We start from the raw sequence: 72089 nt of genomic DNA, 5'->3' as shown, positions 1-72089 counted from the left end.
TTTTTAATTAGGACATCCAAAAAAGGTATCTTGCCATCTATTTCGACTTCCATGGTAAATCTGATGGCTGGGTGTATGGAATTGATGTGGTCGAAGAATTTGTCTAGAGCAGGCCGGCCATGTGGCCAGATGACAAAAGTGTCATCCACGTACCTCTTCCATAAGGTTGGGCGCAGAGTGGCAGTCTGGATGGCGTCAGTCTCAAATTTCTCCATGAAAATGTTAGCTATAACTGGAGAAAGGGGGGAGCCCATTGGGGTGCCCTCAGTTTGTTTGTAGAAAGTTCCATTCCAAGTGAAGTATGTATTGGTTAAACAGTGTCTCACCAGGGGGGGTACCTCAGTGTTTAGTCCTTGATGAACCAAGTCTTCAATGATTGCAATGGTGTCAGGTACAGGAACCTTGGTGAATAAGGAAACTACATCAAAACTGACAAGCAGGTCGTCTGGGGACAGGGAAATACCCTTGATTGTTGATACCAGGTGAGTAGAATTTTGTACCGCAGAGGTGGTCTTTCCAGTGAAAGGACGCAGGATTTCAGACAAAAAACGAGCTAGTTTGTAGGTGGGGGAGCTGATAGTAGAGACTATGGGACGAAGAGGTGTATCAACTTTATGTATTTTTGGTAAGCCGTATAATCTTGGTGGCCTGGCAGCAGAAGGTTTCAACGAAAACTGTTTAGATTGATCAATTAATGTGGTTGAATCAGAAATTATTTTGTTGGTTTGTGTGACGAGGCTGTTGGTGGGATCTCTTTTTATTTTTGTATAACTACCATCGTCGAGTAATTCTTTAATTTTGTTGTTGTATTCTATTTTATCCATGATAACAGTAGCATTGCCTTTGTCAGCTGAGAGAACTACAATATCATTCCTCTTTTTTAATTTATATAATTCAAAACGCTCATCTTTGCTGAGGTTGCTAGCTGGCATCTTAGCGTTTTTGAGGGTTGCAGCGATTTCAGATCTTGCTACGTCTGCAGCGATGTGACCCAGGCCCCTGAGAGCAACGTCTACTTGGGCAATTATATCATTAACTGGTATGTGTTTAGGTGTGACTGCAAAGTTTAGACCTTTAGCTAAAACGGATTTCAGACCATCGGAAATAGAACTGTTACTGCGATTAATTACGACTTTATTAACGTCTAACTTTTTGGTGTGTGGGTCCGGTCTTTTGTTTAAGAGGAGGTTAAATTTGGAAATCAGGTTTTCCTTACATTTGGTCGACATCGTAGCAGCTGAAGAGGCAGTCATATTGTCTACATGTTCCCAATCCGATGTGGACATTATTGCCGTCAATGATAAGTGTGATTTGTAGAGTGTCTTGTCTAACTGATCTAGTTCTGTGCGTATAAGTCTGATTTTTTCTGAGATAAGAGCTAAGCTAGTTTTGAAAAGAATTCGTTTCGCATTAGAAGAAGTTACAGTAACAGAGGTGAGTGTAAATGCGATTGGTATTACCCCAGAGTCGCGGCATCTCTTCAGGAAGGTGAGAGACTCGATCAGCTGAGCTTTCTTATCCCGGAGTTTGTTGAAAGATCTTAAAGTTATGTGAAAACCCTCCCCGTAGAGGCGATTAAATTTTGATTTAAAGCTTTCGTGACTGCAGTAATTCATATTCTTAGTTTTTTCGGTAAAGTCACGTTGAAGAGAAACAACAAAATAACAAAATATATATAAAACAATAAAAAATTCTCACGACGTTTCGACCATAACTCAAACGGTCATCATCAGGTGTGTCGGTTTGCATAAATTTATTTTGAAAACGGCATATTTATTTATATATATAAAAATAACGTTTGCGTCACGCGCAACGATGGCAGTTTGCCAGGACTAGTCCATCTATTTTTTGAAAAGAGGAGGGGGGAGACGAAATTTGTTTTTATGTAAGCTGTCTGAAAGGCACTGTAAGCGTGAACAATCAATCAAGAACTGAAATGATTTATCAAATCTTTCCAATGATTGCTAAGATAGAATCCATCTTCTCGGTTGAAATTGTCTCTGTGTTTGTATATGTGGATAGCCTCATGAACGAATCTCTCATGGAAGCCAGATGGCTTACAAAGAACCTCCGTCTTGGAAAAGTCAATGGCATGTGAGCCTACTGAATTAGAACAATGATCTGCTACGGCCGAGGTGTTGGTCCTACCGTGTTTAAGGTCTGCTTTATGTTCACGAATGCGGTCCGAGATATGGCGTTTGGTTTCTCCAATGTAACTACTACCACAGAGGCAACTTAGTTTGTAGACACCAGGGTATTGTATGTCCGGAATCACATCTTTTACAGACGGAACCAGATCACGGATTTTATGTAATGTGTTGAAACGGACCTGGATCTTGTGTTTATTCAAGATTTTGGAGATCTTTTTTGTGATCCCAGCAATGTAGGGTAAAGTGATGGTTTTGAAAGGCTCCTCAAGAGGGTTCTTCTTCATGGTTTGAGTGATAGCTTTGCGGATTGTATAGTCGGAGTAACCATTAGCCCTAAGAGCTTGGTGTACGTGCTTGAGTTCACTGCTTATGTGTTCCTGGTCGGATATGCATTGGGCTCTATGATACAGAGTCTTGATGAGAGAATTCTTCTGTGATGGATGGTGGTGGGAATCCGGTTTCAGATAAGCATCCGTATGGGTAGCTTTCCTGTAGACAGAGTGGCTCATTGAACCATCAGGTCTCTTTTTAATTAGGACATCCAAAAAAGGTATCTTGCCATCTATTTCGACTTCCATGGTAAATCTGATGGCTGGGTGTATGGAATTGATGTGGTCGAAGAATTTGTCTAGAGCAGGCCGGCCATGTGGCCAGATGACAAAAGTGTCATCCACGTACCTCTTCCATAAGGTTGGGCGCAGAGTGGCAGTCTGGATGGCGTCAGTCTCAAATTTCTCCATGAAAATGTTAGCTATAACTGGAGAAAGGGGGGAGCCCATTGGGGTGCCCTCAGTTTGTTTGTAGAAAGTTCCATTCCAAGTGAAGTATGTATTGGTTAAACAGTGTCTCACCAGGGGGGGTACCTCAGTGTTTAGTCCTTGATGAACCAAGTCTTCAATGATTGCAATGGTGTCAGGTACAGGAACCTTGGTGAATAAGGAAACTACATCAAAACTGACAAGCAGGTCGTCTGGGGACAGGGAAATACCCTTGATTGTTGATACCAGGTGAGTAGAATTTTGTACCGCAGAGGTGGTCTTTCCAGTGAAAGGACGCAGGATTTCAGACAAAAAACGAGCTAGTTTGTAGGTGGGGGAGCTGATAGTAGAGACTATGGGACGAAGAGGTGTATCAACTTTATGTATTTTTGGTAAGCCGTATAATCTTGGTGGCCTGGCAGCAGAAGGTTTCAACGAAAACTGTTTAGATTGATCAATTAATGTGGTTGAATCAGAAATTATTTTGTTGGTTTGTGTGACGAGGCTGTTGGTGGGATCTCTTTTTATTTTTGTATAACTACCATCGTCGAGTAATTCTTTAATTTTGTTGTTGTATTCTATTTTATCCATGATAACAGTAGCATTGCCTTTGTCAGCTGAGAGAACTACAATATCATTCCTCTTTTTTAATTTATATAATTCAAAACGCTCATCTTTGCTGAGGTTGCTAGCTGGCATCTTAGCGTTTTTGAGGGTTGCAGCGATTTCAGATCTTGCTACGTCTGCAGCGATGTGACCCAGGCCCCTGAGAGCAACGTCTACTTGGGCAATTATATCATTAACTGGTATGTGTTTAGGTGTGACTGCAAAGTTTAGACCTTTAGCTAAAACGGATTTCAGACCATCGGAAATAGAACTGTTACTGCGATTAATTACGACTTTATTAACGTCTAACTTTTTGGTGTGTGGGTCCGGTCTTTTGTTTAAGAGGAGGTTAAATTTGGAAATCAGGTTTTCCTTACATTTGGTCGACATCGTAGCAGCTGAAGAGGCAGTCATATTGTCTACATGTTCCCAATCCGATGTGGACATTATTGCCGTCAATGATAAGTGTGATTTGTAGAGTGTCTTGTCTAACTGATCTAGTTCTGTGCGTATAAGTCTGATTTTTTCTGAGATAAGAGCTAAGCTAGTTTTGAAAAGAATTCGTTTCGCATTAGAAGAAGTTACAGTAACAGAGGTGAGTGTAAATGCGATTGGTATTACCCCAGAGTCGCGGCATCTCTTCAGGAAGGTGAGAGACTCGATCAGCTGAGCTTTCTTATCCCGGAGTTTGTTGAAAGATCTTAAAGTTATGTGAAAACCCTCCCCGTAGAGGCGATTAAATTTTGATTTAAAGCTTTCGTGACTGCAGTAATTCATATTCTTAGTTTTTTCGGTAAAGTCACGTTGAAGAGAAACAACAAAATAACAAAATATATATAAAACAATAAAAAATTCTCACGACGTTTCGACCATAACTCAAACGGTCATCATCAGGTGTGTCGGTTTGCATAAATTTATTTTGAAAACGGCATATTTATTTATATATATAAAAATAACGTTTGCGTCACGCGCAACGATGGCAGTTTGCCAGGACTAGTCCATCTATTTTTTGAAAAGAGGAGGGGGGAGACGAAATTTGTTTTTATGTAAGCTGTCTGAAAGGCACTGTAAGCGTGAACAATCAATCAAGAACTGAAATGATTTATCAAATCTTTCCAATGATTGCTAAGATAGAATCCATCTTCTCGGTTGAAATTGTCTCTGTGTTTGTATATGTGGATAGCCTCATGAACGAATCTCTCATGGAAGCCAGATGGCTTACAAAGAACCTCCGTCTTGGAAAAGTCAATGGCATGTGAGCCTACTGAATTAGAACAATGATCTGCTACGGCCGAGGTGTTGGTCCTACCGTGTTTAAGGTCTGCTTTATGTTCACGAATGCGGTCCGAGATATGGCGTTTGGTTTCTCCAATGTAACTACTACCACAGAGGCAACTTAGTTTGTAGACACCAGGGTATTGTATGTCCGGAATCACATCTTTTACAGACGGAACCAGATCACGGATTTTATGTAATGTGTTGAAACGGACCTGGATCTTGTGTTTATTCAAGATTTTGGAGATCTTTTTTGTGATCCCAGCAATGTAGGGTAAAGTGATGGTTTTGAAAGGCTCCTCAAGAGGGTTCTTCTTCATGGTTTGAGTGATAGCTTTGCGGATTGTATAGTCGGAGTAACCATTAGCCCTAAGAGCTTGGTGTACGTGCTTGAGTTCACTGCTTATGTGTTCCTGGTCGGATATGCATTGGGCTCTATGATACAGAGTCTTGATGAGAGAATTCTTCTGTGATGGATGGTGGTGGGAATCCGGTTTCAGATAAGCATCCGTATGGGTAGCTTTCCTGTAGACAGAGTGGCTCATTGAACCATCAGGTCTCTTTTTAATTAGGACATCCAAAAAAGGTATCTTGCCATCTATTTCGACTTCCATGGTAAATCTGATGGCTGGGTGTATGGAATTGATGTGGTCGAAGAATTTGTCTAGAGCAGGCCGGCCATGTGGCCAGATGACAAAAGTGTCATCCACGTACCTCTTCCATAAGGTTGGGCGCAGAGTGGCAGTCTGGATGGCGTCAGTCTCAAATTTCTCCATGAAAATGTTAGCTATAACTGGAGAAAGGGGGGAGCCCATTGGGGTGCCCTCAGTTTGTTTGTAGAAAGTTCCATTCCAAGTGAAGTATGTATTGGTTAAACAGTGTCTCACCAGGGGGGGTACCTCAGTGTTTAGTCCTTGATGAACCAAGTCTTCAATGATTGCAATGGTGTCAGGTACAGGAACCTTGGTGAATAAGGAAACTACATCAAAACTGACAAGCAGGTCGTCTGGGGACAGGGAAATACCCTTGATTGTTGATACCAGGTGAGTAGAATTTTGTACCGCAGAGGTGGTCTTTCCAGTGAAAGGACGCAGGATTTCAGACAAAAAACGAGCTAGTTTGTAGGTGGGGGAGCTGATAGTAGAGACTATGGGACGAAGAGGTGTATCAACTTTATGTATTTTTGGTAAGCCGTATAATCTTGGTGGCCTGGCAGCAGAAGGTTTCAACGAAAACTGTTTAGATTGATCAATTAATGTGGTTGAATCAGAAATTATTTTGTTGGTTTGTGTGACGAGGCTGTTGGTGGGATCTCTTTTTATTTTTGTATAACTACCATCGTCGAGTAATTCTTTAATTTTGTTGTTGTATTCTATTTTATCCATGATAACAGTAGCATTGCCTTTGTCAGCTGAGAGAACTACAATATCATTCCTCTTTTTTAATTTATATAATTCAAAACGCTCATCTTTGCTGAGGTTGCTAGCTGGCATCTTAGCGTTTTTGAGGGTTGCAGCGATTTCAGATCTTGCTACGTCTGCAGCGATGTGACCCAGGCCCCTGAGAGCAACGTCTACTTGGGCAATTATATCATTAACTGGTATGTGTTTAGGTGTGACTGCAAAGTTTAGACCTTTAGCTAAAACGGATTTCAGACCATCGGAAATAGAACTGTTACTGCGATTAATTACGACTTTATTAACGTCTAACTTTTTGGTGTGTGGGTCCGGTCTTTTGTTTAAGAGGAGGTTAAATTTGGAAATCAGGTATTTCCTTACATTTGGTCGACATCGTAGCAGCTGAAGAGGCAGTCATATTGTCTACATGTTCCCAATCCGATGTGGACATTATTGCCGTCAATGATAAGTGTGATTTGTAGAGTGTCTTGTCTAACTGATCTAGTTCTGTGCGTATAAGTCTGATTTTTTCTGAGATAAGAGCTAAGCTAGTTTTGAAAAGAATTCGTTTCGCATTAGAAGAAGTTACAAATCAAAATCAGACTTATACGCACAGAACTAGATCAGTTAGACAAGACACTCTACAAATCACACTTATCATTGACGGCAATAATGTCCACATCGGATTGGGAACATGTAGACAATATGACTGCCTCTTCAGCTGCTACGATGTCGACCAAATGTAAGGAAAACCTGATTTCCAAATTTAACCTCCTCTTAAACAAAAGACCGGACCCACACACCAAAAAGTTAGACGTTAATAAAGTCGTAATTAATCGCAGTAACAGTTCTATTTCCGATGGTCTGAAATCCGTTTTAGCTAAAGGTCTAAACTTTGCAGTCACACCTAAACACATACCAGTTAATGATATAATTGCCCAAGTAGACGTTGCTCTCAGGGGCCTGGGTCACATCGCTGCAGACGTAGCAAGATCTGAAATCGCTGCAACCCTCAAAAACGCTAAGATGCCAGCTAGCAACCTCAGCAAAGATGAGCGTTTTGAATTATATAAATTAAAAAAGAGGAATGATATTGTAGTTCTCTCAGCTGACAAAGGCAATGCTACTGTTATCATGGATAAAATAGAATACAACAACAAAATTAAAGAATTACTCGACGATGGTAGTTATACAAAAATAAAAAGAGATCCCACCAACAGCCTCGTCACACAAACCAACAAAATAATTTCTGATTCAACCACATTAATTGATCAATCTAAACAGTTTTCGTTGAAACCTTCTGCTGCCAGGCCACCAAGATTATACGGCTTACCAAAAATACATAAAGTTGATACACCTCTTCGTCCCATAGTCTCTACTATCAGCTCCCCCACCTACAAACTAGCTCGTTTTTTGTCTGAAATCCTGCGTCCTTTCACTGGAAAGACCACCTCTGCGGTACAAAATTCTACTCACCTGGTATCAACAATCAAGGGTATTTCCCTGTCCCCAGACGACCTGCTTGTTCAGTTTTGATGTAGTTTCCTTATTCACCAAGGTTCCTGTACCTGACACCATTGCAATCATTGAAGACTTGGTTCATCAAGGACTAAACACTGAGGTACCCCCCCTGGTGAGACACTGTTTAACCAATACATACTTCACTTGGAATGGAACTTTCTACAAACAAACTGAGGGCACCCCAATGGGCTCCCCCCTTTCTCCAGTTATAGCTAACATTTTCATGGAGAAATTTGAGACTGACGCCATCCAGACTGCCACTCTGCGCCCAACCTTATGGAAGAGGTACGTGGATGACACTTTTGTCATCTGGCCACATGGCCGGCCTGCTCTAGACAAATTCTTCGACCACATCAATTCCATACACCCAGCCATCAGATTTACCATGGAAGTCGAAATAGATGGCAAGATACCTTTTTTGGATGTCCTAATTAAAAAGAGACCTGATGGTTCAATGAGCCACTCTGTCTACAGGAAAGCTACCCATACGGATGCTTATCTGAAACCGGATTCCCACCACCATCCATCACAGAAGAATTCTCTCATCAAGACTCTGTATCATAGAGCCCAATGCATATCCGACCAGGAACACATAAGCAGTGAACTCAAGCACGTACACCAAGCTCTTAGGGCTAATGGTTACTCCGACTATACAATCCGCAAAGCTATCACTCAAACCATGAAGAAGAACCCTCTTGAGGAGCCTTTCAAAACCATCACTTTACCCTACATTGCTGGGATCACAAAAAAGATCTCCAAAATCTTGAATAAACACAAGATCCAGGTCCGTTTCAACACATTACATAAAATCCGTGATCTGGTTCCGTCTGTAAAAGATGTGATTCCGGACATACAATACCCTGGTGTCTACAAACTAAGTTGCCTCTGTGGTAGTAGTTACATTGGAGAAACCAAACGCCATATCTCGGACCGCATTCGTGAACATAAAGCAGACCTTAAACACGGTAGGACCAACACCTCGGCCGTAGCAGATCATTGTTCTAATTCAGTAGGCTCACATGCCATTGACTTTTCCAAGACGGAGGTTCTTTGTAAGCCATCTGGCTTCCATGAGAGATTCGTTCATGAGGCTATCCACATATACAAACACAGAGACAATTTCAACCGAGAAGATGGATTCTATCTTAGCAATCATTGGAAAGATTTGATAAATCATTTCAGTTCTTGATTGATTGTTCACGCTTACAGTGCCTTTCAGACAGCTTACATAAAAACAAATTTCGTCTCCCCCCTCCTCTTTTCAAAAAATAGATGGACTAGTCCTGGCAAACTGCCATCGTTGCGCGTGACGCAAACGTTATTTTTATATATATAAATAAATATGCCGTTTTCAAAATAAATTTATGCAAACCGACACACCTGATGATGACCGTTTGAGTTATGGTCGAAACGTCGTGAGAATTTTTTATTGTTTTATATATATTTTGTTATTTTGTTGTTTCTCTTCAACGTGACTTTACCGAAAAAACTAAGAATATGAATTACTGCAGTCACGAAAGCTTTAAATCAAAATTTAATCGCCTCTACGGGGAGGGTTTTCACATAACTTTAAGATCTTTCAACAAACTCCGGGATAAGAAAGCTCAGCTGATCGAGTCTCTCACCTTCCTGAAGAGATGCCGCGACTCTGGGGTAATACCAATCGCATTTACACTCACCTCTGTTACTGTAACTTCTTCTAATGCGAAACGAATTCTTTTCAAAACTAGCTTAGCTCTTATCTCAGAAAAAATCAGACTTATACGCACAGAACTAGATCAGTTAGACAAGACACTCTACAAATCACACTTATCATTGACGGCAATAATGTCCACATCGGATTGGGAACATGTAGACAATATGACTGCCTCTTCAGCTGCTACGATGTCGACCAAATGTAAGGAAAACCTGATTTCCAAATTTAACCTCCTCTTAAACAAAAGACCGGACCCACACACCAAAAAGTTAGACGTTAATAAAGTCGTAATTAATCGCAGTAACAGTTCTATTTCCGATGGTCTGAAATCCGTTTTAGCTAAAGGTCTAAACTTTGCAGTCACACCTAAACACATACCAGTTAATGATATAATTGCCCAAGTAGACGTTGCTCTCAGGGGCCTGGGTCACATCGCTGCAGACGTAGCAAGATCTGAAATCGCTGCAACCCTCAAAAACGCTAAGATGCCAGCTAGCAACCTCAGCAAAGATGAGCGTTTTGAATTATATAAATTAAAAAAGAGGAATGATATTGTAGTTCTCTCAGCTGACAAAGGCAATGCTACTGTTATCATGGATAAAATAGAATACAACAACAAAATTAAAGAATTACTCGACGATGGTAGTTATACAAAAATAAAAAGAGATCCCACCAACAGCCTCGTCACACAAACCAACAAAATAATTTCTGATTCAACCACATTAATTGATCAATCTAAACAGTTTTCGTTGAAACCTTCTGCTGCCAGGCCACCAAGATTATACGGCTTACCAAAAATACATAAAGTTGATACACCTCTTCGTCCCATAGTCTCTACTATCAGCTCCCCCACCTACAAACTAGCTCGTTTTTTGTCTGAAATCCTGCGTCCTTTCACTGGAAAGACCACCTCTGCGGTACAAAATTCTACTCACCTGGTATCAACAATCAAGGGTATTTCCCTGTCCCCAGACGACCTGCTTGTCAGTTTTGATGTAGTTTCCTTATTCACCAAGGTTCCTGTACCTGACACCATTGCAATCATTGAAGACTTGGTTCATCAAGGACTAAACACTGAGGTACCCCCCCTGGTGAGACACTGTTTAACCAATACATACTTCACTTGGAATGGAACTTTCTACAAACAAACTGAGGGCACCCCAATGGGCTCCCCCCTTTCTCCAGTTATAGCTAACATTTTCATGGAGAAATTTGAGACTGACGCCATCCAGACTGCCACTCTGCGCCCAACCTTATGGAAGAGGTACGTGGATGACACTTTTGTCATCTGGCCACATGGCCGGCCTGCTCTAGACAAATTCTTCGACCACATCAATTCCATACACCCAGCCATCAGATTTACCATGGAAGTCGAAATAGATGGCAAGATACCTTTTTTGGATGTCCTAATTAAAAAGAGACCTGATGGTTCAATGAGCCACTCTGTCTACAGGAAAGCTACCCATACGGATGCTTATCTGAAACCGGATTCCCACCACCATCCATCACAGAAGAATTCTCTCATCAAGACTCTGTATCATAGAGCCCAATGCATATCCGACCAGGAACACATAAGCAGTGAACTCAAGCACGTACACCAAGCTCTTAGGGCTAATGGTTACTCCGACTATACAATCCGCAAAGCTATCACTCAAACCATGAAGAAGAACCCTCTTGAGGAGCCTTTCAAAACCATCACTTTACCCTACATTGCTGGGATCACAAAAAAGATCTCCAAAATCTTGAATAAACACAAGATCCAGGTCCGTTTCAACACATTACATAAAATCCGTGATCTGGTTCCGTCTGTAAAAGATGTGATTCCGGACATACAATACCCTGGTGTCTACAAACTAAGTTGCCTCTGTGGTAGTAGTTACATTGGAGAAACCAAACGCCATATCTCGGACCGCATTCGTGAACATAAAGCAGACCTTAAACACGGTAGGACCAACACCTCGGCCGTAGCAGATCATTGTTCTAATTCAGTAGGCTCACATGCCATTGACTTTTCCAAGACGGAGGTTCTTTGTAAGCCATCTGGCTTCCATGAGAGATTCGTTCATGAGGCTATCCACATATACAAACACAGAGACAATTTCAACCGAGAAGATGGATTCTATCTTAGCAATCATTGGAAAGATTTGATAAATCATTTCAGTTCTTGATTGATTGTTCACGCTTACAGTGCCTTTCAGACAGCTTACATAAAAACAAATTTCGTCTCCCCCCTCCTCTTTTCAAAAAATAGATGGACTAGTCCTGGCAAACTGCCATCGTTGCGCGTGACGCAAACGTTATTTTTATATATATAAATAAATATGCCGTTTTCAAAATAAATTTATGCAAACCGACACACCTGATGATGACCGTTTGAGTTATGGTCGAAACGTCGTGAGAATTTTTTATTGTTTTATATATATTTTGTTATTTTGTTGTTTCTCTTCAACGTGACTTTACCGAAAAAACTAAGAATATGAATTACTGCAGTCACGAAAGCTTTAAATCAAAATTTAATCGCCTCTACGGGGAGGGTTTTCACATAACTTTAAGATCTTTCAACAAACTCCGGGATAAGAAAGCTCAGCTGATCGAGTCTCTCACCTTCCTGAAGAGATGCCGCGACTCTGGGGTAATACCAATCGCATTTACACTCACCTCTGTTACTGTAACTTCTTCTAATGCGAAACGAATTCTTTTCAAAACTAGCTTAGCTCTTATCTCAGAAAAAATCAGACTTATACGCACAGAACTAGATCAGTTAGACAAGACACTCTACAAATCACACTTATCATTGACGGCAATAATGTCCACATCGGATTGGGAACATGTAGACAATATGACTGCCTCTTCAGCTGCTACGATGTCGACCAAATGTAAGGAAAACCTGATTTCCAAATTTAACCTCCTCTTAAACAAAAGACCGGACCCACACACCAAAAAGTTAGACGTTAATAAAGTCGTAATTAATCGCAGTAACAGTTCTATTTCCGATGGTCTGAAATCCGTTTTAGCTAAAGGTCTAAACTTTGCAGTCACACCTAAACACATACCAGTTAATGATATAATTGCCCAAGTAGACGTTGCTCTCAGGGGCCTGGGTCACATCGCTGCAGACGTAGCAAGATCTGAAATCGCTGCAACCCTCAAAAACGCTAAGATGCCAGCTAGCAACCTCAGCAAAGATGAGCGTTTTGAATTATATAAATTAAAAAAGAGGAATGATATTGTAGTTCTCTCAGCTGACAAAGGCAATGCTACTGTTATCATGGATAAAATAGAATACAACAACAAAATTAAAGAATTACTCGACGATGGTAGTTATACAAAAATAAAAAGAGATCCCACCAACAGCCTCGTCACACAAACCAACAAAATAATTTCTGATTCAACCACATTAATTGATCAATCTAAACAGTTTTCGTTGAAACCTTCTGCTGCCAGGCCACCAAGATTATACGGCTTACCAAAAATACATAAAGTTGATACACCTCTTCGTCCCATAGTCTCTACTATCAGCTCCCCCACCTACAAACTAGCTCGTTTTTTGTCTGAAATCCTGCGTCCTTTCACTGGAAAGACCACCTCTGCGGTACAAAATTCTACTCACCTGGTATCAACAATCAAGGGTATTTCCCTGTCCCCAGACGACCTGCTTGTCAGTTTTGATGTAGTTTCCTTATTCACCAAGGTTCCTGTACCTGACACCATTGCAATCATTGAAGACTTGGTTCATCAAGGACTAAACACTGAGGTACCCCCCCTGGTGAGACACTGTTTAACCAATACATACTTCACTTGGAATGGAACTTTCTACAAACAAACTGAGGGCACCCCAATGGGCTCCCCCCTTTCTCCAGTTATAGCTAACATTTTCATGGAGAAATTTGAGACTGACGCCATCCAGACTGCCACTCTGCGCCCAACCTTATGGAAGAGGTACGTGGATGACACTTTTGTCATCTGGCCACATGGCCGGCCTGCTCTAGACAAATTCTTCGACCACATCAATTCCATACACCCAGCCATCAGATTTACCATGGAAGTCGAAATAGATGGCAAGATACCTTTTTTGGATGTCCTAATTAAAAAGAGACCTGATGGTTCAATGAGCCACTCTGTCTACAGGAAAGCTACCCATACGGATGCTTATCTGAAACCGGATTCCCACCACCATCCATCACAGAAGAATTCTCTCATCAAGACTCTGTATCATAGAGCCCAATGCATATCCGACCAGGAACACATAAGCAGTGAACTCAAGCACGTACACCAAGCTCTTAGGGCTAATGGTTACTCCGACTATACAATCCGCAAAGCTATCACTCAAACCATGAAGAAGAACCCTCTTGAGGAGCCTTTCAAAACCATCACTTTACCCTACATTGCTGGGATCACAAAAAAGATCTCCAAAATCTTGAATAAACACAAGATCCAGGTCCGTTTCAACACATTACATAAAATCCGTGATCTGGTTCCGTCTGTAAAAGATGTGATTCCGGACATACAATACCCTGGTGTCTACAAACTAAGTTGCCTCTGTGGTAGTAGTTACATTGGAGAAACCAAACGCCATATCTCGGACCGCATTCGTGAACATAAAGCAGACCTTAAACACGGTAGGACCAACACCTCGGCCGTAGCAGATCATTGTTCTAATTCAGTAGGCTCACATGCCATTGACTTTTCCAAGACGGAGGTTCTTTGTAAGCCATCTGGCTTCCATGAGAGATTCGTTCATGAGGCTATCCACATATACAAACACAGAGACAATTTCAACCGAGAAGATGGATTCTATCTTAGCAATCATTGGAAAGATTTGATAAATCATTTCAGTTCTTGATTGATTGTTCACGCTTACAGTGCCTTTCAGACAGCTTACATAAAAACAAATTTCGTCTCCCCCCTCCTCTTTTCAAAAAATAGATGGACTAGTCCTGGCAAACTGCCATCGTTGCGCGTGACGCAAACGTTATTTTTATATATATAAATAAATATGCCGTTTTCAAAATAAATTTATGCAAACCGACACACCTGATGATGACCGTTTGAGTTATGGTCGAAACGTCGTGAGAATTTTTTATTGTTTTATATATATTTTGTTATTTTGTTGTTTCTCTTCTTCCCTCTTCACCATCACTTCTTCCCTCTTCACCATCACCTCTTCATATTTCACCTCGATACCTTTAAAAGTGTCCAAGCTGCGATTTTCGTCCGGTTCTTGTTTCATGAGGGATGGGCTTATTGTGGCACTTTGACTTTCACAAGCTGATTTCAGATTCCACTCCTTGCAGATCTTCTGATGCTTCCGTGTTTTCTGGTGTACTTGAAGATTTTATGAATGTGCAAACGCCTTCCCGCAGAGTGCACCTGAAGGGTTTCTCTCCTGTGTGTGTTCTCTGGTGTACTTTAAGATGTGATGACTGTGCAAACATCATCCCACACAGAGTGTACCTCAAGGGTTTCTCTCCTGTCTGTGTTCACTGGTGTACTAGAAGATTTGCTGAATGTGCAAATGCCTTTCCGCACACACTGCACTTGAAGGGTTTCTCTCCCGTGTGTACTCTGGTGTTTTTTAAGAGCAGATGACTGTGAAAATGCCTTCCCACACACACTGCACTTGAAGGGTTTCTCTCCCGTGTGTGTTCTCTGGTGTGATTTAAGACCAGATGACTGTGAAAATGCCTTCCCACACACACTGCACTTGAAGGGTTTCTCTCCCGTGTGTGTTCTCTGGTGTGTTTTAAGAGCAGATGACTGTGAAAATGCCTTCACACACACAGTGCACTTGAAGGGTTTCTCTCCCGTGTGTGTTCTCTGGTGTTTTTTAAGAGCAGATGAATCAGAAAATGTCTTCCCACACACACTGCACAAGGGTTTCTCTCCCGTGTGTGTTCTCTGGTGTGTTTTAAGAGCAGATGACCGTGAAAATGCCTTCACACACACACTGCACTTGAAGGGTTTCTCTCCCGTGTGTGTTCTCTGGTGTGTTTTAACAGCAAATGAACCTGAAAATGTCTTCCGACACACACTGCACCTGAAGGGTTTCCCTCCCGTGTGTTTTCTCTGGTGTGTTTTAAGAGTAGATGAATCTGAAAAAGTCTTCCCACACACACTGCACTTGAAGGGTTTCTCTCCCGTGTGTGTTCTCTGGTGTCTTTGAAGATGAGATGAATCTGAAAATGCCTTCCCACACACACTGCACTTGAAGGGTTTCTCTCCCGTGTGTGTTCTCTGGTGTGTTTTAAGAGCAAATGAATCTGAAAATGCCTTCCCCCACACACTGTACTCGAAGGGTTTCTCTCCCGTGTGTGTTCTCTGGTGTTTTTTAAGAGTAGATGAATCTGAAAATGCCTTGTCACACACAGTGCACTTGAAGGGTTTCTCTCCTGTGCGAGTTCTCTGGTGCTGTGTCAAATTTCCAGTCCGATCCGTGCTGTATGCACGCTGGTCGCATTGTTGACTTGTCGTACCGAGCTGGTGTGCTGAGGGCCTTTGCTCCATCAGACCAGCGTCAGCTGCAGACAGAAAATAAGAATATCCACACCATCTACACGTCAGTATCGAGCCATGGAGGAATGAATATAAACAGTCACACGTGAGTTACACGTCTATATTCATTCATGTATTCACGACTAGCTGTACTACCTGGCTTCGCCCGGGACTTGGATCCCCACGTCCGGTTGCCTTTGTCTCCCCAGTGGCGATGTTTACACCACAACAGTTACTCGTTTAAGGCTGAGTCGACCTAGGGGAGGCCCAGAAGCGGTTCAAATAATCGTCACCGGTGGTGGCCGTGAGCGGGAATCGAACTCGGGTCGCCGGGTTCGTAGCGTGGTTTAGCGCTAACCGCTACACTACAATGAGTTACTCTTCCACACACACACACAGACACACACACAGACACACACACACAGACAGACACACACAGACACACACACAGACAACGCTAACCACTACACCACAATGCGTGACGCTTCCACATGCGAGGGTCACGTGACAGATTTGACGTCACAGCTCACTTGCCGTCCAAAAAATCTATACATTATTGAGCTCCCCTCCCCCCCCCAACAAAAACACAAAAGTGTATTTGTATAATGTTTGCACGGTGTACAGTCTGGAAAGTACCCACATGGCAAATTTCCAGTTTGTTGCATGTCGGGAAGTACGCTAACCATTTTGAACGGACATACACAATCACAACTTTGCCTTTTATATGTATTTGGAGATGCAGTGAAAAACTTTCCCAAATTCATCACGCGGTTTCAGTTTTTTGATTTTCAGTTTGATTTATTTTGGTTATAGTCCCGTGAGCCATTCGGCTCTTGAATCGGGTGCAACCACAACAAGCAACAAAACAAAAACACGACCAAGAAAAACATCTTACAGTGACTATGTGTGACTGTGCAAACAGCACTGTCATGGCACGCAATGAGAGGGCAAATGTCATAAATATTCCTGTAAGCCCTCGCATCTTCAACATTAATGTTGCCATAGAAACGTTGTGGGGTTTTTTGCTTCATTTAAACAAGATAAATTATTATCTGTTATTTTGTTATTTAATTTTCTATCTACGTGACTTTACCGAAAGAACCAAGAATATTAATTCCTGCAGTCACCAAAGTTTTAAGTCAAAACATTCACACACGTTGACAAAGCCTCACCTTGTGTTGTTGTGGGCAGGTTGCTTATGATAACAAGAGCGGTATAGCAGCTCAAGCGGGCTTGGCCTGGTGAAAAAAAATAAAAACTGCGTGAATATTGACAATAAAACAAAGTTACAAAGTGGCGAGCCGGGTGAAGACAAATTAAACTTAAGCGAGATAATTAAAGTAAACGCAATCAGGCGAGGGCAGGAGGCAAGGCCCCGCGTGGCTAGGCCCCGCGTTGTAAAGTTCCAACCTGGACATCGATTCCCATGCTCGCTGCTACTCAACTGACATCCCTACGACAACAACAACCACCACAATCACCACCACCACAACAACCACAATCGCAATGAGACTTTTCTCACCTCGGATTTCAGTGCATATCGCTTCCTGTTACCTCGTGACGTCTCGCGGCAGCAGGTGACGTCACGTCACGTCCGGGGTACGAGACACGCTCCTCCCACAATGAGTGGCTCCGTAACTAAATAAACTAGAGTGAATAAATTATGTTAATGTAGCTGACCGTTATGTCGTGAGTGCTGAACCCGTCGCAATAAACTCGCGACGGCTTTAACGAATACATTATGTTAATGAGCAGCCAGTCACTGGGCGTAGCTTTGCCCAAATAAGGATTGGCCCTGGAACGCTATTGGCAGTGACCCAAGCGGAGGTGACGTCACGCTCAAGAGCGCAGCGGAATACCTTGGTGACATGCCGTCACTAGCGAGGTACACCTCCCCCTGGCGTTTCACGCCGATGAAGTAATGCTGAATGGTGGCCTCACAGAGCGGGATTGGAGTTTAAGTTGATGTAGATTCATTTTCATTGCTCCCTCCCTTGGGAGCGTGGGCTCAGCTACAACAACAACGTGGACATTATTGTGTGTACACTGTGTGTGTGTGTACACTGTGTGTATATACTGTGTGTGTGTGTGTACACTGTGTGTGTGTACACTGTGTGTGTGTACACAGTGTGTGTACACTGTGTGTGTGTGCACACTCTGTGTGTGTGTACACTGTGTGTACACTATGTGTGTGTACACTGTGTGTGTACACTGTGTGTACACTGTATGTGTACACGTACACACTGTGTGTGTGTACACTGTGTGTGTGTGTACACTGTGTGTGTGTACACAATGTGTGTGTGTACACTGTGTGTACACTGTGTGTGTGTACACTATGTGTGTATACACTGTGTGTGTACGCAATGTGTCTGTGTGTACACTGTGTGTGTACGCAATGTGTCTGTGTGTACACTGTGTGTGTGTACACTGTGTGTGTGTGTACACTGTGTGTATAATCTGTGTGTGTGTACACTGTGTGTGTACACTGTGTGTGTATGTACACTGTGTGTGTACACTGTGTGTGTACACAATGTGTGTGTGTACATAATGTGTGTGTGTACACAATGTGTGTGTACACCGTGTGTGTGTGTACACAATGCGTGTGTGTGTACACTGTGTGTGTACACTCTGTGTGTGTACACTGTGTGTGTTTACACTGTGTGTTTACACTGTGTGTGTTTACTCTGTGTGTGTTTACACTGTGTGTGTACACTCTGTGTGTTTACACTGTGTGTGTGTGTACACTCTGTGTGTGTTTATACTGTGTGTTTACAGTGTGTGTACACTGTGTGTGTGTACACTGTCTGTGTACAGTGTGAGTGTGTGTACACTGTGTGTGTACACTGTGTGTGTACAATCTGTGTGTGTGTACAATGTGTGTGTGTGTACACTGTGTGTGTTTACACTGTGTCTGTGTGTGTACACACAGACACAGTGTAAACACACACAACCTCTACCGTCAGCAGTGGATGGGTGTAGCGAGGTGCAATGCCCCCCCACCCATCTCTGTGATTAAAACACACAAACACCACTAGCCTATAATAATAAAGTGACCAAAAAGGACAAAGAGTACGTTTGACCTGTCAACTGATATAAATTCCACATTTATATGGCGTAGCCCAGTCTGTCCATTGGATGACTCCTGTTAACCTCACACAGAGTAGTACTCAATTTATTGAGCTCTGATGCCCAAACTGTATTTTGAAATTGCAACCTTTAAAACTGCGAGACAAACGTTTTAACCACATCACTTTCCAGCCAGATATCTCTGCCCAAGTTGGAGCACTCTACCAATGAATCCAGTCATCTGAAATTAATGTTATTGTAACATGCATTCGGAATTCCTTTGGTCGCCCAAATGAGCCTCCGCACCTTGGCATGGAAAGCGAGTCCTGCACTCACGTCAGAAGCAATAACGTCCAGCTATTTTATTTCAGCATGGCAGATTTTAAGCCACGTTGACTTGGAATAAACCTCCCCAGGTACTTGGTCCGATTGAAACTGCAAAAATAAAATTGTACCCTTAGGGGTTAGCCTGAATTGAACCCATGAGATCGGATCCAAGCGTAATGCATCAAAGCAGCACTCCCATCTCACTGGATTTGTACAAAATATCTGTGCTATACACCATACTACTTTACAGTAATATACTACTATACTTTAGCTGGAATGTAGCATGTTTATGGTAGAGTGGATTATTTGTAAATTTTGATTGAAAATCCGAAGTGTCTTCAGTTATAAGACTCCGTCATTCTTCAAGCTGCATACCAATGTTGCACAAAAATTTACATTGCTAAAGGACATTTGCAGATGATACATTATTAATGTTTGAGACAGAGGGACATGCCAATGCACGTGCATGTTTTTCAATAAAACATATCAAAACTATACAGTTGCAATGATATTAAAATTAAATCCAAGCAACATTACCATTTTCCGCGCTCCTTAAGTTTGTGCTCAATACTTTAACGTGTACAGGGCCATGGCGGTGTGGGGGCCGACGTCCACCCCACCGCCCTCGCTGGGCAGGTGGGGCGCGACATCGGCCCCTTCCGCCGCCTCCTCCACCGCGTCGGTCGGCTCCCGACGGGCCCCCGCCGACCGAGCAATCGGGCCCCCCGCGCTAGCGCCCTCTCCGAGGGACAGACTCGTGCTGCTGGCTCACGGCCGCACGGCGTAAACCCACGCACCCCCGCGCGCACCGCGGCTATCGCTAATGCAGCGGACAGCGGCACGCTAGCGCCTACACCGGGGAGCGATTACCTCCACGAGCATCCGCGCGCACCGCAGCCGTCGTTAACACGGGGCCCGAACGGTCTCGCACCTGCGGGCGATGATCTCAACGCGCGAGCTCCGGCTGTGGCTCCGCCCTCGCTCTCGCCGCGCATCCGCCCACGGAGCCGCTCCGCGCGGGAATCACACGCGCACCACACCAATGCTCTCTGCTGACTTTTATTCGTGGCGCAAACCCCGCACCGCCCGGAGGGAATATTCTACGAGCGGAGCCTAGGCCTACCGCTATCCATGTCCGCAAATGCTCGCAGGCCCCATCACGTACCTCGCGGCCGTGCTCACGGCGTCGCGCGGACGCCGTGAGAGTCGGAGGGACGAAGACGAAAGGGAACTTTGCCTATCGCCGCCTCGTAGCGGCGCTCGCCGGCGTCACACAGATGCCGCGAGCGGCTCGAGAAGGCGGGGAGCGTCGCGCGCGACTCGTCGCCGCCGACCCGGCAAACCTTCGCGCGCCCAAACAATTTGAAGCCAACTCAGGGGCGCCGCAATGTGACTCGCTCTGCGAGGGTCGGCCATTCTCCTGGCACCGGGAAACCGCGGGACTTTCATCCCAGAGACCCTTCGGATGAAAACCCGTCGTGACGGGCAATCCCCCGCCAGGACGCTATGTGCGGGCGCTGCAGGTGCGTGCTCGGTGTGGGGGGCCACGGGGGAGTCGAGGCGCCGGCAGAGTTGCTCCGAGACCGTGGCACCACAACGGATCGGGAATTGCGTTGAAATCCGGCTCGCGCAAAAGCACAAAAGGGGCGACCCAACGGAGCCCGAAATCATGTCGATTCGCCGAGTCGACAAATGTGCATATTGCCCCCTGGGATGGCAACTGACAGTCGAATACGGAAAATCGTGATGTGAACAGATTCTGTTTATGTGCGACACAACTTCACGCCACATGGTCCCACGGGGAAAGAGGGTGACATAAATTAATCTTTGGTTTTTTCGATAAAGTCACATATAAATAAGAAATAACAAAACATAATTATGTTGTTTTGTTATTTCTTATTTATACGTGACTTTACCTAAAAAACAAAGATTAATTCCTGCAGTCACGAAAGCTTCGAACCAAGTTTAGGGTGGCATAAGTAAATACAAAAACGAACCAGTAAACCATTGGTGATTGATCAAAGCTATGAAGGTGATGATCCAGTAAAATGATATTATGATGCTGTGGTAAAAGGTAATAAGTTACTCGAAAGTGCCTGGCCGTGGGAACGTTGGTAATGATCAGGATAATACCCTAACAAAACAGGGAAGTCTGAAATATGTTGGCGTGTAAATCAGCATATCAAATTAAATCCACAGAGGAGGGAAAGAAGGATCCCAAGCATGCGACACTCAGAACCAGAAGTGGCAGAGACTCGGCCGAGAGAGTGGAGAGAGAGAGAGGAAGAGACTTTTCAGGACTTTATTTCCACTAAAAAAATAACAAAAAAACATTACAGGAAAAAAACACCTAAATTGAAAATCAATAAAACATCAAACTCTTAACAGCGGTATGTGCATGAAATACAAATGGCACTGGGATAGAAGCTGTGGAAACGAGGCGGTGCACGGACATCTCCGTGTGCAGCAAAGTTGTTCAAGGGTTTTTCAATTTTATAAAGAATCAAATGTTTTGACATCAGAATGCGATGTGCACAATATATATATTTTTCTCCTGTATAAAACGAAATGTCAAACACCTGAATTCGTTTTTTCTTCAAGGATTCTGTTGTCGTAGCTACGTATGCAGTCTGCAAGTTTTTTTTTATGTGGGCACTTGCAAATATTGTCTGGGTACATGAAAATATTTCTTTGAAAATGTGTCCTAGACACTATATTTGTAAGTTAATAAAAGTAGAATTGAAACATTAGCACAATGTAGATTTGTATATTGTAGGGTAGAAATATATTTATCATAGCGATGATCAAATATTGGTTAATACAATTTATATTTTTACCTAGAATACTTTAGCCATGCAATAGACTAAATATAATGCTCGTGTTTTTAAAGAAAATAATATATTTACCAGGATTAAAGTTGAGCGAAATATGTTATAAAATCTGAGGCTTGGAGAATTGCATGCTGGGAATGAAATTGAGACAGAAAGGGGTTAATGCATGCCTTGCAGAGCAGGCGCACGTTACAGAGATTATTGACAAAACAGAATGCGATGTGAACAAAATATATTTTTCTCCGCTACATTTTCAAAACGAAATGGCGTTGACATGTCAAACGCATGAATTAGTTTTTTCTTCAAGGATCCTGGAAGAGGCGGCTGGGAGGCGGTGTCGCGGCAGGGGCTGGGCACATTCTCAGAGGATTCGCCTTGGTGAGGATGTTGTAGGCGTGCTGACACGCCACCTCCCGTGCTCCCTCCTCGCTGGAGCTCAGAAATGCGGGGAAGATGCCGGTGCCTTTTCCCATCCCGGGAATCGACACCTTATAGAGGAGGCCCACGGGTATCCCGGGCTCCGAGTGAGCGTGCAGCTCGAAGATTGGGTAGCTGACGCCTGCGGTCCGGCACAGCATCCGCAGCCGCACCTCCCACGACAGCATGGCCGTCTCCGGCAGCGCCTCGAGAGCAATGGGCATAGGCCGCAGGTGGAGAGGTACCCACCACAGCCACGTACGTGCCCCCCTCAAACAGGCTGTGTGCGGCTTTGCCGGTGGCCGTGCACTCCGGCTCCGGCAGGTCTGGCACCGCCGCCTCCTCCTCCGCGTCTTCCGTTGCCGCGGCCGCAGCCACCGTTTCCCACTCCGGGATGGCCCAGTCCACCTTGATGGTCCGGCCCCATGGCCGGAAGTTGATTCAAAGGAGCTTCTTCCTGGCCATGGCGGCCGCGCGATGGCTCCCGTACTCGATGAACACGTAGCCTCGGTTGAGGGTTTTGTCCCAGCGACAGACGCTCATCTTGACATCCGCCACGCCCTCTGTGGCACCGCTCATCGCCATCATCACCTCCGCTCGCTTCTTGTCCTCTGGCAGCCCCCCAATGAAGAGGCGGCGATTGTCCACGCTGAAGCAGACTGCAATGCGGCGTCCGGGACGGATCTCGAATTTGTCGAGTTTCTTAACGGCATCCGTGGCTTGGGCGAGCGTCGTGTAGGTAGCGAACGCATAGCCGCGGGTCTCTCCGCTATGCTCCATCATGAGGCGGAGCTGGTAGAGCTTCCCCACCGTCTCCAGCACGGGCACCAGCTCATCCTCGTAGAGGTCGCGCGGGATCCTCACCAGAAACACCTCGCAGCCACGGGCGGGAGGGGGCCCCTGCCAGTCGGGTGGCGGTCCGAACTTCCTCTGTCCGTTCTCCTGGACAATGTTGTACCCCGTGCTCAACATGAGGTCCAGCAAGACCTTCATAGAGGCCATGCCGAGCACCGGTGGTTTGGCTGCTACGGTGGTGCTGGGGCAGCGGCTTGGGGCCCGGTGGAGCCCTTGACACTCCGCGCGGTCGCCTCGTGCCGACAAAGCCACGGGGGGAATCAACTCCTGAAGAGCCAAAACCCCGGCAGGAACTCGCTCGGCCCAAACCTACAGGCCAGCAGTGAAGAGAGGAAGAGAGAGAGTGGAGACGGATGGAGAGAGAGACACGTTTAAGCAGAGCTACCTATATAAACTCGCAAAATCACAATAAACTTAAAGATAAACCCAAGAAACTGTGTCCTGACTTTAGTACCGCCCTGTATAATAATCATTACCCCTCACCCTCTGTACACTCCCCCACCCCGCAGTGCCCCTCCTCACTCATCCACTCACTGATCCACCCACGCACTCACTCACCGAGTCGCTCACACACTCACCCACCCACTCACTTACCCACTCACCCATTCACTCACCCACATGCCCACTCACTCAGCCACTCACTCTCTCTCACCCACCCACTCACTCACCCAATCACTCACCCAGTCGCTCACACACTCACCCACCCACACACTCACCCAGAAACTCACACACTCACCCACCCACTCACCCAACCACTCACCCACACACTCACCCACCCACACACTCACCCAGTCGCTCACTCACTTACACACTCACCCAGTCGCTCACACACTCACCTCAACAACAACAACCGCCATTCACCACTAAGTGGCGGTGACGTCACCACGACGCTTGTGCCAGGCTATGTGCACCCTGAGGCCACGTGAAGTGTCGAACGCCCGCTGACAGGTCACGGGGCAGACCCAGGTGCCATGGGTCGACTGACTGAGATGACTGGCTGATGCACCACCTGTGCCCCCTACTGTGCCAACCTGCTGTGCTTTAGCCACCCGGCGCTCCGCTCGTTGTGGTGAGCGTCATTCCTCCACCCTCCGTTGTTGTTGGAGGGCGACTACCTCCAACTGCCCACTAGCGTCCTTCACGAGCCTCCTCCACAGAGGCCGATCTTGACACCGCTGGTACCAGTCATCGGCAAGTCCACTCAGCTCCACGTCCTCCCGTACCACATCACTCCATCTCTTCTCTAGCCCGGGCCGCGCCCGTTTAGCCCCCTCGATCCGGCCGAACAAAAGCTGTTTCGGCATGCAGTGGCTGGGCATGCGGGCTACATGACCCAGCCATTGCAGCCTTGCCCGCCGGTGGTCCCCCTTCTTAAAAAGGGGGACCACCAGGGCATCCTTCCAATCCTGCGGAACCCGTCCAGTGGTCCAGACTGTTGTTATGATGTCATATAGGGCAGTCAGTGCACAAACGCCACCCTCCCTCAGCATTTCGCTTTGGAGATCATCTCTGCCCGCTGCCTTTCCTGGTCTCAGACTCCGGATCGCCCTCAGTACTTCCTCAACAGATGACACCTCAGCCAGCCACTCACAGGGGGTGACTTCTGCTGAGGCTGCACCGCAGCCTCAGCAGGGTCATCCTCACTTTGTGCCACGATGTTTTCCTGGCTGAGGGATTTTCCCTCCCCCAGGACCTCACAGAAATGCTCAGCAAATCTGCAAACCTGTTCATGGGGGTCGGAGATTGGATCACCGTTTTTTCTCCTGATGGTAATAGGTGTGGTGCTGCAGGTTACTTTTTTGATGGAGTTAAATAGAAATTTGTGATCACGGGCCACTGAGGCAGGCTCCATCTCCTCAGCAACCCGCGACCACTACCCATCCTTGCAGCGCCTCACGGCTCTCCGAACCTCCGAGCGAAGGCTGCGGTAGGCCTCCTCATTCTCTGACGTGGGATTCTGTAGCCGATGACAGTGGGCCTGTCGCTTTTTCTCAACCATCCTGAACACCTCCTCTGTCAGCCAGGGTCTCTGGGGAGGTCTGGACCGCGTGCCCAAAGCAGCCATTGCAGCTGCATGAGTCACAGTCCTAAACCTCGCCCATTTACCCTCGACATCAGGAGGAGTCGGGGACGATGCCAATCCCAGCCACAAGCAATGATTAAATTCTCGCTTGCAACTTTCATCAGATAACTGAGATCAGGCCACTTTAGGTTGGAATGGGGTCCTGGGTGTACACCCACCACCGGAGTAGAAGAATGGCAGGCGCATCTTACAGATGACTAGTCGATGGTCAGAGGGCAGATCAGCTCCACGGTAGGTCCTGGTGTCAAGGACATGGGCTCGCATCCGCTGGTCCGTCACTATGTAGTCCAGCAGATGTTCTTGCTTGGACCCGGCATGCATCCATGATGTTGTGTGAATGCGCTGATGCCGGAACAGCGTGTTGGTAATTACAAGCCCATGGGCTGCACAAAAATCTAGCAGCCTCCTACCGTTGTTATTGAGCTGATCTGGTCTATGCCCTCCAATCACTCCAGACCAGGTGCCAGCATCATGACCAACTCGGGCATTGAAGTCACCCAACATGATGACTCTATCCCGAGGGGCCACTTTAGCCAGCACCTGTGACAGGAGGTCATAGAAGGCATCTGACTCATCGGCTTTGCCTGCATCCCTCCACGGATGTTCATCTTCGGTGGGGGCATAAGTAACCACGACCACCATTCCTCGCCTCCGGTTGATGGGAAGGCGAGCCCAAAGTAGCCTGGGGCTTACAGCTTCCCACACCTCACCGCCATGCTCCCACGCCCCCTTCATTCTTTTGTTCAAAAGAGCCACACCCTGTTGTTTGGCAGTCTGCTGCCCCGAGTAGAGGACTGTCCACCCCTCATGGTGGCAGGAGCCAGAACTGGTCCACCGGACCTCCTGAATGTCACATAGATCCAGGCGGTACCGGTCCAGCTCCCGACAGAGGAGTGGCAGCCTCTCCTCCGCAGTGAGCGTTCGAACATTCCACGTGGCCACCCGTAGTGGTTTTTCGTTGTTTATGGAGGAGCCCCGAGGGTAGGTATTCAATCTCCTGGCTCCGCCAATTGGGGTTTGGCCAGGAGACGTCATAGACGCCTGGCCCCCGGGGCCTCCGGCACAAGCTTATTAGTTACATATTTCAGTTTAACTCGTGGTTTAGTGGTAATTAATTGAAGGTGGAGGGGTTACCAGCCCCTCGCACCCGTCCAGAGCCCCCGTTTAGCCCCTGTGGTGGACACAGATGCCATGAGGGGAGGAGCCAATCGAAATTGGACCTCCCCCCACAGCACTGTCCACGACAGAGTTACCCGTCCGGCACTCACACTCACTACCCACTCACCCAGTCGCTCACTCACTCACACGCTCACCTACCCACTCACAGACACACACTCACTTACCCAGTCGCTCACACACTCACCTCACACACTTACTCACACACCCACCCACTCACCCAGTCGCTCACTCACACACACTCACTCACCCAATCGCTCACATACTCACCCAGTTGCTCACACACTCGCTCACACACTCACCCACACACTCACTACCCACTCACCCAGTCGCTCACTCACTCACACGCTCACCCACCCACTCACACACACACATTCACTTACCCAGTTGCTCACACACTCACCCACCCACACTCTCACCCACTCACCCACCCACTCGCTCACTTACTCGCCCACTCACTCAGCCACTCACCCACCCACACACTCACCCAGAAACTCACACACTAACCCACCCACCCACTCACCCAACCACTCATACACTCACTCACCCAATCCCTCGCCCAGTCTCTCACATACTCACCTACACACTCACCCACCCACACACTCACCCACCCATATACTCACCCAGTCGCTCACTCACTCACACACTCACCCAGTCGCTCACACACTCACCTCACACACTCACACACCCACCCACTCACCCAGTAGCTCACTCACACACACACTCACTCACCCAGTCGCCCACATACTCACCCAGTTGCTCACACACTCACCCACACACTCACTACCCACTCACCCAGTCGCTCACTCACTCACATGCTCACCCACCCACTCACCCACCCACACACTCACCCAGAAACACACTCACCCACTCACCCAACCACTCATACACTCACTCACCCAATCACTCGCCCAGTCGCTCACATACTCACCTACACACTCACCCACCCACACACTCACCCACTCACCCAGTCGTGTTCCGTGTGTGTGTTCCGTGTGTGTGTTCCGTGTGTGTGTTCCGTGTGTGTGTGTGTTCCGTGTGTGTGTTCCGTGTGTGTGTTCCGTGTGTGTGTGTTACGTACGTGTGTGTGTTCCGTGTGTGTGTGTTATGTGTGTGTGTGTTCGGTGTGTGTGTTCCGTGTGTGTGTTCCGTGTGTGTGTGTTCGGTGTGTGTGTTCCGTGTGTGTGTGTTACGTGTGTGTGTGTTCCGTGTGTGTGTGTTCCGTGTGTGTGTTCCGTGTGTGTGTTCCGTGTGTGTGTGTTCCGTGTGTGTGTGTGTTCCGTGTGTGTGTTTCGTGTGTGTGTTACGTGTGTGTGTTCGGTGTGTGTGTTCCGTGTGTGTGTGTTACGTGTGTGTGTTCGGTGTGTGTGTGTTACGTGTGTGTGTCCCCTGTGTGTGTTCCGTGTGTGTGTTCCGTGTGTGTGTTACGTGTGTGTGTGTTCGGTGTGTGTGTTCCGTGTGTGTGTTCCGTGTGTGTGTGTTCCGTGTGTGTGTTCCGTGTGTGTGTGTTACGTGTGTGTGTCCCGTGTGTGTGTTCCGTGTGTGTGTTCTGTGTGTGTGTCCCGTGTGTGTGTTCCGTGTGTGTGTTCCGTGTGTGTGTGTTACGTGTGTGTCCCGTGTGTGTGTCCCGTGTGTGTGTTCCGTGTGTGTGTTCCGTGTGTGTCCCGTGTGTGTGTTCCGTGTGTGTGTGTTTTATGTGTGTGTGTTTGTTCCCCAGTGTGTGTGTGTGTGTATTCCGTGTGTGTGTCCTCACTCGCGTGTATGTTGAGACACGTGTCACACACGAGATGTTAACTACGTCGCCTGGTCTACAGGAGGTAGTGGGTTCGATCCCGACCCTGACGCCTGCTGCTGCTGCTGTATATTTAGAGTTTGCGTCTCTCCCCATGGTCGCGTGGATTTCTCTCCGGGCCCTCCGGTTTTTTCGCCCCACATTTAAAGTCAACATCACCACGGCGCATTCACGGTGTTTGGCTGCCGACGTTGTCCACGCCGCTTGCTTGGAGGGGCGATCATTTGTGGACAGGTCGCTCCTAAAAGAAGAGAAGCTAACAGCTCAGTGGACCCCTTGCTTGTAGGTAAGTTTCAAGGGCTTGCGCCGAAGGTTTTTTAAGGTTAAATTGTCGATTTAAAGCTTTCGTGACTGCAAGGATTCATCTTCTTTGGTTCTTTTGGTAAAGTCACCACGTAGAATGAGAATAAAATAATAAATTGATCAAATAAAATAACGCAATAAAATTATCACAACGTTTCGGCCAGACAGTCTCGTCCCTTCACCTGATGAAGGCCGCTGATGAAGGCCGCTTGTGTTGTGGCCGAAACGTCGTGAGAATATTATTGTGTTATTTTATTTTATCAATTTATTATTTTATTCTCATTCTACGTGACTTTACCGAAAGAACCAAAGAAGATGAATCATTGCAGTCACGAAAGCTTTAAATCGAAATTTAACCGCCTCTACGGGGAGGGATTCCACACATCCTTAAGATCATTCAACAGACTTCGGGATAAGAAGGCTCAACTAATCGAGTCTCTCACCTTTCTGAAGAGATGCCGCGACTCTAAGGTAATACCAACCGCATTTACACTAACCTCTGCTGTTGCAACTTCTCTCAATGCAAAACGAATTCTAGCTAGAACTAGCTTCGCTCTTATCTCGGAAAAAATCAGACTTACACGCACCGAACTCGATCAGTTAGACAAGACACTCTACAAATCACACTTAAAATTGACAGCAACAATGTCTACATCGGATTGGGAACATGTAGACAATATGACTACCTCTTCGGCTGCCACTATGTCGAACAAATGTAGGGACAATTTGATTTCCAAATTCAATCACCTCTCCAGCAAAAAATCGGATCCACACACCGAAAAGATAGACGTCAACAAAGTCGTAATTAATCGCAGTAACAGTTCCATTTCTGATGGTCTGAAATCCGTTTTAGCTAAAGGTCTAAACTTTGCTGTCACACCGAGACACTTACCGGTTAATGATATCATTGCCCATGTCGACGTTGCACTCAAGGGCTTGAGTCACATCTCTGCAGACGTAGCAAGATCTGAAATCGCTGCAACCCTCAAAAACGCTAAGTTGCCACCTAGCAACATCAGCAAAGACGAACGTTTTGAATGATCTCAATTAAAAAATAGGGATGATATTGTCGTTCTCTCAGCCGACAAAGGCAATGCCACTGTCATCATGGACAAAACAGAATATAACAACAAAATTCAAGAACTACTCAACGATGGCAGCTATACAAAAATAAAAAGAGATCCCACCAACAGCCTGGTCACCAAAACGAACAAAATTATCTGTGATTCAACAGCATTAATTGATGAGAACAAACAGTTCTTGTTGAAACCCTCTGCTGCCAGACCACCAAGATTATATGGCCTTCCAAAGATACACAAAGAAGATACACCCCTTCGTCCCATCGTCTCTACTATCAGCTCCCCCACCTACAAACTGGCACGTTTTCTGGCTGATATACTGCGACCTTTCACTGGAAAAACCACCTCTGCGGTACTAAATTCTACTCACCTGGTATCGACAATCAAAGACATTTCCCTGTCCCCAAACGACCTGCTTGTCAGTTTTGATGTGGTGTCCTTGTTCACCAAAGTCCCGGTACCTGACACCATCGCTATCATTGAAGACCTGGTTCATCAAGGACTGCATACTGATGTACCCCCCCTGGTGAGACATTGCTTAACCAACACATACTTCACCTGGAATGGAACTTTCTACAAACAAACTGAGGGCACCCCAATGGGCTCCCCCCTATCTCCGGTTGTAGCCAACGTATTCATGGAAAAATTTGAAAGTGACGCCATCCAGACTGCCACTCTACGCCCGACCTTAGGGAAGAGGTACGTTGATGACACCTTTGTCATCTGGCCACATGGCCAGCCTGCTCTAGACCAATTCCGTGACCACATCAATTCCATACACCCAGCCATCAGATTTACCATGGAGGTCGAAAAAGATGGCAAACTACCCTTTCTGGATGTCTTAATTAAAAGGAGACATGATGGTTCAATGAGCCACTCTGTCTACAGGAAAGCTACCCATACAGATGCTTACTTGAAACCGGATTCCCACCACCATCCATCCCAGAAGAACTGCCTCATCAAGACTCTATACCATAGCGCCCAATGCATTTCCGACCAGGAACACATTACCAGTGAACTCAAGCACGTACACCAGGCTCTCAGGGCTAATGGCTACTCCGACTACACAATCCGCAAAGCCATCACTCCAGTCATGAAGAAGGATCCTCTTGTGGAGCCACTCAAAACCATCACCTTACCCTACATTGCAGGGGTCACTAAAAAGATCTCCAAAATCCTGAATAAACACAAGATCCAGGTCCGATTCAACACAGTACACAAAATCCGTGATTTAGTTCCATCTGTAAAAGATGCTCTTCCAGACATACAGTACCCGGGCGTTTACAAACTAAAGTGCCTCTGTGGTAGTAGCTACATTGGAGAAACCAAAAGACATATCTCGGATCGCATCCGCGAACATAAAGCAGACTTGAAACACGGTAAGACGAACTCCTCTGCCGTGGCAGATCACTGTTACAATTCAGTGGGCTCACATGACATTGACTTCTCCAAGACGGAGGTTCTTTGCAAACCAACTGGCTACCATGAGAGATTCGTTCATGAGGCCATTCACATATACAAGCACAGAGACAATTTCAACCGAGAAGATGGATTCAGGCTCAGTAACCACTGGAAAGATGTGTTAAATCATTTCTGTTCTTAATTAATTGTAATTTTACGATGACCTTCAGACCGCAGCTCTTTCGCCAGCATTGCCTCTTAATACCTCTCACACCACGGTTAATGGTATGGTTTACAACATGGAGTATACTAGGGCTTCGCAGCTGTCTCTCTCCCCCTCCTCTGTTCCGACCATGGACGAACTCGTCCGTCTGAACGGGGCCCGTAGCTATCCGTGGTACGGAAATTTGAGGGTAAGAATCCACCCATTTTTTCGCCATATAGCATTGTGATATATAACGACTTATGGTTGGTAGCTTAGCTGATTGGAGAATATAGAGTTTATTGATAACATGAAGGTAATTTATATTTTAGTTTTTATTGGTTCACTATATAGTACTGTGAATAGCTCAGATGTGTAGTCATTTCTGTGACCAGTCACTAGCAAATCACCCAGTTATTTCAATGCTAAATTCGCCTAGTTATTTCAATGCTAAATTCTCCTGTTTTGATTTGTACTAAGTGCCTCGGTGAATGTGTATGCTCTGACTTCAACGTAACTATTTCTGTAGCAGTTACAAGCGAATGCCTTAATTTAGCTATTTCAATGCTAAATTCTATGCTAATTCCTTTTAACAATGGGTGCCTCTGCGGATGTGTATGCTTTAACTTTTAACATAGCTATTTCTGTGACCAGTCACAAGCTAATCATTCAGCCTTTTCAATGCTAAATTTTATGCTAATTCCTTCGTCAAGGCTCTTTGTTCCTCTCACACAGCTTAAAAGCCGTGATCTGAACGTGGCTCTCTCACTCCAGCGCTGTCCTACCAGACAGTCTCGCTCCCTTCACCTGATGAAGGCCGCTTGTGTTGTGGCCGAAACGTCGTGAGAATATTATTGTGTTATTTTATTTTATCAATTTATTATTTTATTCTCATTCTACGTGACTTTACCGAAAGAACCAAAGAAGACTATCATTTCTGGCCAGGTCGCTTGTGAAAAGGGCCTGTACACTACTACAGCTTTTCCTGGTAAAATAAAAAGTATATATAGTTTCGTTTAATTGTTTACTTTAACCGCAAATACATCTCTAATAAAGAAGGGATATTGCTCTCTGCCATGAATAAAGCCTCAATGCCCAAATATTGTCTTAAATAATTCCGGAGAGATCTCTCTGCTGTACGAAGAATTGCCATTTCCCCAAAACGTGAATTAATATTCACAATCTTTGCCTCGTTGGGGAAGTGATAGAGGCCCCTCCCCCTCCTCCTCCCTCTGTCCAATCGCGGCGTTGCCTCGCTGGTTGGCCCCTCCCCCCGCCCCAATGCGACCCGAGCTAACCGCTCGGGTCGCAGTCGCCTCGCTGACGATCTGAGTGCGAAGTTCAACACAGAGAGAGACACAGAGAGAGACAGAGAGACACAGAGAGACACACAGACAGACACAGAGAGACACAGAGAGAGACACACAGAGAGAGACACACAGAGAGAGACAGAGACACACAGAGAGAGACACACAGAGAGAGACACAGAGAGAGACACAGAGAGACACACACAGAGAGACACAGAGAGAGACACACGGAGAGAGAGACACAGAGACACACAGAGAGACACAGAGAGAGACACACAGAGAGAGACACAGAGAGAGAGACACAGAGAGACAGAGAGAGACACAGAGAGAGACACAGAGAGACACACAGAGAGAGAGACAGAGACACACAGACACAGAGAGAGACACACAGAGAGAGACAGAGAGAGACACACAGAGAGAGAGACACAGAGATAGACACAAAGAGAGAGACACAGAGAGACAGAGAGAAACAGCGAGAGACAGAGACAGAGATAGATAGAGAGACACAGAGAGACAGATAGAGAGAAACAGAGAGAGACAGAGACACAGGGAGACAGACAGAGAGAGAAACACAGAGATAGACAGAGAGACACACAGAGAGACAGACAGAGAGAGAGACAGAGACGGAGAGAGAGATAGACAGAGAGAGAGACACAGAGAGAGAGACACAGAGAAAAACACAAAAGACACAGACAGAGACACAGAGAGAGAGACAGAGACACCGAGGCACACAGGGATAGACAGAGAGACAGACAGACAGGGATAGACACAGAGACAGAGAGAGACACAGAGAGAGGGATAGACAGAGAGAGAGAGAGAGACACAGAGAGACACACAGGGATAGACAGAGAGAGAAACAGAGAGAGAAACGGGGATAGACAGAGAGAGAGAGACAGGGATAGACACAGAGAGAGAGACAGACAGAGAGAGGGATAGACAGAGAGAGACACACAGAGAGACACACAGGGATAGACAGAGAGAGAGACACACAGAGAGAGAGAGACGGGGATAGACAGAGAGAGAGACAGGGATAGAAACAGAGACAGAGAGAGGGATAGACAGAGAGAGACACAGAGAGACACACAGGGATAGACAGAGAGAGAGAGACACACACAGAGAGAGAAACTGACTGACTGCTGCTGCCCGCTTGATCGTTGCCCCTGCAGCGTGTTGTAGACGGGGTGGCTGTTTGCGTGAAGAAGTTGCCGCGTGCAAAGCGTCGCTAAGACTGCCGCCACGTTTGGTGAGTCCCTGTGCCGAGTCGGGCGACTGCCGCCGTTCGTCGGCGTTCGTCATCATCGTCGTCATCAGTAGACACGTGGCATCGTCATCATCGTCGTCATCAGGTAGACACGTGGCATCGTCATCGTCGTCATCAGTAGACACGTGGCATCGTCGTCATCGTCGTCATCAGTAGACATGTGGAATCGTCATCATCGTCATCAGTTGACACATGGCATCGTCATCATCGTCATCGTCAGTAGACACGTGGCATTGTCATCATCGTCATCAGTTGACACATGGCATCGTCATCATCGTCATCATCAGTAGACACGTGGCATCGTCATCATCGTCATCAGTAGACACGTGGCATCGTCATCATCGTCATCGTCAGTAGACACGTGGCATTGTCATCATCGTCATCAGTTGACACATGGCATCGTCATCATCGTCATCATCAGTAGACACGTGGCATCGTCATCATCGTCATCAGTAGACACGTGGCATCGTCGTCATCGTCATCATCAGTAGACACGTGGCATCGTCATCATCGTCGTCATCAGTAGACACGTGGCATCGTCATCATCGTCGTCATCAGTAGACACGTGGCATCGTCATCATCATCATCAGTAGACACGTGGCATCGTCATCATCATCGTCAGTAGACACGTGGCATCGTCATCATCAGTAGACACGTGGCATCGTCATCATCGTCGTCATCAGTAGACACGTGGCATCGTCGTCATCGTCATCATCAGTAGACACGTGGCATCGTCATCATCGTCGTCATCAGTAGACACGTGGCATCATCATCGTCGTCATCAGTAGACACGTGGCATCGTCATCATCGTCATCATTGTCGTCATCAGTAGACACGTGGCATCGTCATTATCAGTAGACACGTGGCATCGTCATCATCGTCGTCACCAGTAGACACGTGGCATCGTCATCATCGTCATCGTCATCAGTAGACACGTGGCATCGTCGTCATCGTCATCAATAGACACGTGGCATCGTCATCATCGTCATCGTCAATATACAGTTTATATACACACGTGATATACAGTTTATATACACACATAATATACAGTTCATACACACACATAATATACTGTTTATATACACACATAATATACAGTTTATATATACACATAATATACAGTTTATATACACACATAATATACAGTTTATATATACACATAATATACAGTTTATATATACACATAATATACAGTTTATATACACGTAATATACAGTTTATATACACACGTAATATACAGTTTATATACACACGTAATATACAGTTTATATATACACATAATATACAGTTTATATACACACATAATATACAGTTTATATACACACATAATATACAGTTTATATATACACATAATATACAGTTTATATACACACGTAATATGCAGTTTATATACACACTTAATATACAGTTTATATATACACATAATATACAGTTTATACATACACATAATATAGAGTTTATATACACACGTAATATGCAGTTTATATACACACATAATATACAGTTTATATACACACATAATATACAGTTTATATACACACATAATATACAGTTTATATACACACGTAATATACAGTTTATATACACACATAATATACAGTTTATATACACATAATATACAGTTTATATACACACGTAATATACAGTTTATACACACATAATATACAGTTTATATACACATAATATACAGTTTATATACACATAATATACAGTTTATATACACACGTAATATACAGTTTATATACACACGTAATATACAGTTTATATAACACATAATATACAGTTTATATATACACATAATATACAGTTTATATACACACGTAATATACAGTTTATATACACACATAATATACAGTTTATATACACACGTAATATACAATTTATATACACACATAATATACAGTTTATATATACACATAATATACAGTTTATACACACGTAATATACAGTTTATATACACACGTAATATACAGTTTATATACACATAATATACAGTTTATACATACACATAATATACAGTTTATATACACACATAATATACAGTTTATATACACACATAATATACAGTTTATATACACACGTAATATACAGTTTATATACACACATAATATACAGTTTATATACACACATAATATACAGTTTATATATACACATAATATACAGTTTATATACACACGTAATATACAGTTTATATACACACTTAATATACAGTTTATATACACACATAATATACAGTTTATATACACACATAATATAGTTTATATATACACGTAATATACAGTTTATATAACACGTAATATACAGTTTATATATACACATAATATACAGTTTATATACACACGTAATATACAGTTTATATACACACATAATATACAGTTTATATACACACGTAATATACAGTTTATATACACACATAATATACAGTTTATATATACACATAATATACAGTTTATACACACGTAATATACAGTTTATATACACACGTAATATACAGTTTATATACACATAATATACAGTTTATACATACACATAATATACAGTTTATATACACACATAATATACAGTTTATATACACACATAATATACAGTTTATATACACACGTAATATACAGTTTATATACACACATAATATACAGTTTATATACACACATAATATACAGTTTATATATACACATAATATACAGTTTATATACACACGTAATATACAGTTTATATACACACATAATATACAGTTTATATACACACATAATATACAGTTTATATACACACATAATATAGTTTATATATACACATAATATACAGTTTATATATACACATAATATACAGTTTATATACACACATAATATACAGTTTATATACACACGTAATATACAGTTTATATACACACGTAATATACAGTTTATATACACACATAATATACAGTTTATATACACACATAATATACAGTTTATATACACACATAATATACAGTTTATATATACACATAATATACAGTTTATATACACATAATATACAGTTTATATACACACATAATATACAGTTTATATACACACGTAATATACAGTTTATATACACACGTAATATACAGTTTATATACACACATAATATACAGTTTATATACACACATAATATACAGTTTATACATACACATAATATACAGTTTATATACACACATAATATACAGTTTATATACACACGTAATATACAGTTTATATATACACATAATATACAGTTTATACACACGTAATATACAGTTTATATACACACATAATATATAGTTTATATATACACATAACATGCAGTTTATACATACACATAATATACAGTTTATATACACATAATATACAGTTTATATACACATAATATACAGTTTATATACACATAATATACAGTTTATATACACACGTAATATACAGTTTATATATACACATAATATACAGTTTATACACACGTAATATACAGTTTATATACACACATAATATATAGTTTATATATACACATAACATACAGTTTATACATACACATAATATACAGTTTATATACACATAATATACAGTTTATATACACATAATATACAGTTTATATACACATAATATACAGTTTATATATACACATAATATACAGTTCATATATACACATAATATACAGTTTATACATACACATAATATACCGTTTATATACACACATAATATACAGTTTATATACACACGTAATATACAGTTCATATACACATAATATAGAGTTCATACACACACATAATATACAGTTTATATACACACATAATATACAGTTTATATATACACATAATATACAGTTTATACATACACATAATATACAGTTTATATACACACATAATATACAGTTTATATACACACGTAATATACAGTTTATATACACACGTAATATACAGTTCATATACACATAATATACAGTTTATATACACACATAATATACAGTTTATATACACTTAATATACAGGTTATACACACACATAATATACAGTTTATATACACACATAATATACAGTTTATTTACACTTAATATACAGTTTATATACACACTTAATATACAGTTTATACATACACATAATATACAGTTTATACACATAATATACAGTTTATATACACACACATAATATACAGTTTATACACACGTAATGTACAGTTTATATATACACACATAATATACAGTTTATGATGTATAAAAGGGAAATTTGTGAATGTGTGTCTGTTCGAAATGTTTAGCTTACTTTCCAACATGCAACAAACTTGAAATTTGGCACCTGGGTAGCTTCCAGACTGTACACAATGCAACAAGTATAAAAATAGACTTTTGTATATATTAATATTAGTCACGGCAAGTGAGCGGTGACGTCACATCTGTGATGTCACCTGATGACGTCACGCATCCCCCCACCCTCCGCGTAGGCCGTGTGATCCAAGCCAACCATCATCATCACACATCACATCACAAGCATTTGAATTTGACCAGGTAAGGTCCCACACTGAGTGAGACCCATAGAGACCCATACTCACAGAGAACCACACCCACAGAGACCCATACTCAGAGACCCACAGAGACCCATACTCACAGAGACCCATACTCACAGAGACCCATACTCACAGAGAACCACACTCACAGAGACCCATACTCATAGATACCCACAGAGACCCATACTCACAGGGACCCATACTCACAGAGACCCATACTCATAGAGACCCATACTCATAGAGACTCACTGAGAACCACACTCACAGAGACCCATACTCACAGAGAACCACACTCACAGAGACCCATACTCATAGAGACCCACAGAGACCCATACTCACAGAGACCCATACTCACAGAGACCCATACTCATAGAGACCCATACTCATAGAGACTCACAGAGAACCACACTCACAGAGACCCATACTCACAGAGACCCACACTTATAGAGACCCATACTCATAGAGACCCATTCTCACAGAGACCCCTACTCACAGAGAACCACACTCATAGAGATCCATACTCATAGAGACCCACAGAGACCCATACTCACAGAGAACCACACTCACAGAGACCCATACTCACAGAGACCCATACTCATAGAGACCCACAGAGACCTATACTCACAGAGACTCATACTCATAGAGACCCACAGAGACCCATACTCACAGAGACCCATACTCACAGAGAACCACACCCACAGAGACCCATACTCACAGAGACCCACAGAGACCCATACTCACAGAGACCCATACTCACAGAGACTCATACTCATAGAGACCCACAGAGACCCATACTCACAGAGACCCATACTCACAGAGACCCATACTCATAGAGACCCATGGTCATAGAGACTCAGAGAAAACCACACTCACAGAGACCCATACTCACAGAGACCCACACTTATAGAGACCCATACTCATAGAGACCCATACTCACAGAGACCCATACTCATAGAGACCCATACTCACAGAGACCCATACTCACAGAGAACCACACTCATAGAGACCCATACTCATAGAGACCCACAGAGACCCATACTCACAGAGAACCACACTCACAGAGACCCATACTCACAGAGACCCATACTCATAGAGACCCACAGAGACCCATACTCACAGAGACCCATACTCACAGAGACCCATACTCACAGAGACCCACACTCACAGAGACCCACAGAGACCCATACTCACAGAGACCCACACTCACAGAGACCCATACTCACAGAGACCCACAGAGACCCACACGCACAGAGACCCATACTCACAGAGACCCACAGAGACCCACACTCACAGAGACCCACAGAGACCCATACTCACAGAGAACCACACTCACAAAGACCCCTACTCACAGAGACTCACAGAGACCCACATTCACAGAGACCCACAGAGACCCACAGAAACCCACACTCACAGAGACCCACAGAGACCCACAGAGACCCACACGCACAAAGACCCACAGAGACCCACACTCACAGAGACCCACAGAGACCCACACTCACAGATACTCACAGAGACCCACAGAGACCCACACTCACAGAGACCCACAGAGACCCACACTCACAGAGACCCACAGAGACCCATACTCACAGAGACCCACAGAGACCCATACTCACAGAGACCCACAGAGACCCACCCTCACAGAGACCAACCCTCATAGAGAACCATACTCACAGAGACCCACCGAGACCCACACTCACAGAGACCCACAGAGACCCACACTCACAGAGACCCACTGCTTGTGACACAGGAGGGCCGAGCGAGAATCCGAGCGGTGACAACCGCCGGCCATGGACAGGGGCCGAGGCGGCGGCGGAGGCGGAGGAGGCGGAGGAGGCGGAGGAGGAGGGGACCCGAGAAGGATCACCGACATCTCGGCCAGGCTGAGGCAGCTGATTGTCCCCGACAGGGGGCGGCCACTGGCCAGGGAGGGCCGGCACCCGGAGGGCGCCGGCGGAGCCACGGGCCGCGGGGAATCGAGGCGGGAGAGGAGCGAACGAGCGAGGCAGAGGGACGCGGCGGAGCGGGCGAGGGAGGCGAGGGAGCACGACGCCTTCCTGAGGGAGCAGCATGCGATGAACCAGAGGTTCGCCGAGAGGCGACGGGAGCTCGTGAGCCGGGGGGTCAACGTTTACTTCAATCCAGCGGAGGAGGCGTGGACGGCCGCCGGGGGGGGCATGGCGGGGCGGGGGGGGAGAGGGGGGGGGAGGAGCAGAGCGGGGGGAGGGGGGGTGAGAGAGGAGGCGGCGAGAGGAGGGGCGGGGGGAGCGGAGGGAGGGGTGGGGGGACGGGCGAGGGGGGAGGCGCAGAGAAGATCGGGGAGGGAGGCGGGGGGTGGAGCGGGGGGAGGAGGGAGAGCCGAGGGAGGAGGGGGCAGGGAGAGGGGTGGGAGGGTGGGTGAGTGGATGGACCGACTGAGACAGGTCGTGACGCCGAGATGGAATCGTCATTCCGGGAGGGGGGGGTCAGGAGGGGCGGGCACTGGGTGAGGGAGGGGGTTCACTCTGACATGGGAGAGGCCAGTTCACCATGGGGGGGAGGGAGGGGGTTCACTCTGACATGGGTGAGGCTAGTTCACCATGGGGGGGAGGGAGGGGGTGTAGGTGTGCGGCTCGCTCCAAGCGTCTCGGCTTCGCACCGTGCTGTTTGGTGTCGTGATGTCTCCAAGTTCTTTCGGTAAAGTCATCACGTAGGTAGGTATAAAATAAAATAAATTAAATCACGTGACGTTTTGGGCGCAACACAACAAGCGTCCGTCATCAGGTGGGACAACCATAGCAAGAGACAATTGCTGAAGTGGGCAAAAGGGTTGCCGTGACAAGAGGCTATGTAGGTAAGAGAGGGGGGGAGGAGCCAGGGAGGAGAGATAGAGAGAGGGGGGCATGGGGTAGGGGGAGTGGAGTGCTGCTAGAGGGATTAAGAAACTAGCAATGAAATGCCGGGGGGGGGGGGGGGGGAGTGGGCGGGGCTGGGAGTGGGAGGCTGAAGAAACTGGAGATGCGGATATGAAGGCAACATCCTTCCAATGATTGCTCAATTTGTATCCATCTTCTCGGTTGAAGTTACGTCTAAGTTTATATATCTGGACGGCTTCATGAACAAACCTTTGATAGTAGCCTGAAGGTTTGCAGAGTACCGTGGTCTCGGAAAAAACGAAATCATGAGAGCCCACAGCGTTATAGCAATGGTCAGCCACGGCCGTGTTTCAGATCTGACTTGTGCTCGCGAACACGGTCCGAGATATGTCGTTTCGTTTCCCCAATGTAACAGCCACCACAGGTGCAACTTCGTTTGTAGACTCCAGGATATTGCATGTCAGGAATGACATCCTTTACCGATGGGATTAGATCACGGATTTTGTGTGCTGTACTGAATTGGACCTGGATCTTGTGTTTGTTTAAGATTTTGGAAAACTTTTTGGTAACGCCTGCTATGTATGATAACGTGATGGTTTTGATCGGCGTCTCAGGGGGTTGTTGCTCCATGGTTGGAGAAACATGATTGGAGAAACACGGTTGGAGAAACAGCTTTGGGAGTACCCATTCATCTTGAGGGCCTGGTGTACGTGTTCCAGTTCACTGGCTAGGTGGTGTTGGTCAGAAATACAGTGGGCCCTATGGTGTAGTGTTTTGATGAGGGAATGGGTACTCGGACCGTATTATTCGCAAAGCTGTTTCTCCAACCATGGAGAAACAACCCCCTGAGACGCCGATCAACACCATGACGTTACCATACATATCAGGCGTTACCAAAAATATTTCCAAAATCTTAAACACAAGATCCAGGTCCGATTCAGTACAGTACACAAAATCCGTGATCTAATCCCATCGGTGAAGGATGTCATTCCTGACATGCAATATCCTCGAGTCTTCAAACTAAGTTGCACCTGTGGTGGCTGTTACATTGGGGAAACGAAACGACATATCTCGGACCGTGTTCGCGAGCACAAGTCAGATCTGAAACACGGCAGAACCAATACCTCCGCCGTGGCTGACCATTGCTATAACGCTGTGGGCTCTCATGATTTAGTTTTTTTCCAAGACCAAGGTACTCTGCAAACCACTATCAAAGGTTTGTTCATGAAGCCATCCAGATATCTAAACATAGACATAACTTCAACTGAGAAGATGGATACAAATTGAGCAATCATTGGAAGGATGTTATTAACCAGGTAAAACCCTAACTGCTTTATGGTGTTGCCTTCATATCCGCATCTCCAGTTTCTTCAGCCTCCCACTCCCTGACCCGCTCACTCCCCCCCCACCCCCCCCCGGCATTTCCTTGCTAGTTTCCTAATCCCTCTAGCAGCACTCCACTCCCCTACCCCCCACACCCCCCTCTCTATCTCTCCTCCCTGGCTCCTCCTCCCTCTCTTACCTACGTAGCCTCTTGTCACGGCAACCCTTTTGCCCACTTCAGCAACTGTCTCTTGCTGTAGTTGTCCCACCTGATGACGGACGCTTGTCGTGTTGCACCCGAAACGTCACGTGATTTAATTTACTTTATTTTATACCTACCTGACTTTATACCTACGTTATGACTTTTACCGAAAGAACCAAAGGGTGTGGCTCCCCTGCAGTCACGAAAACCTAGAATCTTGATTGAATGCCTCCAAGTGTCCCCAGGTCTCCGCGTGGAACCCTGAGGAGGTTTCCGCCTCTTTGCGTTCGGTCGCCTCGGACGTCGCATGGCCGCCGCCGTCGGCGGTCGCCGCCGTTGCGAGCCGGCGAGGGGGCCGGAGCGGGAGAGGGGTGAACGCGCCGATTGTCGCTGGGCGCGCGTTGATTAAAAGCGGTGCAAAATGTGTGGAGGGTAGAACTAGATTGTGTTCGTTGTGGACACGAAGGCCGCCTCGTTCCTACGGTGGGGCTGGTTGACTTCACTCGCAGAAAGTGGTGCTCGCTTCGCGACGGCCGGGAGGTGTCGACGACGGTGACGATGGCGGGCCGAGTCGACCCCCGACCGGGGATTGAACTGACACCCTTCATCGTCGTTCGACGGTTATCATTTGTTGACAGCGATTGTTTTAACGTCACGTTTGAAGTTGCCTTTGCTGAACGCGCCGAATGTCGCTGGGCGCGCGTTGATTAAAAGCGGTGCAAAATGTGTGGAGGGTAGAACTAGATTGCCGATATGGAGTTTTACGTAAAACCTAGGGAGCATAACCCCAACGCTCGACTTGATGTTCAGGTTAAGGTTTAGAGGAAATTATTTGGTGGTTGCTAAAAACTATTTTGAGTTTCAAATATTCTGTCTTCAAAAGGTCGACCGAACATGCAAAACTGGTGGCCAACTACAAGAAACGTCTGACCTCTGTGATTGCCAACAAGGGTTTTGCAACCAAGTACTAAGTCATGTTTTGCAGAGGGGTCAAATACTTATTTCCCTTATTAAAATGCAAATAAATTTTTGACATGCGTTTTCTGGATTTTGTTGTTGTTATTCTGTCTCTCACTGTTCAAATAAACCTACCATTAAAATTATAGACTGATCATTTCTTTGTCAGTGGGCAAACGTACAAAATCAGCAGGGGGATCAAATACTTTTTTTCCCTCACCGTAAGGAGGGGTAACACTAACAGGAATGTGCGCTAACGCAATTTACCTAACAGGGAGGGCTACCGAACGTTCGAAACAAAAACCCTTTTAACGATTAACCCCTGAACCGCGAGGGAAGCGTAACAATTTCCGACGGATCAACCAGAAGCCACGGCCCGGCTCGCGGCTGCGACCACCCGCCAGACGGCGTGGGAACACAATTGAATGACAGGAGGGAGCGGTCCAGCGGACCGAAGCAACTCTTTGCACGAGCCATCGCCGCCAGTCCCCCCATCTCGAGCAGGAACTTGCGCGCTGGGGACCACTGGGACATTACGCAGATGGCCTAATGGGCGCAGCCCCTGCCTTGGAGGAGAAGATGGCAACCCGGCCTCCACACGTGGTCCATCACAGGGAGTGATGGGATCCTGCGGGCGACGCAGCAGAATCCTCCTGAAGCACAACTTCTGGGCTCACCCGCCCCGGCACGTCGGACGCATCAGACACCCGCCGCTCTGGAGCCGGAGACGAACCGTCTACATGTGGCGGGATGTAGGGGGGGGCTTTAACCACGACGGAGGCACAAACCAGCGGCGGCAAGCGACCTGCGTACGGACGCGCTGCGGCCCCTTGGCCTCGATCACCTCGACAGGGCCCTGCCACGCTCGGTGTAATTTAGGCGATGTACCCAAGGGCACCTGGGGAAAATGCGGCCCCGCCTTAGCCCCAGTGGTCCACGGGGTCCTGGACCTCCCGCGGTCCCACCGGCTTCTCGTTTGCGGCCTGCCGTTTGGCCGAATTCCCCCGAGACGCCTCCCACGCCTCCGTTAAACGCCCGAGTGTGGCCTGCATGGGCATGACGGCTCTCTTCCCTCCCAAATCCATGCCCGGCTGAGCTTGCATGGGTGGCTCATTCTCCCTCCCATACACGAGGTAAAACGGGGAGAATCCTGTTGAGGCATTAATGGGCCATGCTATATAGTGGGCAGGACACCGGGAATGTGCAAACCCCAGTTCGCCTCATTGATCCGTTGGCACAATGTGGACGTATGGGTTCTGTGGAAGCGCTCCGCCACCCCGTCCGTCTGAGGATGGTGGGGCAGGGTCCTGATTTGTTTTTGCACCCAGGGAGTTGCACACCTCCCGTAACAATCGAGAAGAACAATTCCGCCCCTGGTCTGCAGGAAGTTGTTCAGGAGCCCCCTTGTCCATGACGTAGCCGTGCAAGAACGTGTCCGCAATGGATGCGGCTGGCTGGTCTGGCAGAGGCGATGCCACCGGCCCCCGGAACAGGTATTCTACCCCGACCAGGATACATTTGTTTCCCCTCTGAGTGGCAGGAAACGGCCCGAGAATGTCCAGTGCGATGAGCTCATTGATATGAGACACCGTGATAGATCGTAACGGAGGCTGGGCCTGCCTCGTTGGTGGCTTGCGGGGTGTGCAATCAGTACAACCTTTTACCATGTGGTATACTTTGTCCGTCACCAAGGGCCAATAGAAGTCAACGCTTTAGTGTCAGCAAGGTTTCACGGATTCTGAGGTGCATTAATTTCTCATGGGACCACCCGGCGCGTGAGTTTACCTTGCAGAGCATTCGGCACCACCGTGCAATAACACTGCAGCTCTTCAACCCGTCTTATCAAAAGTCATTCGTGGAGGACTATTAGGGACATGCATCCCCGATGGCTTGCTTTTACTGCCTCTCGTACCAACGCGGTGGAGCAATTTCAACAGCGAGGCGTCCTCCATCTGGAGGCGTCCCCATTCAGCGCGCGTGAGACCCAACGTGCCGTCACCTACGTGCATCCGCCTCGGGTGGCGGCGCGTCGACAGATGCCACTACAGCACGTGGCAACCTCGCGCACGATGGCTTACGTCAACCAGCACCCATTAAGCACGCACGCTGGTCACTCGGTGGTAAACGGCCACCGAGGGGTCGGCACGCTGACGAGGCCTTCGCGCGAGGCGACAAACGCGGCCTCCTCCCCCCACCCCCCCCCCCCCCCCCCCCACCGAAATCTCTGGCCCTTAGCAGCGAGCGTGTGGAGCGGTTTTGGATCGTCGCGAACTTGGGGAACAAAGTGGTGATAATGACGTGAAACCCCGACAAAATTGGGAACTTCACCCACCGACTTGGGGGTTGGCCATGTGTGCACGCGCGCCGTTTTGTCGGGAGCCATGGCTAACCCGGACTCGCTAACGATGTGGCCCAAATACTGCATCGATGTTTGCAAGAGGTGGCACTTTTGCAAGTTTAAATTTGAGATTGGCTGCCTGCACTTTGGCAAACACGGACCGCAGTTGCTGCAAATGCTGCTGATACGTGTGCCCGAACATAATGACGGGCGTTCGATACTTCATGCTGCCTTAACGTGCACTTAGCCTGGCACAAGCGCCGTGGTGACGTCACCGACACTTGTGGCGAATGGCGGTTGTTGTTGTGTATAACCAGCAGGTGGGGTGTAACTGAGTCGCAGACATCTTAGGAGCAACACGATTATTAACTATTAACACAACACACTCCAGGCTATTAACACAACACACTCCAGGCTATTAACACAACACACTCCAGGCTATTAACACAACACACTCCAGGCTATTAACACAACACACTCCAGGGCTATTAACACAACACACTCCAGGCTATTAACACAACAAGCTCCAGGCTATTAACACAACACACTCCAGGCTATTAACACAACATACTCCAAGTATTAACACAACATACTCCAGGCTATTAACACAACATACTCCAGGCTATTAACACAACACACTCCAGGCTATTAACACAACACACTCCAGGCTATTTACACAACACACTCCAGGCTAATAACACAACACACTCCAGGCTATTAACACAACACACTCCAGGCTATTAACACAACATACTCCAGGCTATTAACACAACACACTCCAGGCTATTAACACAACACACTCCAGGCTATTAACACAACACACTCCAGGGCTATTAACACAACACACTCCAGGGCTATTAACACAACACACTCCAGGCTATTTACATAACACACTCCAGGCTATTAACACAACACACTCCAGGCTATTAACACAACACACTCCAGGCTATTAAGACAACACACTCCAGGCTAGTAACACAACACACTCCAGGCAATTAACACAACACACTACAGGCTATTAACACAACATATTCCAGGCTATTAACACAAACACTCCAGGGCTATTAACACAACACCAGGCTATTAACACAACACACTACAGGGCTATTAACACAACACACTACAGGGCTATTAACACAAGACACTACAGGCTATTAACACAACACACTCCAGGCTATTAACACAACACACTCTAGGGCTATTGACACAACAAACTCTGGGGTGGTGACCACCCAACTAACCACGCTACGGCAGAACTAGACACGGCTCCACTATCCCGGTCCGGACCAAAAGCTGGGTCCCGGACCACGTGGCTGGAGGCTTCTTCAAGCTTGACGTGGATCTGCTGCCTCTCCAACAGTAAGGGCCCCGAGCCCCTCCCAGGGCCCCCCCCCTTATATGGGGCTGGCTCCGCCTCTTGCCCCGCCCACCTTCTAGAACTCTCTCGCCCTTGCCTGAAAGCTCTCGAGAGTTCTTCCCGGACCACGTGACCACCCATTGGCCCCCCTTCGCCGGTGGCCCCCCTCCAGTATAATCCGGTCACGCGTCCCCAGGTCAGCCAGAGGTACCACACCCCCAACGTAACCCTGGCTGGGCTGACGCTCTCTCGCTCTCTCAACGGGAGCCACGGCGCTTAACCAGCGCTCACCCGAGCCCCCCACTAGGGCTGTGCTACACCACGTGTGTCCGGGGTGTACCCACGACAGTGTCCATCCCGCCGTGGCCTCGCAGGCCCGGCACCACACACAGTGACATCTCCAGTCGCCGCACCATTATACTTTTTATTTTGTTGATCATAACGCTTTAACTAACGTAGGGCGGGCTTGGGAGCGGCGTTGACGATGTGTTTTGGCGTTGCACCAACCCAGCACCTTTGCATTCAGAAGTTGGAGGTGCTTTGATTGTTACAGCGAGAGGTGGAATCATCACCGCCATGGGTTTAAGTGGGCACGGAGCCCGTCAAGGGAATGGGTAGGTAGAGGAATGGGGTTGGAGAGTATACACAACTTGCATTTCTAGTCATTTCAACAATTTATGGGCATGCGCATCATTAACAGTATCCTGATTGATGAGCAAAACAAAATCGCAATTTAATCGTGAATCTATTGTCATAAATGAGTCTGAAATATCAATAGTCATGCTCAAAACCGCATTCCTATTATAAAAAATAATTGAACTCCCATTCATCATGACAATTCCAATATGGTCATTATGATGCTCAGAATTACAGTTATATTCTCAGAATCATGAACATTTATTAAAACAGCGGTATGCTCAAAATGCAAATTGACCAATTTCAACATGTACACAATCAATTCCAAGATTCTAATCAAAGTAAGTCCTATGTATCGTGGTGTTTTCATGCTTATCCATTATTTGGGCCCCCCCCAAAAAAATATATATACAAAAGTGTATTTTTATGTTTGCATGGTGTACAGTCTGGAAATTACCCACATGGCAAATTTCAAGCTTGGTGCGTATCGGCAAGTACGCTAAACATTTTGAACAGACACACATTCACAACTTGCCTTTGATATATATGGAGATTGGTAATAAATTGTTAATTTAACTACTTTCATGTTGACGGATTAGAAATACGAATAGCACTGGCTCACCACGGGGCTTATTGCGTGGTATCTGGGCACTTTATTTGAAACGTAAACCCCACAGTTTGTGAGTACAATTCCTCGCAAGTTTCGTCCACAGAGACAGACAATGACGTTTCTAGGTAAGAGTAAGAAATGAATCTACGTGTCGAGGAGAGACGAGAGAGCCAAGAGGTCACCTCGGGAGACGGTGGCGGGGCGTCAACCTTAGTCACGTGACTGAAGGAGTGTGGGCGTGCCGCGCGTGTGTACCGTGCGTGTGTGTCGTGCGTGTGTATTGTGTGTGTGTACTGTGCGTGTGTGTGTACTGTGAGTTTGTGTGTGCGTGTGTACTGTGCGTGTGTGCACCGTGTGTGTGTACTTTGTGTCTGTGTGTACCGTGCATGTGTGTGTACTGTGCGTGTGTGTGTACTGTGCGTGTGTGTACTGTGTGTGTGTACTGTGTGTGCACCGTGTGTGTGTGCTGTGTGTGTGTGTACTGTGTGTGTGTGTAACGTGTGTGGCGGTAGTCTAGCGGTTAGCGCTACGCTGCTCTACGAACATAACGACCCGAGTTTGATTCCCGCTCACAGCCAACACCCAGTGACGATTATTTGAACCGGTTCTGGGCCTCCCCTAGGTCGAGTCAGCCTCAAATGAGTACCCGGTGCGGTGTGTAAATATCATTACTGGGGAGACAAAGGCGGTCGGGCACGGTGCTGGCCACCCACCCCCTCGTGTACCGTTCCGGCCTTCATAGGTGGTGCTGCTACTTGCTAACAACACTTGCCCCAACAGTCTGTTAAGGCTACACGGGGGATCTTTGTCTTTGTATCACCACCCAGGAGTCACGGAGCTTTTGAGGCTCCGAGCCACGTGGGGATCCACAACAGCGTGAGGCGGTGCCACTCAGGTGAGACTCGGGGATATGTGATTTCTAATCGATAGCCATCCGTCAGTTAACCCATCGCAACTGCTGAGACTGTCACACGACTTCCTCCTTCCAGCGAGCCTTTGACGCTTCACGTGGCCTCAAAGTTTACACAGTGTGTACGTATACACAATAATGTCCACGTTGTTGTTGCTGAGTTCACGCACTCAAGGGAGGGGGCAATGGAAAATTAATCTAAATCAACTTAAACTCCATCCCCATGACCTCATCGGCATGAAGTGCCAGCTGGAGGTGTACCTCGCTAGTGACGTCATGTCACCAAGGTATTCACACTTCCCCAACCCCGTCCACGGCGCTCTTGAGCGTGACGTCACCTCCGCTTGGGTCACTGCCGATATCAATCCAGTGGCAATCCTTATTTGGGCAAAGCTACGCCGAGTGACTGGCGGTTCATTAACATAATGTATTTGAAGCCGTCGAGTGTTTATTGCGACGGGTTCAGCAGCCACGCCCCATCACTCGACATATGGGCCGGGTTCATTAACATAATTTATTCAAATTTTGATTTAAAGCTTTCGTGACTGCAGTAATTCATATTCTTAGTTTTTTCGGTAAAGTCACGTTGAAGAGAAACAACAAAATAACAAAATATATATAAAACAATAAAAAATTCTCACGACGTTTCGACCATAACTCAAACGGTCATCATCAGGTGTGTCGGTTTGCATAAATTTATTTTGAAAACGGCATGTTTATTTATATATATAAATAACGTTTGCGTCACGCGCAACGATGGCAGTTTGCCAGGACTAGTCCATCTATTTTTTGAAAGAGGAGGGGGGAGACGAAATTTGTTTTTATGTATGCTGTCTGAAAGGCACTGTAAGCGTGAACAATCAATCAAGAACTGAAATGATTTATCAAATCTTTCCAATGATTGCTAAGATAGAATCCATCTTCTCGGTTGAAATTGTCTCTGTGTTTGTATATGTGGATAGCCTCATGAACGAATCTCTCATGGAAGCCAGATGGCTTACAAAGAACCTCCGTCTTGGAAAAGTCAATGGCATGTGAGCCTACTGAATTAGAACAATGATCTGCTACGGCCGAGGTGTTGGTCCTACCGTGTTTAAGGTCTGCTTTATGTTCACGAATGCGGTCCGAGATATGGCGTTTGGTTTCTCCAATGTAACTACTACCACAGAGGCAACTTAGTTTGTAGACACCAGGGTATTGTATGTCCGGAATCACATCTTTTACAGACGGAACCAGATCACGGATTTTATGTAATGTGTTGAAACGGACCTGGATCTTGTGTTTATTCAAGATTTTGGAGATCTTTTTTGTGATCCCAGCAATGTAGGGTAAAGTGATGGTTTTGAAAGGCTCCTCAAGAGGGTTCTTCTTCATGGTTTGAGTGATAGCTTTGCGGATTGTATAGTCGGAGTAACCATTAGCCCTAAGAGCTTGGTGTACGTGCTTGAGTTCACTGCTTATGTGTTCCTGGTCGGATATGCATTGGGCTCTATGATACAGAGTCTTGATGAGAGAATTCTTCTGTGATGGATGGTGGTGGGAATCCGGTTTCAGATAAGCATCCGTATGGGTAGCTTTCCTGTAGACAGAGTGGCTCATTGAACCATCAGGTCTCTTTTTAATTAGGACATCCAAAAAAGGTATCTTGCCATCTATTTCGACTTCCATGGTAAATCTGATGGCTGGGTGTATGGAATTGATGTGGTCGAAGAATTGGTCTAGAGCAGGCCGGCCATGTGGCCAGATGACAAAAGTGTCATCCACGTACCTCTTCCATAAGGTTGGGCGCAGAGTGGCAGTCTGGATGGCGTCAGTCTCAAATTTCTCCATGAAAATGTTAGCTATAACTGGAGAAAGGGGGGAGCCCATTGGGGTGCCCTCAGTTTGTTTGTAGAAAGTTCCATTCCAAGTGAAGTATGTATTGGTTAAACAGTGTCTCACCAGGGGGGGGTACCTCAGTGTTTAGTCCTTGATGAACCAAGTCTTCAATGATTGCAATGGTGTCAGGTACAGGAACCTTGGTGAATAAGGAAACTACATCAAAACTGACAAGCAGGTCGTCTGGGGACAGGGAAATACCCTTGATTGTTGATACCAGGTGAGTAGAATTTTGTACCGCAGAAGTGGTCTTTCCAGTGAAAGGACGCAGGATTTCAGACAAAAAACGAGCTAGTTTGTAGGTGGGGGAGCTGATAGTAGAGACTATGGGACGAAGAGGTGTATCAACTTTATGTATTTTTGGTAAGCCGTATAATCTTGGTGGCCTGGCAGCAGAAGGTTTCAACGAAAACTGTTTAGATTGATCAATTAATGCAGTTGAATCAGAAATTATTTTGTTGGTTTGTGTGACGAGGCTGTTGGTGGGATCTCTTTTTATTTTTGTATAACTACCATCGTCGAGTAATTCTTTAATTTTGTTGTTGTATTCTATTTTATCCATGATAACAGTAGCATTGCCTTTGTCAGCTGAGAGAACTACAATATCATTCCTCTTTTTTAATTTATATAATTCAAAACGCTCATCTTTGCTAAGATGCCAGCTAGCAACCTCAGCAAAGATGAGCGTTTTGAATTATATAAATTAAAAAAGAGGAATGATATTGTAGTTCTCTCAGCTGACAAAGGCAATGCTACTGTTATCATGGATAAAATAGAATACAACAACAAAATTAAAGAATTACTCGACGATGGTAGTTATACAAAAATAAAAAGAGATCCCACCAACAGCCTCGTCACACAAACCAACAAAATAATTTCTGATTCAACTGCATTAATTGATCAATCTAAACAGTTTTCGTTGAAACCTTCTGCTGCCAGGCCACCAAGATTATACGGCTTACCAAAAATACATAAAGTTGATACACCTCTTCGTCCCATAGTCTCTACTATCAGCTCCCCCACCTACAAACTAGCTCGTTTTTTGTCTGAAATCCTGCGTCCTTTCACTGGAAAGACCACCTCTGCGGTACAAAATTCTACTCACCTGGTATCAACAATCAAGGGTATTTCCCTGTCCCCAGACGACCTGCTTGTCAGTTTTGATGTAGTTTCCTTATTCACCAAGGTTCCTGTACCTGACACCATTGCAATCATTGAAGACTTGGTTCATCAAGGACTAAACACTGAGGTACCCCCCCTGGTGAGACACTGTTTAACCAATACATACTTCACTTGGAATGGAACTTTCTACAAACAAACTGAGGGCACCCCAATGGGCTCCCCCCTTTCTCCAGTTATAGCTAACATTTTCATGGAGAAATTTGAGACTGACGCCATCCAGACTACCACTCTGCGCCCAACCTTATGGAAGAGGTACGTGGATGACACTTTTGTCATCTGGCCACATGGCCGGCCTGCTCTAGACCAATTCTTCGACCACATCAATTCCATACACCCAGCCATCAGATTTACCATGGAAGTCGAAATAGATGGCAAGATACCTTTTTTGGATGTCCTAATTAAAAAGAGACCTGATGGTTCAATGAGCCACTCTGTCTACAGGAAAGCTACCCATACGGATGCTTATCTGAAACCGGATTCCCACCACCATCCATCACAGAAGAATTCTCTCATCAAGACTCTGTATCATAGAGCCCAATGCATATCCGACCAGGAACACATAAGCAGTGAACTCAAGCACGTACACCAAGCTCTTAGGGCTAATGGTTACTCCGACTATACAATCCGCAAAGCTATCACTCAAACCATGAAGAAGAACCCTCTTGAGGAGCCTTTCAAAACCATCACTTTACCCTACATTGCTGGGATCACAAAAAAGATCTCCAAAATCTTGAATAAACACAAGATCCAGGTCCGTTTCAACACATTACATAAAATCCGTGATCTGGTTCCGTCTGTAAAAGATGTGATTCCGGACATACAATACCCTGGTGTCTACAAACTAAGTTGCCTCTGTGGTAGTAGTTACATTGGAGAAACCAAACGCCATATCTCGGACCGCATTCGTGAACATAAAGCAGACCTTAAACACGGTAGGACCAACACCTCGGCCGTAGCAGATCATTGTTCTAATTCAGTAGGCTCACATGCCATTGACTTTTCCAAGACGGAGGTTCTTTGTAAGCCATCTGGCTTCCATGAGAGATTCGTTCATGAGGCTATCCACATATACAAACACAGAGACAATTTCAACCGAGAAGATGGATTCTATCTTAGCAATCATTGGAAAGATTTGATAAATCATTTCAGTTCTTGATTGATTGTTCACGCTTACAGTGCCTTTCAGACAGCATACATAAAAACAAATTTCGTCTCCCCCCTCCTCTTTCAAAAAATAGATGGACTAGTCCTGGCAAACTGCCATCGTTGCGCGTGACGCAAACGTTATTTATATATATAAATAAACATGCCGTTTTCAAAATAAATTTATGCAAACCGACACACCTGATGATGACCGTTTGAGTTATGGTCGAAACGTCGTGAGAATTTTTTATTGTTTTATATATATTTTGTTATTTTGTTGTTTCTCTTCAACGTGACTTTACCGAAAAAACTAAGAATATAATTTATTCAGTTACAGTGCGGCTCATTGTGGGAGGGGCGTGTCCCTTACCGCGGAAGTGACGTCATGTTACCTGCTTACACGCGTGATGTCGCGAGGTAACAGGAGGCTGCCGATCTGCGCTTGCACTGAAATCCGAGGTGAGAAATTCTCATGCTGGTGGTAGTGGTGGTTGTTGTTGTGGTTGTTGTTTACCAAGGTAGAGCCTCTCTCGTAGGGATGTCAGTTGAGTAGCAGCGAGCATGGGAATCGACGTCCAGGTTGGAACTTTACAACGCGGGGCCTAGCCACGCGGGGCCTTGCCTCATGCCCTCGCCTGATTGCGCTCACTTTAATTATCTCGCTTAAGTTTAATTTGTCTTCACCCGGCTCGCCACTTTGTAACTTTGTTTTATTGTAAATATTCACACAGTTTTTATTTTCTTTTGTTACCAGGCCAAGCCCGCTTGAGCTGCTATACCGCTCTTGTTATCAGAAGCGACCTGCCCACAACAACACAAGGTGAGGCTTTGTCAACGTGTGTGAATGTTTTGACTTAAAACTTTGGTGACTGCAGGAATTAATATTCTTGGTTCTTTCGGTAAAGTCACGTAGATAGAAAATTAAATAAAAATAATAAAATAAATGAATAATTCCAAATAAAGCAAAAAACTCACGTCGTTTTGATCGCAACACAAGTGGTCTTTATTTAATGTAATTGTATTATCAGTTATTGTTAGTTTCTATCTACGTAACTTTACCGAAAGAAACAAGAATACGTGTGTCAATGTCTATCGGTCAAAGACACTCAGCGGAGAGACTCGCAAACTCCAAATATACAGCAGGCGTCAGGGTCGGGATCGAACCCACGACTTCCTGTATACCAGGTGAGGTAGTTAACATCTCACCACGGAGAGAGACACGCAAACTCCAGTTAGCCTCAGCTATGTTCGTTGATCCTCAATTCATTACTTGGTGGAGTGAGGAAGCATTCATGCCAAGCAGATGAAGGTGGCCAGGCGTGATTCTAGACACGCCACCACCTGTTTACCCAGTGACATTGTACAGTTTGTGTTTGCAGTAACGTCTATTAACTCTGTTGAATACGGAGGTTATAGCGTAACAATAGTTTACTTTTGTTTTCCTCTGGAACTCTTTATAAGAATGGAAACAGGAGGTGAACACAGCACACACATGCAGCTGAAGTCGGAACTGTTCATCCCAGCATTTAAGGACATCTGAGCCTGGATTCACACCTCTAAGTTGCGATTGAACATTTATTTATGCATAACACAATTAGGATTGTTTTCAACACCCTTTGCTATGTCAGCTGAATTTAGCTGCAGTCAAGAAAGCTTTAAATCAAAATGTATATTCATATTCTTGGTTCTTTCGGTAAAGTCACGTTGAAGGGAAACAATAAAATAATAAAATATATATAAAACAATAAAATGCATAATTTATTATATATTCCCTTCAACGTGGTGACTTCACCGAAAGAACCAAGAATATGAATCGCCGCAGTCACGAAAGCTTTAAATCATAACTTTCTCGATCTCCGTTAAGCAACGCGAGAAACATCGTCACCAAACCGCCGGCAACAGGGTCGCCAATCCTTTACTTTGTGCACACGTCACGATGCCACGTGCACACGTCACGATGCCACGTGCACACGTTGTGTACACGTCACGATGCCACGTGCACACGTCACGATGCCACGTGCACACACGTTATGTACATGTCACGATGCCACGTGCACACGTCACGATGCCACGTGTACACGTCACGATGCCACGTGTACACGTTACGATGCCACGTGCACACGTCACGATGCCACGTGCACACGTTGTGTACACGTCACGATGCCACGTGCACACGGCACGATGCCACGTGCACACGTCACGATGCCACGTGCACACGTTGTGTACACGTCACGATGCCACGTGTACACGTCACGATGCCACGTGCACACGTCACGATGCCACGTGCACACGCGTTGTGTACACGTCACGATGCCACGTGCGCGCGCGTTGTGTACACGGAACCGCCCCCGTTACCCGCCGGGTAGGTGGCTACGAGTTTGCCGGAATGCTCGACGACCCTCGCCGCTCGTTCCCCGAGCTCCTTGGCCCGCCACCCAGTGGCGTGGGCTCTGTGGCGAGACCTTTGACGCCCACTTGTGCTGTGGCCGAAACGTCGTGATTTTTTATTGTTTCATTTTTTTTACCCGCGTGACTTTACCGAATAGAACCAAAGAGCGTGGATCCTCGCGGTCAACGAAAGCTTCCAATCTAGAATTGATAGCCTCTACGGGGAGGGTTTTCACCTATCTGTTAGAGCTTTTAACAGACAACGGGACAAGAAGTCACCTGATGAAGGCCGCTTGTGTTGTGGCCGAAACGTGGTGATTTTTTATTATTTTTTTTACCTGCGTGACTTTACCGAATAGAACCAAAGAGTGTGTGGATCCTCGCGGTCACTAAATCTTCAAATCTAGAATTTTTTTGCTCGTCTGCTTCGGCACCGTCGCCGCGGTACGTCGGGACTCGCGAGCGCGCCACGCCGCCTCACGGTTTGTTATTTAGGGTCGCGTTCCTTAATATTTGTTATTTGAGTGAGCCTCGAGATCTATTGTTTTCCCCCAATCGTTGACGCGGTTTCAACACCATTCTCGAATTTGCGCGGCGCTCTGGTTTTGTGCGTGCGGGCGCGTCGAAGGATTATCGACTTATTTCCACGTCAGCTAAAGTTTCCACAGCCGTGTAATTTGCAACGTTCCGCGCGTACGAGCTTGTCGCCCCGATCGCACGTTTGCTGCCGCGCGATTCGTCCGAAACGCTAAAATAAACAACCGCCGGATGAACCGATAGCGCGTACATCACTCACTCGTCCTCACTCACACTCCCCTCTCTCACTCTCTCTCACTCATTCGTCCTCACTCGCTCACTCATCCACCAACATCCAACATCGGGGCCGGATTCGGGCGTGGGGGGGGGGGGCTTCAGGGGCTGCAGCCCAGGGGCCTCGTCCAGCTGAAGCGCCTCCAGAGACGAAGTGAAAAGTGATTTCAGTTGCGCATGCGGAATTTTATTCGTCGTTAGCCTTGAAAAAAAAATACATTTTATTTTTCTTTAACTTTGTTTTCCTTATTCTTAGCTCTTTTGGTAAAGTCACGTTGAAGGGAAACAATAAAATAATAAAATATATAAAGTCACGTTGAAGGGAAACAATAAAATAATAAAATATATATGAAACAATAAAAATATTGTTTTATATATATTTTATTGTTTCCCTTCAACGTGACTTTACCGAAAGAGCTAAGAATATGAATTACTGCAGTCACGAAAGCTTTAAATCAAAATGTTTAAACGTGTATGCAGTCGGCGGCGTTTCGGGCAATGACTCTTTTAATTGTGCGTAAAAATAAAAGGCGCGAGCGATGGGAGTTGGGGTACGATGGGAAACGCCAGCGGTGTTGACAATCTCTCTGCTGCTCGTGTTGAGTGAGGGAAGTTCGTCTGGCTGCTTTGACATTTACTGATGACGTCCGGCTGCATCAGAGGCTCAAATGGCAGACATTGTCCGTGACAACAAAAATCCATTTCAACTTACACGTAATTATATAAATATACGCCCTTGCAGGTTTGCACTAATTTTATGAAGAGACGTATACACACACACACGTACGTGTGTGGGGTGAAACGTTCCCCGGGGGAATACAGGAATGCCTTCAGATGCGTCAGCTGTGATTTCACTCCATGCCGGTGTTCCACATTAAAGAGAGAGAGAGACGTCCCTGTAGGATTGTGGTGTATGGCTGTGGACCAATCTTAGCACGCAAACTCGACAACAAAATAACACAATAAAATTCTCACGACGTTTCGACCACAACGCAAGCGGCCGTCTCTTTTTGTTTTTGACGACAAAGCTCCATTGAAGCTCCATTGAAGCTCTGTCGTCCCGACAGGTCTGTACCTTTCACCTGAAGATGGCCGCTTGCGTTGTGGCCGAAACGTAATGAGAATTTATTGTGTTATTTTATTATTTTATTCTCATTCTACGTGGTGGTGACTTTACCGAAAGAACCAAAGAAGATGAATCCTTGCAGTCACGAAAGCTTTAAATCGAAATTTAAACTCGACGTTTTAATTTAGGCAGGAATTCTGGAAAGGCTGCAACAACCGGGGGAGAGTAAACCACCCCAGGTGGCTGTGGTTGCAGGCCGGTTTGATCGCCTACGCTCAACGTTACGAGAGAGAGATATAAAAAAAGAGCGTTGAACATTAATTCACCCGATTCCAATCGCACGCACGAGAACCCAATAAAATGACTGGCGGTGTGTTTATGAACATGATTTGGAATTTAAATGCAGTGGGTGTGTGTGTGTGGGACTCACACGAAGAAGAACGGAAATATTAAGGATATTATGTTTTTCAATCGAACGACTGTTTGGGTTGCGTTGTGTTCATTAAAGTTACTTGCAATTCAAATACAGGTGTGTTGTTGGTGGTTGTGATGCCAGACGATAACATTGTGAGGAGCAATGCCTGAATCTTTACCCTTGGGGTTCCTCTAGAAATGGCAAAAAGCCACTGAGAGTGGCCACGTGGAGGAGAGGCTTCTACTCTGTACAGAGCTGGACCGGTACCACCATGGATCTCTGTGGCATTCAGGAGATCCAGTGGACTGGCTCTGACTCCAGCCATCATGAGGGGTGCAGAGTCCTCCACTCGGGGCAGGAGAATGCCAAACAACAAGGAGTGGCTCTTATTCTGAAAAAAATAATGAAGGTGGCGTGGGAAGGTGGCGGCGAGGTGTGGGAAGCTGTAAGCCCCAGGCTACTTTGGGCTTGCCTCCCCATCAACAGGAGGCAGGGAATGGTGGTGGTGGTGGTGGTTGCTTACGCCCCAACCGAAGATGAACATCAGTGGAGGGATGCAGGCAAGCCCGTGGATTCAGATTCCTTCTATGACCTGTCACAGGTGTTAGCTAAAAGTAGCCCCTCGGGATAGAGTCATCTTGTTGGGTGACTTTAATGCCCGAGTTGGTTATGATGCTGGCACCTGGTCTGGAGCGATTGGAAGGCATGGGCCAGATCAACTCAATAACAACAGTAGGAGGCTGTTAGACTTCTGTGCAGCCTATGGGCTTGTCATTGCCAACACGCTGTTCTGGCATCTGTGCATCCAGACAACATCATGGATTCACGCCGGGTCCAAGCAAGAACATCCGCTGGACTATATAGCAGTGGACCAGCGAATGCAGGCCCATGTCCTTGACACCAGAACCTACAGTGCTGCTGACCTCACTGACCATTAGCTTTTCATATGTAAGATCTGTGGGCTGGGTAAATCTGTGAGTAGGAGCGAGAGAAAATTAAGCTCCCAAGCATTCACTACGTTAGAAACAACATATTTGCACTCATAAGTCGCTTGCCTAATTGCCTCAGCAACTCGGTGCTTCGTATCGAATCTCATCTCAAACAATCGAAGGGCGCCCCCTAGTGGCAGCTGCCCCTGTGTGGCACAAGGTGGCCCACCACCGGCCTGCACGTGGACATGAGTCTGTCGGTAGGGGGCGATCATTGACGCGTCATCTACGTTGTGGAGTTTCCGGATAATGTATGGAATTACCACAATTTTGACCGTGACACCAACATGCAATGACCTGTGCGTTGTGAGTGACACAATACTCTGTTTTACATCCGCCGTGAAGCAGAACAGTGCATAATGTGGTGAATGTTACTGGGGTAGCCAGGTGTGCCTGTCGGATTTGAACTTTGAATCTCTGCAACAAATAGAGAATGCGCTACCATATTCCTGGTTCTTTCGGTAAAGTCACGTAGATAGAAAACAAAAAATAAACAAAATAAAAGTTTAAAAAATGAAAAAATGTAATACAAATAACAAATAAAAATACATTTTAAAAAATTAATTGATAAGATGCCATGGGTCGACTGACTCAGATGACTGGGCAATGCACCGCCTTTGACCTCCACTACACACACACACAGTGTGTACGTACACACACACAGTGTGTATTTACGTACACACTGTGTGTGTGTACGTACATACACAGTGTGTACACACGTACACACACAGTGTGTACACTGTGTGTACGTACATACTGTGTACACACTGTGTACGTACACACACACAGTGTGTACACACACACACACTGTACACACAATAATGTCCACGTTGTTGCTGAGTTCACGCACCCAAGGGAGGGGGCAATGGAAAATAAATCTAAATCAACTTAAACTCCATCTCCGCTCTGTGACGTCACCACTCAGCATGACCTCAACGGCATGAAGTGCCAGCGGGAGGTGTACCTCGCTAGTGACGTCATGTCACCAAGGTATTCACACTCCCCCAACCCTGTCCACGGCGCTCTTGAGCGTGACGTCACCTCCGCTTGGGTCACTGCCGATATCAATCCAGTGCCAATCCTTATTTGGGCAAAGCTACGCCCAGTGACTGGCGGTTCATTAACATAATGTGTTTGTTGAAGCAGTCGAGTGTTTATTGCGACGGGTTCAGCAGCCACGCCCCACCCTTCGACATATGGCCCGGACTCATTAACATAATTTATTCAGTTACAGAGCCGCTCATTGTGGGAGGGGCGTGTCTCTTACCCCGGAAGTGACGTCTTGTTACCTGCTTACCCGCGTGATGTCGCGAGGTAACAGGAGGCTACCGATCCGCGCTTGCACTGAAATCCGAGGTGAGAAATTCTCATGGTGGTGGTGGTTGTTGTTGTTTACCAAGGTAGAGCCTCCCTCTCTCGTAGGGATGTCAGTTGAGTAGCAGCGAGCATGGGAATCGATGTCCAGGTTGGAACTTTACAACGCGGGGCCTAACCACGCGGGGCCTTGCCTCCTGCCATCGCCTGATTGCGTTTACTTTAATTATCTCGCTTAAGTTTAATTTGTCTTCACCCGGCTCGCCACTTTGTAACTTTGTTTTATTGTAAATATTCACGCAGTTTTTATTTTTTTCACCAGGCCAAGCCCGCTTGAGCTGCTATACCGCTCTTGTTATCAGAAGCGACCTGCCCACAACAACACAAGGTGAGGCTTTGTCAACGTGTGTGAATGTTTTGACTTAAAACTTTGGTGACTGCAGGAATTAATATTCTTGGTTCTTTCGGTAAAGTCAAGTAGATAGAAAATAAAATAACAGATAATAATTTTTCTTTTTTACAATGAAGCAAAAAAACCCCACAACGTTTCTATGGCAACATTAATGTTGAAGATGCGAGGGCTTACAGGAATATTTATGACATTTGCCCTCTCATTGCGTGCCATGACAGTGCTGTTTGCACAGTCACACATAGTCACTGTAAGATGTTTCTCTTGGTCGTGTTTTTGTTTTGTTGCTTGTTGTGGTTGCACCCGATTCAAGAGCCGAATGGCTCACGGGACTATAACCAAAATAAATCAAACTGAAAATCTATAAACTGAAACCGCGTGATGAATTTGGGAAAGTTTTTCACTGCATCTCCAAATATATATAAAAGGCAAAGTTGTGATTGCGTGCGTCTGTTCAAAATGTTTAGCGTACTTCCCGACATGCAACAAACTGGAAATTTGCCATGTGGGTACTTTCCAGACTGTACACCGTGCAAACAATATACAAATACACTTTTGTGTTTTATTGGGGGGGGGAGGGGAGCTCAATAATGTATAGATTTTTTGCACGGCAAGTGAGCTGTGACGTCAAATCTGTCACGCGACCCTCGCATGTGGAAGAGTAACGCATTGTAGTGTAGCGGTTAGCGTTGTCTGTGTGTGTGTCTGTGTGTATCTGTGTGTGTGTGTGTGTCTGTGTGTGTCTGTGTGTGTGTCTGTGTATCTGTGTGTGTGTGCCAGTGTGTGTTTGTCTGTGTGTGTGTGTCTGTGTGTGTGTGGGGAGCGATAGCGTAGCGGTTAGCGCGCTGCGCTATGAACCTGGCGACCCGGGTTCGATTCCCGCTCACGGCCAACACCAGTGACGATTATCTGAACCGGTCCCGGGCCTCCCCTAGGTCGACTCAGCCTCAAATGAGTACCTGGTGCGGTGTGTAAACATCGTCACTAGGGAGACAAAGGCGGTCGGGCGTGGTGCTGGCCACCCACCCCCTCGTGTACCGTTCCGGCCTTCATAGGTGCTCGCTAACAGCACTTGCCCCTACAGTCTGTTAAGGCTATACGGGGTAATCTTTGTCTCTTTGTCTTTGTGTGTCTGTGTGTGGAAGAGTAACGCATTGTAGTGTAGCGGTTAGCGTTGTCTGTGTGTGTGTCTGTGTGTGTCTGTGTGTGTGTGTGTGTCTGTGTGTGTGTCCGTGTGTGTCTGTGTGTGTGTGTGTGGAAGCGTAACGCATTGTAGTGTAGCGGTTAGCGTTGTCTGTGTATGTGTGTTTCTGTGTGTGTCTGTGTTTGTGTCTGTGTGTGTGTGGAAGCGTAATGCATTGTAGTGTAGCGGTTAGCGTTGTCTGTGTGTGTGTATCTGTGTGTGTCTGTGTGTGTCTGTGTGCATGTGGAAGTGTAACGCATTGTAGTGTAGCGGTTAGCGCTACGCCGCGCTACGAACCCGGCGACCCGAGTTCGATTCCCGCTCACGGCCACCACCGGTGACGATTATTTGAACCGCTTCTGGGCCTTCCCTAGGTCGACTCAGCCTCAAACGAGTAACTGTTGCGGTGTGAACATCGCCACTGGGGAGACAAAGGCGGCCGGACGTGGTGGATCCAAGTCCCGGGCAAAGCCAGGTAGTACAGCTAGTCATGAATATATGAATGAATATAGACGTGTAAGTCACGTGTGACTGTATGCATTCCTCCATGGCTCGATACTGACGTGTAGATGGTGTGGATATTCTTATTTTCTGTCTGCAGCTGACGCTGGTCTGATGGAGCAAATGCACTCAGCACAGCTCGGTACGACAAGTCAACAATGCGACCAGCGTGCATACAGCACGGATCGGACTGGAAATTTGACACAGCACCAGAGAACTCGCACAGGAGAGAAACCCTTCAAGTGCACTGTGTGTGACAAGGCATTTTCAGATTCATCGACTCTTAAAAAACACCAGAGAACACACACAGGAGAGAAACCCTTCAAGTGCACTGTGTGTGGGAAGGCATTTTCACAGTCATCTGCTCTTAAAATTCACCAGAGAACACACACGGGAGAGAAACCCTTCAAGTGCAGTGTGTGTGGGAAGACATTTTCAGATTCATCTGCTCTTAAAACACACCAGAGAACACACACGGGAGAGAAACCTTTCAAGTGCAGTGTGTGTGGGAAGGCATTTTCAGATTCTACTACTCTTAAAAAACACCAGAGAAAACACACGGGAGAGAAACCCTTCGAGTACAGTGTGTGGGGGAAGGCATTTTCAGATTCATTTGCTCTTAAAACACACCAGAGAACACACACGGGAGAGAAACCTTTCAAGTGCAGTGTGTGTGGGAAGGCATTTTCAGATTCATCTCATCTTCAAAGACACCAGAGAACACACATGGGAGAGAAACCCTTCAAGTGCAGTGTGTGTGGGAAGACTTTTTCAGATTCATCTACTCTTAAAACACACCAGAGAACACACACGGGAGAGAAACCCTTCAAGTGCAGTGTGTGTGGGAGGACATTTTCAGATTCATCTCATCTTCAAAGACACCAGAGAACACACACGGGAGAGAAACCCTTCAGGTGCAGTGTGTGTGGAAAGACATTTTCAGGTTCATTTGCTCTTAAAACACACCAGAGAACACACACGGGAGAGAAACCCTTCAAATGCAGTGTGTGTGGGAAGACGTTTTCAGATTCATCTACTCTTAAAACACACCAGAGAACACACACGGGAGAGAAACCCTTCAAGTGCAGTGTGTGTGTGAAGGCATTTTCACGGTCATCTGCTCTTAAAACACACCAGAGAACACACACGGGAGAGAAACCCTTCAAGTGCAGTGTTTGTGGGAAGACATTTTCACAGTCATCTGCTCTTAAAACACACCAGAAAACACACACAGGAGAGAAACCCTTCAAGTGCAGTGTGTGTGGGAAGGCATTTTCACAGTCATCTGGTCTTAAATCACACCAGAAAACACACACGGGAGAGAAACCCTTCAAGTGCACTGTGTGTGGGAAGGCATTTTCACGGTCATCTGCTCTTAAAACACACCAGAGAACACACACGGGAGAGAAACCCTTCAAGTGCAGTGTTTGTGGGAAGACATTTTCACGGCCATCTGCTCTTAAAAAACACCAGAGAACACACACGGGAGAGAAACCCTTCAAGTGCACTGTGTGTGGGAAGGCATTTTCACGGTCATCTGCTCTTAAAACACACCAGAGAACACACACGGGAGAGAAACCCTTCAAGTGCAGTGTTTGTGGGAAGACATTTTCACGGTCATCTGCTCTTAAAAAACACCAGAGAACACACACGGGAGAGAAACCCTTCAAGTGCACTGTGTGTGTCAAGGCATTTTCACAGTCATCTGCTCTTAAAACACACCAGAGAACACACACGGGAGAGAAACCCTTCAAGTGCAGTGTTTGTGGGAAGACATTTTCACGGTCATCTGCTCTTAAAACACACCAGAAAACACACACGGGAGAGAAACCCTTCAAGTGCAGTGTGTGTGGGAAGGCATTTTCACAGTCATCTGGTCTTAAATCACACCAGAAAACACACACGGGAGAGAAACCCTTCAAGTGCACTGTGTGTGGGAAGGCATTTTCACGGTCATCTGCTCTTAAAACACACCAGAGAACACACACGGGAGAGAAACCCTTCAAGTGCAGTGTTTGTGGGAAGACATTTTCACGGTCATCTGCTCTTAAAACACACCAGAGAACACACGGGAGAGAAACCCTTCAAGTGCAGTGTGTGTGTGAAGGCATTTTCATGGTCATCTGCTCTTAAAACACACCAGAGAACACACACGGGAGAGAAACCCTTCTTGTGCAGTGTGTGTGGGAAGACATTTTCACGGTCATCTGCTCTTAAAACACACCAGAAAACACACACGGGAGAGAAACCCTTCAAGTGCAGTGTGTGTGGGAAGGCATTTTCACAGTCATCTGGTCTTAAATCACACCAGAAAACACACACGGGAGAGAAACCCTTCAAGTGCACTGTGTGTGGGAAGGCATTTTCACGGTCATCTGCTCTTAAAACACACCAGAGAACACACACGGGAGAGAAACCCTTCAAGTGCAGTGTTTGTGGGAAGACATTTTCACGGTCATCTGCTCTTAAAAAACACCAGAGAACACACACGGGAGAGAAACCCTTCAAGTGCACTGTGTGTGTGAACGCATTTTCACAGTCATCTGCTCTTAAAACACACCAGAGAACACACACGGGAGAGAAACCCTTCAAGTGCAGTGTTTGTGGGAAGACATTTTCACAGTCATCTGGTCTTAAATCACACCAGAAAACACACACGGGAGAGAAACCCTTCAAGTGCAGTGTGTGTGGGAAGGCATTTTCACAGTAATCTGGTCTTAAATCACACCAGAAAACACACGGGAGAGAAACCCTTCAAGTGCACTGTGTGTGGGAAGGCATTTTCACAGTCATCCGCTCTTAAAACACACCAGAGAACACACACGGGAGAGAAACCCTTCAAGTCCAGTGTTTGTGGGAAGACATTTTCACGGTCATCTGCTCTTAAAAAAAAACACCAGAGAACACACACGGGAGAGAAACCCTTCAAGTGCACTGTGTGTGTGAAGGCATTTTCACAGTCATCTGCTCTTAAAACACACCAGAAAACACACACGGGAGAGAAACCCTTCAAGTGCAGTGTGTGTGGGAAGGCATTTTCACAGTCATCTGGTCTTAAATCACACCAGAAAACACACACGGGAGAGAAACCCTTCTAGTGCACTGTGTGTGGGAAGGCATTTTCACAGTCATCTGCTCTTAAAACACACCAGAGAACACACACGGGAGACAAACCCTTCAAGTGCAGTGTTTGTGGGAAGACATTTTCACGGTCATCTGCTCTTAAAAAACACCAGAGAACACACACGGGAGAGAAACCCTTCAAGTGCACTGTGTGTGTGAAGGCATTTTCACAGTCATCTGCTCTTAAAACACACCAGAGAACACACACGGGAGAGAAACCCTTCAAGTGCAGTGTTTGTGGGAAGACATTTTCATGGTCATCTGCTCTTAAAACACACCAGAAAACACACACGGGAGAGAAACCCTTCAAGTGCAGTGTGTGTGGGAAGGCATTTTCACAGTCATCTGGTCTTAAATCACACCAGAAAACACAGGAGAGAAACCCTTCAAGTGCACTATGTGTGGGAAGGCATTTTCACGGTCATCTGCTCTTAAAACACACCAGAGAACACACACGGGAGAGAAACCCTTCAAGTGCAGTGTTTGTGGGAAGACATTTTCACAGTCATCTGCTCTTAAAACACACCAGAGAACACACACGGGAGAGAAACCCTTCAAGTCCAGTGTTTGTGGGAAGACATTTTCACGGTCATCTGCTCTTAAAAAAAAACACCAGAGAACACACACGGGAGAGAAACCCTTCAAGTGCACTGTGTGTGTGAAGGCATTTTCACAGTCATCTGCTCTTAAAACACACCAGAAAACACACACGGGAGAGAAACCCTTCAAGTGCAGTGTGTGTGGGAAGGCATTTTCACAGTCATCTGGTCTTAAATCACACCAGAAAACACACACGGGAGACAAACCCTTCAAGTGCAGTGTTTGTGGGAAGACATTTTCACGGTCATCTGCTCTTAAAAAACACCAGAGAACACACACGGGAGAGAAACCCTTCAAGTGCACTGTGTGTGTGAAGGCATTTTCACAGTCATCTGCTCTTAAAACACACCAGAGAACACACACGGGAGAGAAACCCTTCAAGTGCAGTGTTTGTGGGAAGACATTTTCATGGTCATCTGCTCTTAAAACACACCAGAAAACACACACGGGAGAGAAACCCTTCAAGTGCAGTGTGTGTGGGAAGGCATTTTCACAGTCATCTGGTCTTAAATCACACCAGAAAACACAGGAGAGAAACCCTTCAAGTGCACTATGTGTGGGAAGGCATTTTCACGGTCATCTGCTCTTAAAACACACCAGAGAACACACACGGGAGAGAAACCCTTCAAGTGCAGTGTTTGTGGGAAGACATTTTCACAGTCATCTGCTCTTAAAACACACCAGAGAACACACACGGGAGAGAAACCCTTCAAGTGCACTGTGTGTGGGAAGGCATTTTCACGGTCATCTGCTCTTAAAACACACCAGAGAACACACACGGGAGAGAAACCCTTCAAGTGCAGTGTTTGTGGGAAGACATTTTCACGGTCATCTGCTCTTAAAAAACACCAGAGAACACACACGGGAGAGAAACCCTTCAAGTGCACTGTGTGTGAAGGCATTTTCACAGTCATCTGCTCTTAAAACACACCAGAGAACACACACGGGAGAGAAACCCTTCAAGTGCAGTGTTTGTGGGAAGACATTTTCACAGTCATCTGGTCTTAAATCACACCAGAAAACACACGGGAGAGAAACCCTTCAAGTGCAGTGTGTGTGGGAAGGCATTTTCACAGTCATCTGGTCTTAAATCACACCAGAAAACACACGGGAGAGAAACCCTTCAAGTGCACTGTGTGTGGGAAGGCATTTTCACGGTCATCCGCTCTTAAAACACACCAGAGAACACACACGGGAGAGAAACCCTTCAAGTCCAGTGTTTGTGGGAAGACATTTTCACGGTCATCTGCTCTTAAAAAAAAACACCAGAGAACACACACGGGAGAGAAACCCTTCAAGTGCACTGTGTGTGTGAAGGCATTTTCACAGTCATCTGCTCTTAAAACACACCAGAAAACACACACGGGAGAGAAACCTTTCAAGTGCAGTGTGTGTGGGAAGGCATTTTCACAGTCATCTGGTCTTAAATCACACCAGAAAACACACACGGGAGACAAACCCTTCAAGTGCAGTGTTTGTGGGAAGACATTTTCACGGTCATCTGCTCTTAAAAAACACCAGAGAACACACACGGGAGAGAAACCCTTCAAGTGCACTGTGTGTGTGAAGGCATTTTCACAGTCATCTGCTCTTAAAACACACCAGAGAACACACACGGGAGAGAAACCCTTCAAGTGCAGTGTTTGTGGGAAGACATTTTCATGGTCATCTGCTCTTAAAACACACCAGAAAACACACACGGGAGAGAAACCCTTCAAGTGCAGTGTGTGTGGGAAGGCATTTTCACAGTCATCTGGTCTTAAATCACACCAGAAAACACACAGGAGAGAAACCCTTCAAGTGCACTATGTGTGGGAAGGCATTTTCACGGTCATCTGCTCTTAAAACACACCAGAGAACACACACGGGAGAGAAACCCTTCAAGTGCAGTGTTTGTGGGAAGACATTTTCACAGTCATCTGCTCTTAAAACACACCAGAGAACACACACGGGAGAGAAACCCTTCAAGTGCAGTGTTTGTGGGAAGACATTTTCACAGTCATCTGCTCTTAAAACACACCAGAAAACACACACGGGAGAGAAACCCTTCAAGTGCAGTGTGTGTGGGAAGGCATTTTCACAGTCATCTGGTCTTAAATCACACCAGAAAACACACACGGGAGAGAAACCCTTCAAGTGCAGTGTGTGTGGGAAGGCATTTTCACAGTCATCTGGTCTTAAATCACACCAGAAAACACACTGGAGAGAAACCCTTCAAGTGCACTGTGTGTGGGAAGGCATTTTCACGGTCATCCGCTCTTAAAACACACCAGAGAACACACACGGGAGAGAAACCCTTCAAGTGCACTGTGTGTGTGAAGGCATTTTCACAGTCATCTGCTCTTAAAACACACCAGAAAACACACACGGGAGAGAAACCCTTCAAGTGCAGTGTGTGTGGGAAGGCATTTTCACAGTCATCTGGTCTTAAATCACACCAGAAAACACACACGGGAGACAAACCCTTCAAGTGCAGTGTTTGTGGGAAGACATTTTCACGGTCATCTGCTCTTAAAAAACACCAGAGAACACACACGGGAGATAAACCCTTCAAGTGCACTGTGTGTGTGAAGGCATTTTCACAGTCATCTGCTCTTAAAACACACCAGAGAACACACACGGGAGAGAAACCCTTCAAGTGCAGTGTTTGTGGGAAGACATTTTCATGGTCATCTGCTCTTAAAACACACCAGAAAACACACACGGGAGAGAAACCCTTCAAGTGCAGTGTGTGTGGGAAGGCATTTTCACAGTCATCTGGTCTTAAATCACACCAGAAAACACACAGGAGAGAAACCCTTCAAGTGCACTATGTGTGGGAAGGCATTTTCACGGTCATCTGCTCTTAAAACACACCAGAGAACACACACGGGAGAGAAACCCTTCAAGTGCAGTGTTTGTGGGAAGACATTTTCACAGTCATCTGCTCTTAAAACACACCAGAGAACACACACGGGAGAGAAACCCTTCAAGTGCACTGTGTGTGGGAAGGCATTTTCACGGTCATCTGCTCTTAAAACACACCAGAGAACACACACGGGAGAGAAACCCTTCAAGTGCAGTGTTTGTGGGAAGACATTTTCACGGTCATCTGCTCTTAAAAAACACCAGAGAACACACACGGGAGAGAAACCCTTCAAGTGCACTGTGTGTGTGAAGGCATTTTCACAGTCATCTGCTCTTAAAACACACCAGAGAACACACACGGGAGAGAAACCCTTCAAGTGCAGTGTTTGTGGGAAGACATTTTCACAGTCATCTGGTCTTAAATCACACCAGAAAACACACACGGGAGAGAAACCCTTCAAGTGCAGTGTGTGTGGGAAGGCATTTTCACAGTCATCTGGTCTTAAATCACACCAGAAAACACACGGGAGAGAAACCCTTCAAGTGCACTGTGTGTGGGAAGGCATTTTCACGGTCATCCGCTCTTAAAACACACCAGAAAACACACGGGAGAGAAACCCTTCAAGTGCAGTGTGTGTGGGAAGTCATTTTCACAGTCATCTGGTCTTAAATCACACCAGAAAACACACACGGGAGACAAACCCTTCAAGTGCAGTGTTTGTGGGAAGACATTTTCACGGTCATCTGCTCTTAAAAAACACCAGAGAACACACACGGGAGAGAAACCCTTCAAGTGCACTGTGTGTGTGAAGGCATTTTCACAGTCATCTGCTCTTAAAACACACCAGAGAACACACACGGGAGAGAAACCCTTCAAGTGCAGTGTTTGTGGGAAGACATTTTCATGGTCATCTGCTCTTAAAACACACCAGAAAACACACACGGGAGAGAAACCCTTCAAGTGCAGTGTGTGTGGGAAGGCATTTTCACAGTCATCTGGTCTTAAATCACACCAGAAAACACACAGGAGAGAAACCCTTCAAGTGCACTATGTGTGGGAAGGCATTTTCACGGTCATCTGCTCTTAAAACACACCAGAGAACACACACGGGAGAGAAACCCTTCAAGTGCAGTGTTTGTGGGAAGACATTTTCACAGTCATCTGCTCTTAAAACACACCAGAGAACACACACGGGAGAGAAACCCTTCAAGTGCAGTGTTTGTGGGAAGACATTTTCACAGTCATCTGCTCTTAAAACACACCAGAAAACACACACGGGAGAGAAACCCTTCAAGTGCAGTGTGTGTGGGAAGGCATTTTCACAGTCATCTGGTCTTAAATCACACCAGAAAACACACACGGGAGAGAAACCCTTCAAGTGCAGTGTGTGTGGGAAGGCATTTTCACAGTCATCTGGTCTTAAATCACACCAGAAAACACACTGGAGAGAAACCCTTCAAGTGCACTGTGTGTGGGAAGGCATTTTCACGGTCATCCGCTCTTAAAACACACCAGAGAACACACACGGGAGAGAAACCCTTCAAGTCCAGTGTTTGTGGGATGACATTTTCACGGTCATCTGCTCTTAAAAAAAAACACCAGAGAACACACACGGGAGAGAAACCCTTCAAGTGCACTGTGTGTGTGAAGGCATTTTCACAGTCATCTGCTCTTAAAACACACCAGAAAACACACACGGGAGAGAAACCCTTCAAGTGCAGTGTGTGTGGGAAGGCATTTTCACAGTCATCTGGTCTTAAATCACACCAGAAAACACACACGGGAGACAAACCCTTCAAGTGCAGTGTTTGTGGGAAGACATTTTCACGGTCATCTGCTCTTAAAAAACACCAGAGAACACACACGGGAGATAAACCCTTCAAGTGCACTGTGTGTGTGAAGGCATTTTCACAGTCATCTGCTCTTAAAACACACCAGAGAACACACACGGGAGAGAAACCCTTCAAGTGCAGTGTTTGTGGGAAGACATTTTCATGGTCATCTGCTCTTAAAACACACCAGAAAACACACACGGGAGAGAAACCCTTCAAGTGCAGTGTGTGTGGGAAGGCATTTTCACAGTCATCTGGTCTTAAATCACACCAGAAAACACACAGGAGAGAAACCCTTCAAGTGCACTATGTGTGGGAAGGCATTTTCACGGTCATCTGCTCTTAAAACACACCAGAGAACACACACGGGAGAGAAACCCTTCAAGTGCAGTGTTTGTGGGAAGACATTTTCACAGTCATCTGCTCTTAAAACACACCAGAGAACACACACGGGAGAGAAACCCTTCAAGTGCACTGTGTGTGGGAAGGCATTTTCACGGTCATCTGCTCTTAAAACACACCAGAGAACACACACGGGAGAGAAACCCTTCAAGTGCAGTGTTTGTGGGAAGACATTTTCACGGTCATCTGCTCTTAAAAAACACCAGAGAACACACACGGGAGAGAAACCCTTCAAGTGCACTGTGTGTGTGAAGGCATTTTCACAGTCATCTGCTCTTAAAACACACCAGAGAACACACACGGGAGAGAAACCCTTCAAGTGCAGTGTTTGTGGGA

General features: G+C 45.9%; 2 protein-coding genes across 2 annotated transcripts; one reads left to right on the top strand and one right to left on the bottom strand.

Annotated features, from left to right (window-relative positions):
- Positions 1-21576: 21576 nt before the first annotated feature.
- Positions 21577-38341, bottom strand: LOC142913375 (putative RNA-binding protein 46). The gene is made up of 2 exons (XM_076060912.1): positions 38245-38341; positions 21577-23700 (listed from the first exon to the last, which is right to left on the bottom strand). The coding sequence occupies exon 2, from the start codon at positions 23536-23538 to the stop codon at positions 22978-22980; it is 561 nt and encodes a 186-aa protein (XP_075917027.1). The 5' UTR covers positions 23539-23700; positions 38245-38341; the 3' UTR covers positions 21577-22977.
- LOC142913404 (uncharacterized) lies at positions 32744-44369 on the top strand. The gene is made up of 4 exons (XM_076060945.1): positions 32744-33977; positions 38423-38486; positions 40233-40662; positions 44154-44369. Exons 3-4 carry the CDS (start codon positions 40273-40275, stop codon positions 44367-44369), a joined length of 606 nt encoding a protein of 201 aa, XP_075917060.1. The 5' UTR covers positions 32744-33977; positions 38423-38486; positions 40233-40272.
- The last annotated feature ends 27720 nt before the right edge of the window (positions 44370-72089 follow it).

This window comes from Petromyzon marinus, unplaced genomic scaffold, assembly GCF_048934315.1.
Source record: "Petromyzon marinus isolate PM22_M1 ecotype Great Lakes invasive population unplaced genomic scaffold, UKy_Petmar_22M1.pri1.0 PM_G_Scaffold_25, whole genome shotgun sequence".
Taxonomy (NCBI): Eukaryota; Metazoa; Chordata; class Hyperoartia; order Petromyzontiformes; family Petromyzontidae; genus Petromyzon; species Petromyzon marinus.
Note: the sequence above shows the minus strand (reverse complement) of the source record. Positions and strands in the feature narration are given on the sequence as shown.

What these genes read in the sequence shown, in the direction of transcription:
- LOC142913375 (XM_076060912.1), bottom strand. Translation starts at nt 23,538, where the DNA reads ATGGCCTCTATGAAGGTCTTGCTGGACCTCATGTTGAGCACGGGGTAC.
- LOC142913404 (XM_076060945.1), top strand. Translation starts at nt 40,273, where the DNA reads ATGGACAGGGGCCGAGGCGGCGGCGGAGGCGGAGGAGGCGGAGGAGGC. An exon ending in CGGCCGCCGGGGGGGGCATG is followed by an intron (nt 40,663 to 44,153) that starts GCGGGGCGGGGG and finishes CTGAACCGCGAG; the next exon opens with GGAAGCGTAACAATTTCCGA.